Source organism: Tenrec ecaudatus, chromosome 4 (assembly GCF_050624435.1).
Source record: "Tenrec ecaudatus isolate mTenEca1 chromosome 4, mTenEca1.hap1, whole genome shotgun sequence".
Classification (NCBI taxonomy): Eukaryota; Metazoa; Chordata; class Mammalia; order Afrosoricida; family Tenrecidae; genus Tenrec; species Tenrec ecaudatus.
Window position 1 is genome coordinate 51,645,818 of NC_134533.1, and position 60,948 is coordinate 51,706,765.

A 60,948-nucleotide genomic window follows, 5' to 3' on the forward strand; every position below is an offset into this window, starting at 1 on the left:
ACGCAGTGAATCTTCCCTGGTTTGGAGTAGGGCTTGGCAAACTTCTTCTGAAGGAGCCAGATAATAAATATATTTTCAGCTCTGCAGATCATATAGTCCCTGTTTCGATGGCTGTACTCTGTTGTGATGGAGTCAAAGCAGCCACGGACAACATGCAAATGCATAAGTGAGGCTGTGTTCCCATAAAGTTTTATTTATAAAAACAGATCTCACCCTAAGGCATCACTTGCTGACCCTTGAACTCTGGAGTGTAGGCCGAGGTTCCTCAGGGTGTATCTACAATATTCCAGAATAACCGCGAGGAAAACTATATCGTTGCCAAATCTGTCATTCATTTCTTCAGGAACTATTTCTGATGTTCTGTTAGTGAGCCACTCCCTGGCCTAATTAAGAATCCAGAGGTTAAAAAGTAAAAGCAAATAAAGCCCTTAGAGTTTCTGTTCTAGATAAGAGGACCCACCAAGCAAACCAACAAGACCGTGGCGAGTGTTATGAAGATGACAGGACAGGGGTAGGCATTACCTGCCGATGGGAGCACCCACTGCAGAAAGAGCGGTCAGGGACAGCCTCCTGAGGAAGGTCCCTTTGAGCAGACATGCAAGTGAAGAGAACTCTGCCATTGAATCAATTCTGACTCATAGCCACCTAGAGGTCAGGGTGGGAGTGCCCCTGTGGGTTTCTTAGACTGTTATTCTTTAGGGGGGTGGGACGCCTCATCTTTCACCCTTGGAGTTGTTGGTAGTTGAAACTTCCCAATGTGGAATCACTGTGCCACCAGCATTCCTTACGGTAGAGAAAGAGCTGCAAACACAAACACCCGAGCAAAGAAGGGGCTAGGGGCAGTGAGAACCCCATGTTCAAGAACCTTCGGACAGGACAGGCCTAGTGTATGTGAGAAACAGAAAGGCCTGCTCTGCTGCCCCAGGAACCTCAGAAACGAGGAGCGTCTTGTTGGAGATGAGGCTGCTGAGATGGACAAAGCTCCCACGGGCAGGGCCTCTGGAGTCAGGGTCTTACCCTGTCACTGTCTGGCAGTCCTGGTTCTTCCTGTAACCTCACCTGGGCACACCTAGACTCTAGACTGTCTCAGTTCTCCCTGCAACCATCAGGTGAAGCCAATCCTAGAAGTGTCCTAAAAATGCACCGCTCCAAACAAATCCTCCTACCCAGGCGCACCACTTGGATCGCGGCAACCCTGTGGGTGTCATTCCCTTTTCTGAAATTCAACCAGTAGACCAAGGAGAACACAGCACCATTTGGCTGGGTGCTGCAGGGCCACCCTATGAATGGAAGCAAGAAAGCAGAACCGCTTGCCTTCTGAAGGTGCAGCATTCTCTGACAAGGACAATGATCTTCAAACCAGAGAGCACAGAGTGTACATGTTGAAGAAGACCCTGAAACACACGATCAAACACACGGGAAGGTCTGAAGCTATTCGAACAGAGCTAAATGGGCCAGGTCCATACCTGTGATAAGCCAGAACAAGGAGTATCCCCGGTACCAGAGCTGTAACATATTGGGACCTATGACACGAGGAGAAGATCCCGCAACGGCAGAGTTCTCGCTTCCCAATGAAGTAAAAGAAGCAGATATGAGAAATACAATTAGTGAGTTGGATCTCAGAAAAATCCTATAGGCTGCATCAGTGAGATCCGCTGCAGAAACTCCAATGGGTGAACTGGCCTCACTTATAACCTGAGGTCTTGAGACTGAAAATTCAAGGTGTTTGAGGAACTGGAAGACAGTTCTACCAAGGTTGTTGAACCATTGGTAGAGGGACAATTATGGGGCTCACTACATCAATGCCTTATAGGCTATATTAAGATACATATTACTAGGGTAAGCCTGTGACTGACATTCTCAGTGAATATTATTGTAAGTTTTCCCTGGCAACCAACTCCCAGTTTGTGTAGCGTCCAGCCACTAAAGGATGGATTCTGTACAAGAGTCAAGGACTGTGAGATGGAGTTAGCCTAATTGGCCCAATGCCCCTCTCTCAACAGTGCTTTAAGAAATTAGTAGTAGGGCCTAATTAATGACAATATTAATGGAAGATCTTCATGCCCAGGGAGATGATCAGTAAGACGCTCTAACATAACATGACAAAGAGGTTTTGAAAGGCAGATTAAAACAAGAACGGCAGCACAGATCCTGGGACGGGTTTGGGCTCACACTAAATCCTAGCTCTAATTTAAGATGAATTAGTTCTCACATCGTGGCCCTGCTTGATATAAGAACTCAGGGCCTCGGGAAGGGAACACAGAAGATATGGGTGCTATAGAAAAGGATGATGATGAAATCAGATGGTGCCCAGCTAGCAGATGAAATCATGCCTGGGGTCTTTAAGGCTTGTCTCCAAAGAGACGTCAACTAAATCCACATGGAAGAAGCACACCAACATCAATGACTGAAAGATTGTAAATCATATCATCCGAAGCCAAAGGAGGGAATCGTATCAGAGCCTAAACTGCGAGATGCTGGCTTACAGAAGGCTCTGGACGATGTGGGAGCCCAAGACACACTTGTGAGATCTACACAGGAAACAAGCCTCTGGTGATCTCCTCTGTTCCTAAGAGAAGGATGAGTAGAAACTGGTTACCAAAGGGTGCACTGGACAGATGACTACAGAAGATCACAATGATGAACCCGACTCGACCAGCTAAAACCTTGTCAGTTGATCCCTCCTCTGATGCACCTTGGGCATGATCTGGTTTTCAATATTTTCTGTATTGTTTTGTTTTGTTTGTATTTGTGTTTATCTCAGATGTGTTTTGTCATTGGGGAGACCATCTTGAGTTTTTGTGGTATATTTTTCTCTTTTTCTGTGTGTGAAACCCAGGATTGATGAACCTATAGCGTCAGCAAGAAGAATAAAGGCTTCTGGGTGTACAATGGTGTGAAAGGGAGCTGCTGTCAAGGAGCTCAAAAGGAAGCGAATGTTTTGAAAGGGATCGTGGTAGCCATTGTAGCATACGCCTAGATGTCATTGAACTATGCAGCGATGTGATACCTGTATTAGCTCCCAATAAGATGGCTCGGGGGGTGGGGAGAAAGAAAACTCCTATAAAAGATAAGTAAATATAATGATTGTACAACCCTTCTTGGTGTGCTTGAACTATTGAATTGTATGCTATATAAATTATATGCCAACAAAACTATTTTTAAAGATACATAAATAATAACATTTTATGAGCAATAACAAAATGATGAACTCTACAACCAGTGAAAGTCCCAAGATCAACATTAGGATTGTTATCATTGTTATTATCATTTGGTACATGCTTGAATTGGTTATACAGCAGTTTGAAATGACCAGCTGCTCCCAGAGCAAAGAAAGGGCTTTCTACTCCCATAAAGAGTCACAGTAGTCTCAGAAACCCACGGGGGCAGTTCTTCCCTGCCCTACTGAGTAGCTATGAGTTGGAACCAATGAGGGTTTTTGTTTGTTTGTTGTTGTTGTTGTTCTTGTTGTTATGGATTGACTTGTGCCTCTCCCCATCCCCCTACCCCCACCTCCCACACACAAAGTATGCGTTGAAATTCTATCCTTGTGTATGAAACCCTGTTTGGAAGTAGGATTTTCTTTGTTATATTAATTAGGTCATACGTGAACAGGGTATGTTCTCCTCTGATTGCTTTGGTTTTATAAAAAGAGTAACATAGACCACGCACACACAGACACAGATAAACATGAGAAGACCAATGTCATGTGAAGATCAGCTCTCCTCAAGGAATCCAGCAACGCCCAGAACTAAATACTAGGAAGAAATTAAAATGCTTGAAACTCTGATTTGCATTTTAACCTCCAAAACTATGAGAAAGTAAATGTCTATCCGTTGGGCTGCCCTCCTGAGGCACTCTCGCTAGATCAGCATTAGATCAACTAGAGACTATAGTAGCTACTCTGAGCTTTTAAATGCCTTACTACAAGATATGAACACTGAGAGCTTTAGCAAGAATTGTCAATATAAAGAAAAACTAAACTCAGGCACTAGATAAAAAGGAAAATGATGGAAAGAGATATAATTCAGGAAGCAAATGCTAAAAAAATCTCATCAATTCCTCAACTACATATCCACATATAATATATTGCATTTAAAACCAGAATAGTATGAAGAATCAAGAATAAGATAGAGCTTTTGAGATTAAATATATGATACCTTACATAAATAACCAATAATAGCCTACATAAATCAATAAAGACTTGGAAGATAAAGTTGAGGAACACCAATAAGAAGTCCCAAAGAGAAAAAAAACAAAAATTCAAGGATAAACTAAAAGACTTAGAGGACAAAGCAGGTGATTGATGGGTAACTAACAAGAATTCCAGGAAAAAAATAAATCCAAAAAACAAGAGAGGAAGGAATGAATATAGATGAATGAATGAATGATGAATGAGTCTCCAGATTCAAGGGCCCATTGTAGGCCCAGCATATGAATGAAAGACCTTAACTCAGGTTTCCTTAGGAGTCCTGGTGACCTGTTGGTGACGGATTAAGTGGCTAATTGCAAGGTCAGCAGTTCGAAACCACCAGAAGTTCCTTGTGAGAAAGACAAGGCTTTCTCCTCCCATAAAGAGTTACAGGACACCCACCGGGACAGTTCTACTTTGTCCTGTAGGGTTGCTATGAGACAGAGTCAACTCGATGGCTGTGAGTGAAGGTTTCTTTTGGGAAAATTACAAAGCCGAGGCATAAGCAGAAAACTTCCGAGGAAAAACAAACAGGCTATGAACAAAATTTGAGGACTAAACTGCCATCAGACTTCTCAAAACTTAAACTTACCATTGCTGTTACTGCTAACAAATAAAGGTAACATTGTTGTTCTTGCTAATAAGCATTGTTCGGTCTGTTTGTACCCAAAGCAGTACAGGACAGAGTGGAACTGCCCTTAGAGGGTTCCTAAGTGGTCACCTGTACCAGGATGAAGTGGCAGAAAATTCACACAAGTCCACCAGAGCCAAAATATGACCTTGAGCCCATCCCACTTTAACTTTCAGAAGATCCCAAGGGCAGATTTGATGCCCTGAGCATTGATGACCGGATGTGGAATTACATAGGGAACGCCATATAAGAAGAAAGCAAAAGGTCATTAAAGGGACAAGAAATAAAGAAATAAAGATCAAAGCAGATGGCAAAGAGACTCGGAAACTTCCTCTTCAACGTAGAGTAGCCAGCTAAGGCAAAGAGAAGAAATGATGACGTGAACGAGCTGAACCGAGAGCTTCAAAGGAGAGCTACTCCAGTGGTCAGCAGACACAAGTCTCTGGAAAAGGACCTCATGCTTGGGCAAGCAGATGGCCAACGGCAGAGAGGAAGAGCCTACAGAAGATGGACCGGCACAGTGACGGTGACGGTGGGCTCAATGGGGTCCGATAGATCCCTTCAAGCTTCTCTTTGCCCCCACACCATCAGTCCAGGGGGATGATGACAGAATAATGAGATCGGAGACTTGCCAAAATGAAGACCACTTCCCTTCTCCAATCCTTTCTTAGGAAGCTACTAAAAGAGGTGCTGAGACAAACCAAAGGAGTCCATCGGGAACATGTAAGGCAAGTCCCAGTGAAACAAGGACTAAGGACGAGGGTCTCCGCCAAGACTACGGACCTGAGTGTGGCTGCCCCCGCAACCAGGGGGTCCCACAGACAAGGGTGAGGATGGTGCAGGACTGGGCAGTCCTCTCCTTGAGGGTCGCTTGAACCCCTTGAAGAATGAAATTGTTGGCATGAACTTATCATGGGTTTGGGTCTGTGTCCCCATCAGAGAGAAACAAGCAGGGAAGGAAGGAGCCAGAAGCAGAGGGCATGGTGAGTTAGGCATTAGACTGCTAACTCCAAGGTCAACAGTTTAAATCTATCTGCTGCATCTTTTCTCTGGGAGAAAAGAGGAGGCTGTGAAACCCTGTATAGGTCGACTAAGAGGTGGAATCAATTCTGTGGCAATGGGTGGGGGTGACCTCATCTGAGGAGTCAGCGGGCGGTGAGCAAGGTGCAAATACTTAATGCACTCAACTGCACCGAAAGGTTGGCGGTTCGAATCCAGCCAGAAGAAAGGCCTACTGATTCACTTCCAAAATGTCAGCACTGACAACCCCGTGAAGCACAGCTCTGCTCTGTCAGGCATGGGGTCACCATGAGTCAGAATGTACTGAATGCCGGCTGGCCCAACTCCTGGTGCTTTTTCTGGACCTTGCTGCTCTGCCCACAGGGATTCCAAGGGGCTCACATCTGGGGATAGTGTCTCCTTGAGCTTGTCAACGGGGCAGACTCTGAGACGGCTGTGGGTCCCAGTCGGGTGTCCGTGGAAGTTTATCATCTCATTCTTTCCTCTGTACGCTGGCAGCTCGGAGAACAGTGAGAGTCATAAAATATCTGTGTTCCACTGGAGTTACCACCACATTTTCTGTAATCATTCCCACAGCTAACATGGTTTTTGTTGTGTGCTTTCTGAGCAAGACGAGGGAGGCAGGGACCAAATTAACTGCTTGGCAACAGAAATCTAATTAATCAAAACTGTTCGTAGTCACTCAGCGGCCTCTTCATCCCATGAAAACCGTGGCCCAAAAGGAGTAAAAGTCCTGAGGTTGGTAGGGAGGGGTGTTGGGAGGAGAAGCAGGCGCTTCTTGAGACAACAGTTTTTAAGAAAGAGCAGAGAGATGCAGAGAGCCCTGGGCGATGCAGGGACGCTCTAGAGTCCTTGGTTGGGCTGAGTTGGGCTTTGCCATTTGTCGGCTGCACGGTCTTAGGCAAGTTACCTTAGCCTTCTGACTCTGTTTCCCAGCTGTACAATGGAGTAAAGAATGCCTTCGGAAATGGCCAGTTGAGAGACTAATTGACACCCAGGAAAATCCAATGCTGGTGGCACTGCTACTGTAGTGTAAAGGACATTCGGACTAGCCCACCTTTTTCAAAGGTTTTCCTTTTAAAAAATATACATCCATTGACCCCAAGTTACCATATTTAGGAACACATGCTAAGGACATAATAAGAGATGTGTGAAGAGGTTTAACTAGAGGAACTCTTCATCGTGTTCGTGATTCGACTAGAAACATGGAAACCACCTCCCTGGTCTGGAAAAGGGATCGGTAAGTCAAGCCAAGGGACCACTCACTCATCGAAGTTGACGTCAGAGAGCAATGCTTACTGATATATTCTTTATAGCTGCCTGTGGGGAAGGAAAGAATGCAGTTTCATAGCAATTTGTAAAGTATAAAATATAATCTCTGTGTTTAGAAATATTTTATACCGGGCCATCAAGAAGTTCCTGAGGGAAATGGCATCAAAATATAATGGAATCCTCCGATGAAAATTTTGAAGCCCCTTGATGTGTGTATCTGTCTGTCTGTCTATCCATCTACAGAGACCTGGTGACACAGTGGATTAAGTGTTAGCTAGCTAACCTCAGCTCAGTGGTTCAAACCTCCAGCCACTCCACAGGACAAAGTATGAGGCTGTCTGGGCCTATAAAGATTGACCATAACAGAATCTGTGGAGCAGCGCGGCTCAGTCCGACAGGTTCAAATCGACTTGATGGCAAAGAAGCCAGGGTGGTGAGAGAGGCTTCATCTCCTGGACTTTGGACATGTTTATCCGGATGGACTAGTCCCTGGGAAAAGAATAGCCTCCTTGGTAAAGGGTCAGCAAAAGAGAGAGACCCTTAAGGAGATGGATTGACACAGTGGCTCATCAATGGATTCCAACACAGGGAAGATGGTGAGACTGGGGCGGGAGGCGGCTGCGTTTCATTCTGGTGGCTGTAAGGTCACTCTGAGTCAGAATCACGTTGACAGAGGCCAAGAAGAGCATACATCTGAAGAGGGAGACAGAGACAGAAAATCTGGGAAACATAATCAAGGTTTCTGTTTGTGTGTGAGTGTGTCTATTTTCTTCTTTTGTTCGTTTGTACTTTCAAATCTTTTTCATGAGCATACTCTCTTTGTGATTTGGGAACTTAACTTCTTAAAAAAAAAAAACACAGAGGGCTTAGGATTCCTGGCTCTGGCCCACCCTCTTATCTCTCTGGATATGGTCTTGGAGTTCTTTGAAGGCAGGCCTGCAGGCTCTGTAAACACAGACAAGGAGTGTTTATCTGGGCCCACTTATCAGTGTGGGTCCCTGACCCAACCCCCATGATCCTACAACAACCAAACCCCGCTTCCCCCCAGCAAGAAACCAGTTGCCATGGATTCAACATCAAGGCCCGGTGGCCCTGTGCGTGTGTGCAAATAGACCGGTGCTCCGCACACTTTTCAGTGGCTGCTACTTTGGAAGTAGATCACCACCATGCCTCTCTGCTGAGCTACCTGCGGGCTGACTCAAGCCTCCAACCTCTGGTGGACAGCAGATCATAGTAACTGTTGATGCCACCCAGGGACTCTGGTAGGAGCCGTGCCCCCCCAGGAAAGAAACAGCTGCAAGCTCGCTGAAGTTCCCTATCAGAGCACGGAGAGCAGGGGAGCCCTGTCCCCTGCATGCATGCACGTTGTCTTCCCTCCCTCTGGGGAGGAGTCAGCACTCAGGGAACCCTATCTCAGTTCTTGGGGGGTACGGTACCAATAGTAGTGCTGAGAGCCTGTGTATGCCTCCTTTCTGCAGCCCTCGCCTGGCAGGCCCAAATGCCTCTGGACAGCTGCTGCCCCATGCCCCTCGGTCAGTACTGTGTAGTCCACTCCGGGACCGCCTGTGCCTTCTCCTGCCGCCCCAAAATACGAGATGATGAATCTCCATGCCCTGGTAATCACAGTTGCAGATGTGATAATGGGGGACTGGTGGGCTTGCATTTCATCAGAAACCTCTAGTCAGATTGCGAATTGGTGGCTCTCCTGGGCTGAATTCAGCTACAAAGCTACCTATGAGGGGGCTTCAAAAATTTCATGGAAAAATGCACTTGAACAAGAATGAAATGTGTCCACAACATTTTGAAGGCTCCCCCACCCCCGCTTTGTATTTTGTTTGGTCCTTGTGCTATTTTCTGTTGGTGTTTTTATCTTCAATTTGAATTTGCTGCGTACCTAGAAAAATCAAGAGATACAGCGTTTGAGATAAAACACTGATTTCTAGCTTCTCATGAAGAAAAAAATTAAAAAGGAGGGTTGCTTTGCCTTCCTGTATAGCAACAAGCAACAGATGGCTGGAGCTGAGAGAGGTCTGTTCGCCTTGGAAAGGAGTAAGTGCCTGAACTCTGCGCAGCTCCCACCAGGCCTGCTTCTCCCGTTCAGGCGCCGCTGCAGCAAGCCCTGGGAGGAGACTTGAAAGGCCGCAGGGAGCAGGCCAAACTTCCCCAAATAGCCTACAGGCAACTTCTTTCTCCATCTCTGCTGGAATCTAGCCTTGGTAATAGAGTCTGCACCAGCAAGATGTAACCTGAGGGGTTAAGAGAATGTCCTCTCTCTGCCACAGGCACATACACACCGCCTAATCATCCTGCGAATTCTGCAAGGCCCTGTGCTCAATGAGGACCCAGCAGCAAGGTTGAAGATCGAGGACAAATTATCTGGCTGACCATTCTCATTCCCCACTTCACTGTGCAAAGTCACCAAGCTCTGGCTCAAAGCAGGACCCTCCCGGCTCCCGGCTCTTTAGAGTTTTCAGAGCCGCCTCCTCTCTCTCCGATCTCCCTTGCTCCTCCTAAGAGTCCCTGGCGAAGAGGAAGGTGGGACCATCTCCCCATTTTACAGTGGAAGCCCTTGTAATGAGGCTCAGAGAGGGGAGGCAGCGTGCCTGACGGCACAGTCTGCTGATGCTCAGCGCTGAGGACTAGCCTTACACCCAGGCCTGCCAGCTCCCCGGCTGAGCACTTCCCCTGCCAGGTCAGGATTCTTTGACTATGAAGACAATAAAGACTGCACTTGGGGTGTTTCACCAAATTGGGGATCCATTGTAGGAGTCCCCAGTTGAAAACAAACAGAATTGAATAGAGACAGAAAAAAAGAGCAAAGCACAGGGGCCAAAGGGCACTATCCAGGTTTGAATCTTTCTACAAGATTTTCCTACCCTAGTCCCACAACAAGCCTCAAGCCTGTCATTTCCATACACACCCAAGGAAAGCCCAAGAACCTATCCAGGCCTTGAGCATGGCCTGCGAAGCAAGGGGAGACATGGCCTCAGTCGGTCAGAAAGGAAGAGCTGGGGGTTCTGATGGAAATTTGAAGACAGGCCTCTTGGGCGTTGGAGGGTTTTCCCTGGAGTCTCTTGCAAGACTTGAGGCAGTGCCCATAAAGCAACGGCATCCCTCTGAACCCCTGGATGGAATAAATCAACTACAAAGCCAAACAACATCTTCCCTGAGGGGAACATGTCCTCTTCAGAGGCCAAGGAGAAAACAGCAACTGGGTCCTTGAAACAACTGATAAGCTCTCGAAACAGTTTGATGCAGTGGATGCCCAAGTGAATGAGTAAGCCACGCTCCCCAAGAGCAGACTGCAGGTCCACCTGGGGCCCTGGACCGAAGGGCTTCCGGACCCCACCCCACTCCAGCCATGCTACCGCGCTTCAGCCCGTCGTCTTTGACACATGCCCAGTGCTGACATTTCTTCCTTTGTTTACCGACTTGTTTACCATTTCTTCCATTGTAATTAGAGATGACACATCCCCACAAACCTTAGCAGCTTACACAGCATTTACTTTCTCTCAGGGGCTGTAGACCAGGACTTAGCTGGTCCCATCAAGCTGTTGGGCTCTACTTCCTGACTCACTTGGGTGCCTGCTGGCAGGAGTCAGTTCCCCACTATCTGTTAACTGCAGGGTCACAGCAACCTTACAGGACAGGGGAGAACTGTCCTTGGGGGTTTCCAAGACTATCATTCTTTCTGGGAGTAGAAAGCCTTGTTTTTCTCCTGTGGGGAAGCTGGTGGCTTCAAACTCCTGGCCTTGCAGGTAGCAGCCTAACACACTATGCCTGCCAGGGTTCCTCACCTTGCCCGCCCCCCCAACACACACACATTTCCCTTTCCCAAAGGTACATTCCAGGAGAGCAGCACCCTGATGGGTCTCACCCAGCCCCCTCCCTCACTGGTTGCCCTCGGTGCCTAGGAGGTACATTGGCTGCATTGTGACCCAGGAGCCTAAGCAGAAGTGCCCCTTTGGGTTTTCTTCGCTGTCATCATTTCTTTTTTCTTTTTAATGTATTTGTGTTGTTGTTGTTTCGAATTTACACAGCCAAACGTGCAGCGCGGCACACACAGTTCCTGCAGGAACAATTCAGCGGCATTGCTTACATTCTTCCAGTCCAGCCACCACCTTCCCTTCCTTTCCGAGTGGGCCCGCCCCCTCCCCCTTAGCATAACTCACTGCTCACTAAAGCTCTTATCTAATCTGTTGAATTACTGTTGTCAATTTGATCCCAGATAGACAGTTCTTAAAAGACTATAATGCTCAAGGCAGATGGGGTTTTATTTATTTGTTTATTTGTTTGTTTGTTTACAAGTGAAGCTAACTCATTGTTTGGGTTAAAAGCTTCAGGGGATATGTTTGGTTCAGGGCTGTCATCTTCTCAGAACCAGGTGGACTTTCTCCTGTGTGCTGGGTGAATTGTAACTGCCTGCCTCTTGGGTAACAGCTGACCAGTAACCCTGTGCCCCGAGGACTCCTGCTTACCCCAAGGCCGGGCACGTAAGGCACACATGTAACACAAATATCCCTATGTCGTGTACATGCAAATGAAAGACAAAGCCAATGGCGAGCTCCATGAACTTCCAGCATGGAAACCTAAATGATAGACTTACTTGTTGAAGGAATGAATCATCCGAATGCTCCTTAAACAAATCAAAAGCCTGTAGCCTTAAGGCCATTCTGACTCAACAACCCTTGAGGACAGTGTGGAAACTGTCCCAGAGGATTTCCAAGGTTTGGAACCTTGCAAGCAGACCACTACATCTTTCTCCCCAAGAGAGGCTGGGAGGTTTGAACCACTGACCTTCAGATTAGCAGTCAGTTGTCCACTGCAACCACCAGGGCGTACACTGAGCCATCCTCAAGCTAAGACAATCCATTGCCACCCGGTCCACTCTGACTCATAGGCACCCTGTGGGACAAGGGTGGAACTGCCCCTGTGAGTGTCTGAGGCTGAAATCCTTTGTGGGTGTAGAAAGCTTCATCTCTCTTCCCTGGAGGAACTCTTGGTTTTTACCTGCTGACCTTGCAGTTAACAGCGCAACATTTAACCACTCTCCCACCAGGGCTCCTGAATGTTCCCTGGGGAGCACCAAAATCAGCATCTTTGACACATCCCCAGATCACTGGATGAAATCACCTTTAGGGAGCAGAGTGAATGCAGTGAAAAAGAGTGTTGAGCCGTGCATTCTGACTCACAGGAACTTCCTAGGTGTCAGGGCAAAACTGCGATCCACAGGATTCCTCCAGGTTGATTGTTTAAAAGCAGTGTGCCAGGCTTTTATTCTGAAGTGTCTCTGGGTAGATTTGAACGCTCACCCTTTCAGGTAGCAGCCAAATATACCTTTTGCACTACCTGAAGACCAGGTGGTGGAGCCCTGGTAACATTGTGCTTATTCATTGGGCTGCTAATTGCAAGGTCAGGAGTTTGAAACTACCAGCCACTCCAAGGGAGAAAGATGTGGCTTTCCACCCCCACAAAGAATTACAGTCTTGGAAACTCACAGGGGCAGGCAATTCTTCTCTGTCCTATAGGGGCGCTATGAGTCGGAACTGACTCAATGGCGGTGGGTTTTGGAAGGACTCAGGTATAATTACCCATAAATCCCGTCTCCCGAGCATAATAGGCCCATGAGACCTATTTTTCGTTTTTTAATATGTCATTGACGTTTTAGGAAAAGTTTACGTAGCAAATTAGATTCCCATTCAACGATTCACACTGTTGAATTTGAACAACTGAACTTGACCTACGCTGTTGGTTGGCATGCCCCACCATGGGTTGGCACGGTCCCCATTCCCACGTCACCGGCCCTTTATCCCCATCCAGTTTCCCTGCCCCTTTCTGCCTTCTGGGATTTGCTGCTGGGTCAATGTTGACTGTTTGGTCTCCTCTGGTTGGTTCCTCCAAGGTGACACTGTTTGTGTTACTCAGCGGAAAGGTGACCTCCGGGAATGGCTTCAGTTCCAGTTAAAAGGGGGTGGTTAGGTGATCCTCTCCGGGGGTCCCCCAGTCTCCATCAGGACAGAAAGTCTGGTCTTTTTCATGAATTTGCGTTTTGAAGATGCTCAAATAGTTAGGCATCCCCAGTTCCGGGAGCCACGTGGCAAGAGCATCAGTTGCCTTGGAGAAAAGGGTGGGAGGTGGACTCTCCTCCTCTTATGGGGTCTCCTGGGGGCTCTGGAGAGTTTCACTGGGCACAACTGCTTCCCCTTACTGGATCCCAGTCCCTGCTCAGGGCAGCGTGCAGGAGATGCACTTCGCACTTCAGGGTGATGCACATTCTCAACACAGATCAGACTGGCAGGTCCATTTATCGCAAACAAGCTCGCCCCTGCATTCCCCACCCTCCGAATGAGCGTTTTGGGGAGCTGGAGACAGAGGCTGGTGCAAACACGCTGTCCCACACCACCCCTGCCAAGGCCGTTAATTACAAAGGAGGGCCTTGTTGAATTATGGACATAATAGATAAACAACTCTGGCTGTGTTCATTAAAGAAAAAGTAGATGGCACAAAGCCAGCACAGATAAGCTCCACTTTAATCGGTATATTAATTTCACCTACAAAAGTTTTTTTTTAATTTAAAAAAAGCCTGTCTGGGCTTCTTTTAACTCTGATAAACTCATGATGTTAAGTTTCAGCCTCCACAGAACTGAGGTTTCTCCATGAACTAATTCATTTTAGTCAATAATTATTCTGTTTGCCCAAGGGAATGCACGTCTCTATAATTTAATAATCAGGAGGGTTATTACATGTGATTAATAGGAATCATAAACTAATAGTGAGACTTTTAAATCCCTTTCTTCCCTGTGAATAAGTGTCATGAGAGGGTTGGTGGGGCGGTGGGGATGGTCCCCATCCTCCCGCAGCCCCCTCTTCCTCTCAGAGTTACAGAGGAATGCGCATTCTCCTAGCAGTAGGGGAGACCACCTCTGCTCCCCACTGAGCATGGATGCTGATTGTGCTGCTTTTCAGCGCTTGGCGATGTGCCTCCTGTCTGTGTGGCAGAAACAGGGAGGGGGCGGGGCGGTGAGAGAAAGCCCTAGACCAACAGTTCTCAACCTGTGGGTTACAACCCCTTTGGGGGCTGAATGACCCTTTCACAGGGGTCACCCATTTCATGACAGAAGCAAAATGACAGTGATGAAGTAGCAATGAAAATAATTTTATGGTTGGGGGGGTCACCACCACACGAGGCACTGTATAAAAGGGTCGCAGCATCAGGAAGGTGGAGAACCGCTGCCCCAGACCCGATCTGTCTGTTACCCATTCTCCATCCCTGAAGATCCCTCCAGTCCTTGGTGAAAGAGAAGAAAACCGCGTGGGGGCTTGCTTCGGAGACTAACAGGTGTCCCCTGTCTCCTTCAAATTCTGAGGTCATCCTGTACACAAGCGGAGGGAACCAGACAGCTCTTCTGTGAAATGCTAACCGCTGGTATTGCTCCATCTCCTTAGTGGAGCCTCTTCCCACCTATGTGTGTACATATGTATTTCTCTGCTTTAGGCCCGACCCTTTGGTCACACAGAGTGAGGTTGTCCTGAGCCAAACTCCCAATCTGATGGTAGTATTTTTCCTTTCCCTTGTGCTCTTTCCTTGTTTTCAAAGTGGGGAAATGGATAAAGCAGCATAGTTCTCCAGAGGGGGCCCTGGCAGTGCCACGGCTCAGCTGATCACAGGACAGAGTTGTGGCTTCTGACAAGGTGGCAGCCTTGGCACTCTGTCCCGTAGGGCTGTTAAGGATCTGAATGGTGGGCTGCTTGAAGTCACATGCAGCCCCAAAGAAGAAGAAGAAAGACTGGCCTCTATCGTCCGTTGGTCGTTACAGTCTTGGAAACCCACAGGGGAGTGAGTTTGGTTCCTGAGACTCGATGGCAGCTGAGCAGGTTGCTGCTGGGTGTTTGTTTATATAGTGCCCCAGCAGTCCCAAGTATTCACTGAACACCTGCCACAAGGCAGTCCTTGTTCATAGCACTGAAGTGTTCGGGTAAATAGCCCATCAGTCTAATGGAGGCAGTCAGGGACGCTGCACATATACTTGGGACATGTGGTTGGGAGAGACCTGTCTCTGGGCAAGGGCGTCCTGCGGGGTCAAGCAACAGGGCAGTGGGAAAGAAGAAGACCCTCAATGAGATGGGTGGACACTGGCTGCGACCATGGGCTCACACATTACGATCGTGGTGAGGGTGGGGCAGGAGTAGGTGGTGTTTCCTTGTGTTGGACACAGTGTCGCTATGAGTTAGAACGGACTCAAGGTTCCCCTGAAAAAACAACCATCGAGGAAGTGATGTTCTCGCTACAGATGTGGCCGTTGGCCAGCCATGCTGAAGACAATGGCTGTACTCCCTGGTTCTTGGGCAAGCATCAGTCAGGGCCTCTCGCATAGATGAGTCAATGGACCCCACATGGTTATGGTGACCTAGTAGGTACCTAGCCTCTTTAAATAAACACTATTATTGTTTTGCTGTTGTGCCTTCTGCCAAGAAACTCAGGCCCAAGCAGGGTTAGCTGAAAAATCTAAGCTATCAGCGACTTTCAAGGTAGGTACCATGACCCCCATTATCATTCCAGACATGGCCCTGAGCCCCCAGGTGTCTGCCCAAGCCATCTTCCTGATGACTCCCCACAGCCTGCCTCCTGTTCCCTTCACCCCAGGTCCCCAACCAGCTCTCTGACACACCCCCCCACCCCAATGCCCAGCTCCCCATTCTGGCCCTTCTCTGACCTCGCCCTGTGCCCACCTTTCCCAGCCCTGCCCACCCAAGACTGCAGTGAGCCACTGGTCAACCCAGAAGCATCTAACCCAGGTATCTGGCTTCACGGTGTGTTACAAAACAGGATGCTTCTCTTGGTAGCTTGCTGCGAACTGACTCCTCTTCTCATTGGGAACCTTTCACAGCCATCCTTTAAAAATTGGTATGATTGGAAAGGGGAAACTGATTACAAGGATCCACATGTGACCTCCTCCCTGGGAGATGGACGGCAGAGAAGGGGGGGCAGGGAGACTCCGGATGGGGCAAGATATGACAAAATAACGATGTATAAATTACCAAGGGCAGATGAGGGAGGGGGTAGCGGGGAGGGAGGGGGAAAAAAAAAAGGACCTGATGCAAAGGGCTTAAGTGGAGAGCAAATGCTTTGAGAATGATTGGGGCGGGGAATGTGCAGATGTGCTTTATACAATTGATGTATGTATATGTATGGATTGTGATAAGAGTTGTATGAGCCCCTAATAAAATGTTTTTAAAAATTGGTATGATTTGCTGTAAACAAAAGAGATGCTTAAGATGCTCGAGCGTGACATTTGAACCGAATATTCTTCTGAGTAGTCCTACACATCATCTCTCAGACCACTGGGCACACGCAGGGAAACCTGGGAGGACGGGGCTCTGCTAATGGCCCTTCCAGGCCCATCCCCCTGTGACTTCCTGCCACTTCCAGCTCCCTACTGGCTGCCCCAGAGGCTTTTGGAGATGTGGAGCCTTTTTGCCTCTCTGGCCCTTGTCTTGCATCTGAGCCAGCGTCCACAGCAGCCATATGTGCTGTGAGAGCTTCCAGGGAGCCAGGGACCTCCGCTGCCACCAGCCGGGTGCTTTGAAGACTCCCCTGCCTCTGCCTCCTTCAACCAGGAGCCCACTCAGGGACTGACTCCCTTTGCTCTCTGCTTTATAAAAAAAACAAAACAAAACAAAAAAACCTCCTGGAGGTAGGCGCTGCCCAAATAATGGAACTCCCCCACCCCATTGTGAGGGGCTATGGGACTCTGCAGAAACAGCAGTGAGTGCAGGGGGTGCGCTGGGGTGGGTACCCGTGTTCCTGCCTGGGTGGCCAGAGCTGTGAGTCATACCTCCACAGAGTGTGAGCATTCCCGGGAGCAGGGTTCCCTCCCAGTACTCCCTCCCCTGCCCCTGCCCCTGCCTCTGCCCCAGATGCTTCCTTACAAAGCAAAGCCAAGGGTTTGTCTGCAATGAAAGTGCTGGGAGGGAAAGTGGGAGGTTGATGGCCCAGAAGGATCTCTAACCTCATGTTCAGAGGCTTCCTTTGACTGGAGCACATCGCTCAGGGAAGCTGTCACTCTTTGGGGAGCCCGTTCTGAGCACGCCCATGAACAGCAAGCTAATGGTACCATAGGGTCCTCGCTTGGAGGGAGGAGTTGAGTCCAGTAGATGACTTCACTTGGAACCCCCCCCAAAAAAAATCCTGGTTCTACTACTTGGATGTGTGTGTGTGTGTGTGTGTGTGTGTGTATGAGAGAGAGAGAGAGAGAGAGAGAGAGAGAGAGAGAGAGAGAGAGAGAGAGAGAGAGAGAGAGAGAGACTGACTTGAGGCAAGTTGTTTAGTCTCTCTTGGCCTCTATCTCCTCATCTTCAAGACAGGGATAATTTCCCGGGGAAACAGATGGAGCTTTCTACTCCCCTAAAGAGTTACAGTCTCGGAAACCCACAGAGGCTGTTGTATGCTCTCCTTACAGGGTGGCTCAGAGTCGGAATCGACTGGATGGCGCTGGGTTTGGTTTGGTTTTTTAATCTCCTGCGTGTGAGGACTGAGTGGAGCCCAGGAGTGACAGCAGGAGTTTGTGGGTGCAGGAGTTTAAGAGGCTGGAAAGTTATCTCTGCCAACGTGGGTCAGAGGGTGAGCAGCCCAGCTGGGTGTGCCCTCTTCCCCCCTGGATCTCATGGTGTCTCAATAACCCCCAAGAGCATCAAACTCCCAGGAGGGTAGAGCGCAGATGAAATGAAGTCTTGAAGACTCCCCTGCCTCTGCCTCCTTTCAAATACCTACTTTATTGGGAAAAGAAATAGCGCTTTGATTCCCATTCTAACCAGCTTACCAATGAAGGGTTTGGGTGGAGGCAGGGGATTGGAGGTGGGGCAACCAATTCAGTTCACAGAGCAATTCCATTAGATGGCAGACACCTGACCTGACCTACAATTAAGGCTCCCAGCAGAAGGGCTGTGCCCCAGTTTTCCCTGGTCTGTTACATTTGGGGTCCGTAGGCCTTTTGTTAATAGGGTGCGCTGAGCAGGTCCTGGTGAGCATCCTGCATTTTCCAGATTATTTGCAAATCGGGATCCATTTGGCGGATTACATCCAGGTGTGCCTGCAATGACCAGGAGAACAGTCTGTGTGCTCATGAGCATCCTCTCCCTGCTTTCTTCATTCCTTCCTTCTTTCAGCATACATTTATTAAACTCTTGCTGAGCTGGGCCCTCGATTGTGAGGACGCAGGTTAAAGCAAGGTATTGTCAGATGAGAAACCCGCTATCCGAGAACTAGATTACCACTTGACACGTGAAGAGCTTCGCTGGAGACAAGGACAAAGGACAGGGGAAGGCTGAGCCACAGAGTGATCCCGGCCTGGGCCTTGAAGGGAGTCCCCAGTTAAAGGATGCTCAGCGCATGCGCATTCTTATTCGCCTGGGAACTAGAGTCCGGGAAGGGGCCCCTCAGTGCCATAGTCCCAGCATCTAGCACACTGCTTCTCACCCTTCCTCAGGCCACCACCCTTTCATGCAGTTCCTCGTGTGCTGGTGACCCCCCCCACCAGAAAATTATTTTCTTTGCTACTTCATAACTGTAATTTTGCTAGTTATGAATTGTCATGTAAATATCTGCTATGCAGGGTGTATTTCCATTGTTACAAATTGAACATAATTAAAGTATAGTGATTAATCTCAAAACAATATGTAATTATATATTGTGAAATATTTATGTGTTTTCCCATGGTCTTAGGGGACCCCCAAAGAGGTCCAGACCCACAGATTGAGCACTGCTGATCTAGAACACTGAATGCCAGGACTTGTGGGAAGGAGGCAGACGCTCTGGTCAAAGAGCATAGCACATTCAAAACAGCAAGTCAGAGCTCCACCGAAGAAAACAGCAACATCTCATGGTGTTTGGGAGGAAGTAACTGCACGGAACCAGGGACAATTTTGTAGTTCCGAATCAGGAAAGTGTGCGTAAGCGTTGTGTTTTTTCAACAGGCTTATTCAATTTGCACCTTGAGCAGATAATCCAAGAAAGCGAACTACATGCCAAGCACTTTAACCGCCGGGCCATCCGAGTTCCTACAGAAGGTGCCACCAAACATGGAAACAACAACACCATATCTGCATTCCAAGACGGGAAGATACCACAACATTGGAGTATGTGTCCTTCCAGACCAGTTCCCAATAACATTGGCTTTTCATGAGCACGTCCCCCGGAAGGAATCCAAAAGCAAATAGCCATCACCAGAGGTGCTAATTTATTTAGGAGTCTAAATTTCCTCCACATGCCTTTCACTTACCCACGAAGCCCAGACACAGCTAGACTTAATCTGACCATTTTTAAGAAGAGCATGAAACAATTAACGGCAAATAAATGGAATTAAAATCAAATTGGATGCAGCCTTTCAATGATAGGACTCAGAACTTGATTTTAAGCAAACAGTAATGAATATAAAATGAAAGTTCCCATTGGAAAACTGAAAGGACTGTGGAACCGCCGGGGACCCAGAGCACCACCTCCTGGCCAGAGGCTGTCAAGGCACCTCCCATCTTCTGTGCTGGGAGGTCTTCCTACTTCTCAAGACCAAATGCCGCAATGCCTCCTTTTCCTGCGTGAGTTCACACCCCCCTCAGAGCATCCCAGACAGGGTGGCTTCCACGGTGCATTTCATCATTTCTAGAACATAGGGATGGCGTAATAAATGTGTCGACTGAAAGGATGAATGGATAGGCGAAGGAGTAATGCCTGCCTTACTCACCTCACAGGCTTAGATTACCATTTGGAGGGTTCATCTGGAGATGAGGAAACGTGACTATAACGTAATGCCCAGCAAGTGTCAGTTCAGTGGTGGAACTCTGGGCTTCCTTGTGGAAGACGCTGCTTCAGTGCCCAGCCAATGCACCTCGGGTTACTACCTGGTGGCGTAGTGGTTATGCAAAGGGCTGCCAACCTCTGAGTCAGCAGTTTGAAACCACCAGCCTCTTCATGGCAGAAAAAACGAGGCTTTCTCCTCCTGGAAAGAGTCACAGTCTCAGAGACTCACAAGGGCAGGTCTGCCCTGTCCTACAGGGTCTCTATGAGTCGGCTTCGCCTCAGTGACAGTGAGAGACCTGGGTCAGGGGAAGCTGGTGTTGCTGTGATACTGAATGTGTGTTTCAGAGGCGCTTCCTCACGAAGGTGTGGCGAGATACTCCCCCAAACCAGCCAAAGGTCCAGTGAGGCTCACAGAGGGCCATTTCCACTGTGCATATGATACCTGCTGACATGGGTACATGATGACCAGCGTAAGCAACAAGACAGAGACCATTTTAGGAACCACGCTGCCAATACGATGCCACTGAGTTTCTTCCAAGGCTAAACATCTGTATGGCAGCAGAAGGCCTTGTCTTCCTCCTGAGCAGCAGCTGATGGGTTGGAACCCCCAAACGTCCAGTTAGCAGCCCAATGCTGAACCCACTGCACCACCAGGAAATGAGAGTACAGTAATGCTTAAAGCCAGGTAATTGGTAGGCACCTGTTCTCTCTCTTCTGTTTCTCTTCCCTCTTTAGAGCCCCAGACCTCAAATTCTCCCCAGGGTGCTGGAGGAGTTAAGAAGGAGGATGTGTCCATTCCTGGGCTCAGCCGGAGTTGAGGTCATGTTCTGTGTTTGTTTTCAGTTTCGAAGAGCAGGGTCACTGTGCCTGCAGTGTGAGCTGCCCGTCAGAACCCTCACTGACTTTGAGAAAGCAGTTTCTGATGCCTCTCTGTCAGGCTGGCTGATGGCAAAGTGCCCATTGAGCGTGGCCACTGTTGACAGCTTTTGACAAGCATGATGTTGGCTGGACTTATAGATGCTGCCCAGCGGGAGCTCTGGTCCACATGGAGGCGACATGATGTGGAGGAAAGAGCACAGACTCTCGCGAAGACGGCACTGCCAACTTGCTAGCTGGGTGACCTTGACCAAATCCACTTGCCCTGCTAGTATATAATACATCTCATTAGGACAACGCCATGAGAGAACATTTTGTAAATTAAAGTACTGGAGCAAGGTCCGGCTGCTCATTGACTCTCAAGTGAACGTCATGGCCCAAGCTCAGAAACTACCGGAAATGTCACTTGCATCCACTAGGGCTTGGGTCCTGCGTAGGGAACCAGAGCCTTTCAGCGGGTGCATGACAACCTGGTTGCACTGAGCCTGCAGCCCACTACGACCTGTCTCTAGTAACCTGTAGAAGAAAGAGGCTGTACCCCTTTATGCTTCCTATTCTTTTGGGAAATCGATATTTTAAAGTTGAATGTAGAGTTTGTGTTACATGTGCACTCAGCAATTTTAACCTTATTACTTTGGCCTGCTTATGTACTGGTAAACTAGTTAAGGTGCTCTGGTGATGCAGCAGCTAAGCACTCAGCTGGTAACTAAAAGCAGGGTCAGGGGACTCAAACCACCCAGCTGTTCCCTGGGAGAGAGACCTGGGGGGCCGCCCTCATAAAGATTCCAGCACAGAAAATGCTAGGAGTCGCTCTACTGTGTTCCATGGGGTTGAAAATCCTCCCGAGGGCACCTGACAGGGGCAACGTGAAGATCGTGCCCATGTCACCCTGGCATCATCCATGCCTTCAGCAAGTGCATGCACGTTTGAGCATCTATGGCTTTCTAGACACTGTGATCCGAGCCAGGGTGGCTAGCGAGGAAACCTATGGGGCTGGGGGAGTGGTAGTGGTGTCGATGAGTTCAAAATCCGCTAGGCCCCTTGGTCTCTGAGTAGGTGCAAACTGTTAACAGGCTCAGCTGCTAATTACAAGGTTGGAGGTTCTGGTGTGCCTCAGCAGAAAGAACTGCTGATCTACTTCCAAAAAACCAAATACCAAAAGCCCTGTGGAAAGCAATTCTAGTCTGACACCCACGGGATCACCATGAGTGGGAATCGGCTTGATAGCGACTGGCTACTGGATTGTGAATAAAAAGACAGAGAGAGTCAAGCCCCTGATCTGTGACCAGCTAACTTTGGGATTTGGGATATGCTGCTCTGAGAGAGAAACAGACAGACAGACTGAGACAGAGACAAGATTAGTAACCTAGGAGGCCTTTGAGTTCACCTTCAATTGTAATACTTGCACCACAAAAGGCAAAAGCTATCCTACCCCCTCATCCCATAGGGGTGCAAACTTTCCTGCAGCAGATGGTGGTAGAGCTGCTTTGATGGGCCAGGCATTGTGTTGGGCTCCAGTCTGAATTCTAATTCAGCTTTGTAGCAAGAGGAGGGCAGAGGGAGAGGAAATGGGTTTAGCCAGCCATCCTTATAATGCAACATCTGTGGACAATCAGAAGGCTGCAGCTGAAAAATCCTGCAGCTAAAGAGTTCCACTTCAGAGTATCCTAAGAGCCTTCCTTGCCCCACAAGCTGGCTTCTGGTCGCCCCGGCCTAATCTGATCCAGATTCAAGCTCTGTGCAGACTGTCAGGACAGGCATGCATTACGCGTGGAATTTCAACGCTAGGGAAGCTGAGGCGGGTTCTTGCCTTGCCTTTGGGATCTCTTAATTGTGAGTGGCTGGCTAGAAGAGCCCCTTAGCGTCCTTGGACCTCAGTTTCTTGACTTGCAACCTTGGAGCGTTCCTGCCAGCTATGGACTGCCTTTGGTTCTATACCTCTGCTTGGGGTCCCACATGTGGCTCATAACCGGCAGCAAACCCCGCAGACATGAAAAAAATAAAAGAAAGAAAGAAAGAAGGATACCATCTGAGGGTTCAACTCCAAAGAAATTATGCAATTAGTGAGGGACATTGATCACACAACATGTGAGTCTGATTGCAGTGCATACAAATGTTTACTAAATTAGATAAATACGGGTTTGCAGTCACTCTGGTGCACAGATTGAGTTGTAAAGTTGAGGGAAATATAAAAGTTAATTATAAGATGGGAGTGATAAACACAGGGTATATGAACGAGGCCGATTAGGATTATTAACCAAGTGATTATCTCATGCGAGAGGTGGAGGGTTATGAGTCCCAGGCCCATAGTCTGACCCTGGTGCAATGGAGTGACGAGGTTTCATAGGATGAGGGAGGCATGCTTCATTTTTTACAAACCACCTGTCATCTGGGGAAGCCCATGACAATGGGATGGGTCAGGTCCTGGCTTAGAGAAGTTCTGGATCTTAATCATTCTCAGACTCTATGGATTTGCTGCAAGTGCTAAGTCCATAAGCCTGGGGAGTAGCTGTTATGAGAGCGTGCCAGGCAGGAGCTTCTATAGGAAGGTGCAGAGCCCAGGAACGGCAGTTCCAATGAGAGCCCAGGCTCCAGAGGCAGACTGCCTGGACAGGAGTTCTGCTTCCATGACTAATTCTTGGACAAGTTCCTTCGGCTGGCTGCACCAAGTGCTGGGCTGCCATGTGCAAGGTCCACAGTTCCAAACCACCAGCTGCTCTGAGAAAGACGGGGCTTTCTACCCCCACAGGTAGTCTCAGAAACTACCAGGGGTCAGTTCAGCCTTGCCCTTTAGAGTCTCTGTCAGTTGGCATTGACTCGATAGTAGTGAGTTTGTGTTTGGGGATTGTTTTTATCATGGAGACAGACAGTAAGCACTCCTGCCCTTACCGGGGTTCTAGGTAAGGCTTGGAGGAATGGTTACTTATAAAATGTAACTTATACAATGTAACAGAGTAAACCCTCGTCAGTGGATTCTCTTTTAACTACTTGGTTCTCCCTGTTCACTAGTTCTGCAAACCGCTCTGGGCAGACAGGTGGTTGGCTCAGCACAAGGTGTGCTGGCTGGGGATCTAATCCAAGTCCCTGCACGGCAGGCAAGAATCCTTCCTCCGATCGATCCACTGGTGAATGCCTCACCACGGAGGCACGGGTGGCACATATCTGTGTCAGAATGGAGATGCACCAGCTCACAGTGATGCCTTGGAGCCAGTGGGAGGGGGGGCAGTGAGCAGCAAGCCCCAATCCCCAGGGCACATTGCTCCCCCTGCTCCCCACCGACCCATCGTTGTTTCCCTCCCGCCTCTCTAGCAAGGCCGCTTGCACACACCTTTCAGGAGTTTCTGTATGAAGCTGGTGCGGGCGTTGCTGCCGGGTGGCTGCTCTCCCACAGCAGGTGGGGTGGGTATGTGGACACTTCAAAGGCGTGTTGATACAGCTGCAGACCCCTAGGCCTGGGCTGAGGGTGGGGCGGGGAGAGGGGAGGAGCACCGCACCGCACCGCAGCTGGATCAGCCCGGCTCGCTCTCGGAACACTTTATTCAGTCAACAGAAATCCAACATTCAGCAAGCAAACTGGTTCCACCAAATGGGCCCCTGGTGTTTGGAAATTACAGACCCGGATCCAGCGCCTGTCAGTGCAGGGCTCCGCTCACAGCTGATAGCTAACTGCGGGCAAAATTGCCCTTCAGCCAAACTGCTGGTTCAGAAATCCCCGGAACCCTGTGAGACAATCCTTTGAGGGTCCGGAGAGAATGAAAGAAGGCAAACTGTGAAGCGGGGAGTTGATTTGACCCCAGTCAGTCAGACTTCAAAGCCTCCACTCCTTCCAATTTCCAGGGGACACGGCACCGCACAGAATTGTCAAATGGTAGGAACAGCTTTGGAAGGAAGCAATGTGGCCCGACGGCACACCCCCAGCGGTAGGGCAGCCAGTCCCAGCTCGGCGGGGCGGAGCAACATGCCTTAGACAGCATGCCTGAGATCACACCAAGGCGCAGCTTCCCCTGGGGAAACCAGGAAGCTGGAAAGAGGGTTGATCATATTAATACAGCTATTTATTCCCTTTAATCAAATAAAAATAAACATTTTCAAATGTCACATGTACATATTCAAAAAACAAACTCACTGTCATTGAGTTAATGCCAATTCAGTGACCCTACAGGACAGGGTAACACTACCCCTGTAATTTTCTGAGACTATAAACATTTATAGGAGTAGAAAGCCCTCTTTCTCCCACTGAATGGATGTGATTTCAAATAGCTGACCTTGTAGGTAGCAGCCCAACTGCTTAACCACTGAGCTACCAGGGATCAGTGTGAGTGAGTGAGTGTGTGTGTGTGTGTGTCCCATTATCTCAGTCTCACATCCATTATGTCCACCAGCTATGTGAGGCCCCCTCATACCCGCTGCCTTGGTTGATTTGACACCAGTAAAACCTTGATGCCACAGATGGTGCCAGCTCCTTGTCAGAGCAGGCAGCTGAGGCTGAGGGAAGTGGCCGCCCCAAGGCGGCAGAGCTGGAGTCTTCGGCTTCTGAGCCCATCAGCAAGTATTAACGGAGTCCAATTCTGGGTCCTGCTCTACGCTTAGAGCAATTAAGGTGATGATGTGTTGGGAAGCGCAGAGCAGGAGAGGCGATATTTACTAACAGGGCCAATAATCGAGGCAAGGAGACTTAGCGTGTGGTGGTGCATTCACTAATTCTCCTAAGAGAGCAGAGCATGCAGTCTCTGGCATGTCTCCTGCGCAACACAGCCTTCTCCAGCAGCATGCCCTGACTTAAGCCAGAGAGAGGAAGGCAGGAGGCAGGCCTCTATTTAGTAGTAAAGCTCCCAGGGACACTGCTCATTTCTCCCAGGACCTCGCACTGGATGCAGCTGCAAACCGCAGCAGGATGTGATGGGGCCGGAGGGTGGGGCAAACCATCAGCTGGCCAAGAGGCACAATTTTCTACACAAAGGTCCTTCAACACAATGTGGCTGGTTGGAATCCCTTTCTTGTTATTAAAAACAAGCAAAACTAAATTTGTCCTTGTCTGGATTATCATGAAAAGAAAAAAAGCAAATTCACACTCATCAAGTGGATGGAGACTCCCAGTGACCCGGTAAGACAGATCCTATACATTTTGACAGAAATAGATAGTCTCCCTTGGAATGGGCTGGTGGGTTTGAACCAACAACCTTGTGGTTGGCAGCTCAGCCCCCAAAGCTTTTGGATTACAATAGTAAACAACAGTGAGAATAATAACTATTATTGAGTGGTGTCACTGGGTGGTACAAAGGGTTCATACACTCAGCTGCCACCTGGAAGGTTAGAGGTTGAGCAATCTTCCCCCCTCCCCCTCCAGCACCTCAGATGAAAAGACGGAGCGTCCACTTCCCCCAAACCCGCCATTGAAAACCCGATGGCACTCTCTTCTCCTCTGGTATACAGGAGTCTCCATGGTGTGGAGTCCACTGGAGAGCAAGTGGTTTGATGGTCGAGGACTTGCCAGGTGGCTTCATATTCAGGAGCTCACTTAGCCCCGAGACAGAGATCCTTCAACACCCCACTACAGTCCGGGGGCAAAAGGGAGGCCCAGAGACTGTAAGTAATTTGCCTCAGGTCACACAGCTGTCTTGATGGGACCCAGATCTGTTGGACTCTAAAGCCCTCATTGTCACATACATCTTCCTATCCCTCCTCAAGAACGGAAGACTGGCGAGGGTTGCCTCACTGCTCTCTGGACCCTGCGTTTCTGTCTGTAATACAGCACCGACTTGACCTGGTCGTCAGAATAATGCTGAGATAAGTGAGGCTCAGCAGTGCCAGTCACCAACCACCTAGCTCATTATTCATGTTCTGAAGAAGCAATGCCATTCTGTATTCCTCAAATTCACTTTAAAAACCATTATAGGTTTTTATTGAAAAGACTGAATGTGTTACGCAAGTTAGCACTATTTAAAAAGCATATCTTTTAAAAATTCAATCCAAATGCAATTCATTAGTTACTATTATGACAAGTCAATGAATTTACTCCATCCAATTTCCAGGTTGATGGATGCTGGGGGCTTTTATCGAACTTATTTGCAATTAAGACCTTGAGGAGAGTGATCTAGTTCTTTTGGAAGCTCCTAAGTATTTTGTCAACAAAATTCATTTGGATCAGTCCTATTCAACTCTAGTGTATGATAGAAAAGGCGGGTTCACAGTAAAACTCCTTCTATAATGTAGCTGGGCATAAGGGAGCTGTTTCTCCTCCATGAAGTGGATTCAAACACATAGGTCAAATCATATCCTGAAAAGCTGGTAAGAGCTGGACAATGAATAAGACAAAAAATGGATGCCTTTGAATTCTGGTGTTGGCAAGAAATTTTGACTCTAGCGTGGACTTCCAGAAGAATGAGCAGAGCTGTCTTGGAGGAAGTATAGCTGGAAGCTCCTTAGAATCAAGGATGTTGATACTTTGTCATACATACTTTGGACTTACTATCAGGAGGGATCAATTCCTGGAGAAGGGCATTGTGCTTGGTGAAATTGAGGATCAGTAACATCGAAGAAGAACCTTAATGAGATGGATAGTGTGTTAGACAAGGTTCTCAGAGAAACCAAACCAGAATGCTAATACTTTTACATATATTTATACAGATAGATACATAACATAAGAAATAAACAGTTAATTAAATTATAAAGCAGTACAAATGGCTTAGTGCAACTCACTCCCGTGAGACACTTATGAGACACTGGCAGTCCTTCAAGTCTTGAGGGCTGCCAGGTAGTCCTCTGTAGAGCAATTCAGGCTATCTGGGCACAGGCAGCAAACAGCAAGGCAGGTCACCAACAGTCAGCCAGATGACAGGATCTGACAGTCCCCAGTTCAAGAGGTGTACATTCCAATGGTGTGGCGAAGCAGTTCTTGAAGGAACGTCAAATTACAGCGACATAGTCCATGGGTTAGGTGTCCCACAGGTAGTGTAGCTTGCAAACTGAGTCAAAGAACAAGCTAGGCAGCCGCACACTGGTCCGATGATCAAAAAGCAAGAGACAAGAAAGGCGAGGCTCACAGAGTCATTTATCTCTCCGCCCTTCAATTAATCCCACATGTGTTTATCGGCCAGGTTGGTACAATAAACTACCTCAATCCACCCCTTGCCAACTTGGCACCTGTACACAATTCTTTAACCATATATAATATTTCCAGACATTAATGAAATAAAACTTTTATAAAACATATTATTAGGGACTCATACAACTCTTATCACAATCATCAATTGTATAAAGCACATTTGTACATTCTTTGCCCTCATCATTTTCAAATCATTTGCTCTCCACTTAAGCCCTTTGCATCAAGTCCTCTTTTTTCCCCCACCTTCCCCGCTCCCCCCAATGAAATAAAACTTATACTTCACATCAATCATACATATAAATGAAAACACACTGGGTCCAATTGTATCTGATATATCATACATGAACAAAGGAAAGATATTCAATAAGTACACATAAAGAAAATGCACTGACTATTACAAACCTTGATTTTGCAGTTGATCATATGGTCATAACTGATAGGTAGAGCTACCTTCTTTTACTACCCCTTCTGTATTACCTTTGCCCTCAGCAAGCATCTCACTTGGCTGTGGCTTTTTGCCTGGTGGGGTGACCCAGACCTTCATTCCTGAGGGGTCTGGGTCATTATCAGTCCTGTCAGGCTTGTGTTGCTGTAATTTACCATTTACTTTAATCACAGGGCATGGTAGCACTAAGAGTTGGCCTGTGGGATCTCCTGGATTCCAGACATATTCTTCTTTACCTCCATTATGTAACACCTGTCCAATTTCTCCTTGGTGATCAGGATCAATCACACCACTTAGTACAGTGACACCCTTCCTGACCTGTTGATCCAAAGGCATGAGAAGCCCAAAGTGGCCAGGGGGCATTCTCAGCCGCCAGTTCAGTGGAATCCACGCTGTGTTTCCGGGTGGGAGGGTTCCTTCCTTCGGGACCAGGACCTCCAGGCCTGAGGAACACAGGGTTGCTGGAACAGGAAGCAAAAATGCTGCAAGGGGATCACTAGGAGTAATAGTGAGGGGTGCCATTCCAGCTTCCATGCATTGGTTCCTGGACCCATGAATTCTGGCTATTGGAGACACAGCACCATATATTGGCTGCTGGTTTAGAGCATAAACAGCTTCCTGGAGAAGATTGCCCCAGCCACACAAGTTATTGCTTCTTAGTTGGCACCATAATTGCATCTTTAGGAGACCATTTCATCGTACCATCAAGCCAGCAGCCTCAGGATGATGAGGAACATGATACGACCAGTGGATTCCATGGGCATGGGGCCAATGCCGCACTCCATTTGCTGTGAATTGAGTTCCTTGATCTGAAGCAATGCTTCAGACTTCTTGTAAGACCCCCCTTTACATCTGCCTGTTTGAACCCAGCTAGAGACATCTAGGAGCCCTGGTTGGGGCCCAAGTGACATAGTGGGTCACAAGTTGAGCTTCTACCCAGGTCAGCACTTAGAACCCACCAGCCACTCCTCTGCAGTCTCAGAAACCCACTGGGCCAGTTCTCCTCTGTCCCATAGGGCTGCCATGAGTCAGAACTGACCGGATGGCAGTGAGTTGCTGATGAGTCAGGGTCCACCTGACAGCAACGTGCTAGCAGAATTAGCTAGTCACAGGGACCCGGAAAGGCAGGGATTTGGTCCTGAGCAGCTTCGAGGACCAGTGCAGCCCAGAGAGAATTTATGCACGTGAAAGCACACAGCTGTTTTGTGGTGGCTGTAGGGGCACGTGCTGTGGGAAAAAGACCACCTCCCGCTGCTGGGCTGGATCAGTCAGCAGAGCAGGTGATAGAAGCACTCGGTGGGTGGGAGGTGGAGAGCGTGAGATTAGGCAGGATGGAAAGGTCTAGAAACCTACTAATAAAACAATTCCTTGCTCACCGGCTCCCTGGGGTTCTCAGAACAGAGCAGCTCTTTCCCAACCAGGACAAGCCTGATGGTGCCGAGAAGAGACATGGCTCAGAAATCTCCTGAAAGTTACCTCAGTGGAATCCAAGCGCCTCAGGTAACACCCATCTTCCCCCTTATTTTTCTGAGTAAGGCAACCTATTTGAATGAGAGTTCGGAGCTGCAAAACAGGTCCAGCTTCAGTGAGGCACAGATTACATAATAGCAAACAAGACAAGAGAAGCAACAGAAACAAACACGAGCAGGAGATGCATCCCTTTGGGACCTGTGACAGAGGCTGCTCCTGGTGGAAACAATGAGCCTCCCCTTCACTCTCCTGCAGGCAATATGCAAGTCTCCGACAGGCCTGTCCCTCCTTCTCGCTCACGCTGATGATGGGAAGCAACGTGTTCTGGAGTGTGGAGTCATTTCTGCTTTTCCATTCTTTCAATTCAGTTCAGTTTGCTTACTCAGTTTCCTATTTGCAAAGAAAAGTTGCCAAGACAATTTTTGAAGAATTTATGAAACACATCAGGGGTGGGGGGAAGCAAATTTGTAGCTCAAGCTCTGAATGCAGTTAATTTGTTAGACATCTTGATGTGACAACCAACCTGATGCCACCATCTCAAAAGGAGCCATAAAAGCTGGAAGAAACCACCACACTGTCTGGAAATTGTCCTGAAGGTGGCACATGAGGGTGGTGAGAATGCCGACCATGCCGGCAACAGCTGAGGGCTGAAGGGTCCTTTGTGCATTGGTGACGTTTCACAATGATACACACCAGATGATACCTTGATCGCTCTTCCCATGGCCTGACATGAAAGTAGCACTAAGATAGAGGATCAACTATATCATCCCACTTTTTTAAAGAAATCATTTTATTGTGGACTCTTATAGCTCTTCTAACAATCTGTACTTCAATTGTCTGAAGCACATTTGTACAAATGTTGCCATCACCATTTTCAGAGCTGATCTCACCCGCCCTTAATGGGACCACTTCCCATCAGATTCAGAGAGCTGAAGTGTATCTCACAGGCTTAAGTAAGACATAACTGATGCTATTACATATCCTACCCGCAGCCCTCCTTTTTTTTTTTTTTTTTTTATGTGAGCAGGGACAAACCAGTTAAGAGCTGTCCTAAGATGTTGCTAGCACCACCATCCCCGGAATTCAGAGGCTGTGGATTCCCATATTTGAACTGGTAACAGGTAGAATTGATACTGTAGCTAGAATTAATTGATCATTACTTTAATTGACCTCCCCCTGGTTTCGTCTGTATAAAATAAAAATGGCACAACAATCGGAGGAATCGAGAAGGGTTCCCTCAGCAGACGGGCGAGCATGGTTTGGGCTGGGAAAACCTTAGAAGTCAGACTTGGCTTCACATCCCAGCCGTCACATCTATTGCTTTTTCACGCCGCGCTTCCCTTCACATGGCCACGAAGATGGCACATTCACATCTGCTCCACGCGGTGCGGAGCCGCCGCCGCCGCGGCCAGGCACAGATCCTTAGATTAGTTGCGGTACAGGTTCTTTTAGTGACACCTGCGGCGAGAGTGCCCCGTGGGTCATGCGAGTGAAGGAGTTAGTCACCCAACCCTGAACACGGCTTCTCAAGAGTGCCAGAAAGAGGACTTACGCCCGCTAAAGGCGCCCACAAAGCCAGTAGTTTGAAACCATGCGTCTTTCTGTGGGAAAAAGTGAGTCACAGAAACGCCAAGGAGCATTTCTACCCCGTCCTGCAGGGTCACTCTGAGTGGGCATTGAGTGGGTAGCAGTGAATGAGCTTTGGTTATGAGTTTATGGCCGCCTGACTCCGGGGATGTAAAGATCAGGGGCGGATTGAGCCAGTATATGAATGCGCGATCCTAACATCGCCAACGGGAAGCGGGACGAGGGTCATTCTGGAAGACAGCGCAGTGTTGCCTTTGCTTTCGTGTCCGTAATGCGTAGTGGGTAGCGGTAATGCAAGGCCAGCAGCCACTCACAGGGAAAAAAGGAGAGGAAAAGACGCGCCATTCAATTCCTCTCCCCACCCCCCTACCCCTACCCCGCCCCTCGGAACGTCCCTCTGTCCTACAGGTTAAATTTGAGCCAACAAAGACTCCCAGGCAGTGAGTTTGGTTTTGGTATCTTGCTCCCAAGCTGTTCTAGGGCTCCTGGGTGGTGATGTCCCTCAGCTCGGGCTGACGGACCGGTTCCAAAGGGCCCGGGAGCAAAATGGCACTCACTGTCTCTTTGGGAATGCCCCTCTTGGTTTTGGAAAACCACCTGGAGCGCCCTGCGGTGGCGGTCTCTTCAAGGACTAGCCACTGATTGCCATAACACCACCACCCCCCCCCCCGCCCCGTCTCACTACAGCGAGGCGACCACACTTATTACATTTCGGAAAATACAAGAAAGCCCCCCCAGGGCTGCGAGTCAGCAATGAATGATTCATGGCCCCTAGGCGGCTGGAGCTTGGAGCTTAGAGATGGTGGGATCAGAGGAGGAAATGCCCATGCCAAACAACAGGTGAGTGATGGCCGCCCTAACCTAGACCTTTGGGCAATCCATTGGTCCCCACAACAGCACACAGGTTCCCAGAAAGGGGGGAAACACCAAAAGGCCTGGCCACCCAAACGACCAGGCTCGTGCCTCGTTGCGAGGTTCGCAAAGGGAGGCGTTCAGACCAGAGGGTCTCCCAGTGCGGCTGTTTTTTAGGACTCCACAATCCACGGGGGATGGTTCTAGCCTGCCCTCTGGGGTCGCTATGAGTTGGAACGAGGGAGAAAGACTGGGCTTTCCACTCTGGCGGAGAGTTAGGGTTCTTAGAAACTCACCGGGGCCGTTCTACCCTGTCCTCTAGGGTAAGTAATGCGTCAGCATTGACTCTGGGGCAGGGGGTGGGGGCGGAGAAGAGAGCGCGACTAAGTTGCCCAGGGCTCAGAGGCCTGAGAGAGAAGGAAAACGAAGGGAAAGGCACGGGCAGGGGAAGGAAGCAGCGGGTGGGAGAGCAGGCGAGGGAAGAGTGCGGGCGCTGGCGGGAACCAGCTTGGCGGGTTTTTGGCTTCTCGCCGGCTCCCCGCACACCTGAGCGCTCCCCGCTGGGCCGAGCGCACCGGGGCTGGGCTGGCAGGAGACGCTTCTCCCGCACACCTTCCTAGAAGGCAGCGAGTAGCGGGTGGACCGCTCCGCCGGACGGGCCCGGGCGGGCGGAGGACACGGCCCCCCACGGCCTTCTCCGGACAGGTGAGCAAACCCCGGCTGCACAGAGGCGGGCAGCTGGGGATCCCAGCGCCCCTGCGTCCCCGCGCGCCAGCCCCAGGCGGGCTGGACCTCTCTCCCCAACTTGGGAGCCAGGGGAGGGGGGGGGGGTTTGCAATCCAAAAAAAAAAAAAAAGTTGAACTTTCTCCCCAATGCACACACTCCGGCCCCAGGGCGGGACCGGGGGCGGCGCTGCTCGCTATTCGCCGGCGGCCGTGGCGGGAGGCTGCGATTGGCGCGCGGGGCCGGGCCGGCCGGGCGGGCGCGCGGGGGGAGGGGAGCGGCCCTCCCCGCCCGCGGGACCAGCTCGCGCCGGGAGCGGGTTAATTTCAAATCGGGGACTCGACTGCTCCGGGACGGTCACGCTCCCAGTGCCAGCCTGCTGGCCCGCCAGCCCGGGACGCGGCGTTTCCCTCCGGCACCCACCTCGGCGCTGCGGAAGGAAGGCCTGACGACCCCACACGCGGGCTCCGGGGCCGGAGTAGGACAGGGGTGCGGAGACGTCCCGGCTCAGCCCCGCCGGCTGCCCTCGGGGGGCTGAAGTGACAGGTCAGTGGGACGCACAGGGGCCCGATGCCCAGGCCGCTGGCCTCGGGGTCTGGCGGGGCCGGGGGCGGGCGGGCGGGCTGCGGTGGCGCGGCGGCGGCCGTTTCCCGCCTCCCGCCCCGCCGGGGGCGCGGAGGGAGGAGCTGAGCTCCCGCGCTGAGGGGCGGGGGCGAGCGAGGGGGAGGGGCGAGGCTTTGCCCGCGCTCCAGCCCCGCGCTGCCAAGGGGCGGCGCCGGCCGGGGTCCGGCTCTCCGCGCCAAATTTTTAAATCGGAGGCGGAAGGTCCGGGCCCGCCCCTGATGCCGCCAGCCAATCACCAGCCCCTGACCGACTCCCTGATTGGCCCGGAGCCGTTACCCTGGAAACCTGGAAGATGCTGTCCAGGAACTGTCCGGGTGCGGCGCGCGGACTGCGCCCGGGGGGAGGGGCAGCTGGCCGGGCGGAGCGGGAAGTGCAGGGACTCCGGTGGGGTGGTGGCGGCCCCCGGAGCTGTACCTGGGTGCCCTCCTGAGCCAAGGCAGTGTTCGGTGATGCGGATCTACTGCATCGTGCCCGGCCATAGGAATAGCGAGGGCATAGCATTTGGCATCTCTCAGGACATTTTTGTATTAAAAAAGCCTTGATCGTAAGGCGCTCTTTAAATGTCCGGCAATAAGTTTGGAGCTTAGGGAGTGAATTTGGAAGTTTCATATCAATTTCTCGAGCCTTTACTGCCGAGTCTGTCTGTGTGTAAGTTCAGGATTCTGGATGCAGACTGTATCCAGCTATAACGAGTGTGTCTGCTTAGCTTGTACCTGGACTCCGGATGCCGGGTCCGGAGCCCTGATCTGAGAACAGGTGGGAGCTTGCTGAAGTCTGTTCCCGGGTGGTGGGTCGGGACGTGGCCTACGTGGCCTGCAGTCTCTAAAAATGGGAGGGAGGAGGGTTGTCACTGGAAATCGCGTGTTACTCGATGCCTCGTGGCATCGGCTCGATTCTGCAAACCGGGATCCGTTTGCTTAAAAGGATCTGCTGGCCCTTTGAGTTCTGGAGCTCTACCTGAGTCGGGGTAAAATGTAAATCCATTTGAGCAATTTCCCTTAGCCTTTGTTTCCGAGACTAGCCTGTCCCTGAATGCACTTTCCACAGATCTCTTGGTTCTTGGCGTTTTCCCGAATGTTCCTAATTTCGTTTTCTTTAAGGCTATTAATGTGTAACAATTGATCGAACTTCTTGAAGCATCGGGATTTGGGGAGGAACTCCAAGGTTTTTCATTTTCAAAGAAACTCAATGTGTGAGGAATTGGCAGAATGGAGAACGAAAAGGTACTTTTCTATCCAATATTCACCCTGGCCAGTTCTAATGGGCTCTCGCCTTCTTTTAATGCCATCGTTTTATTCGTGTCATGGTCTCTTCTAGTTAACCCTGGTAAAAATTGACAAGGAAGGGAAATTGTTTGTTTAATGGTGGGGTTCCCAGGTTAATCTAGTTTTCCATGGTTTGGTGGAGGTTTCACCGTATGCAAAGAGGAAAGACATTGGGGGAGTAAAACCTACCAACGAATTCTGGAGGTCTTTTTAAGAAAGTAAAATGTGTTAGTTGCATTAGGCTGTTTTAGAAGGTTCTTGAACAGTAGAAAATTAGAAAGAACATTTGACGTAATAATTTGAAATTGAAATTCTTTTTAAGTTATTTTCTGACGGCGGGGGTGGTGGCGGGCAGATTGTCACTTTTCTTAACAATGGAGTCTGGAAAAATGTCAATGAGGCAGTCCTGACTGGTGTCCTAAGACAGATTAGGCTAAAACTGAGCAAACTCCCACCTGCAGTTATTCCACAAACTTTAGGAGTTTTTCAAATACAACAATTCTGATACCACTCCTGATCATTTCAAGCAAAGGACCAAAGGGACATTCAGAAAGAAAGAAAGAAAGAAATCTCATTCCTGGGTCAGCACTTGATCTCAAGAATCTCCCATGGGTGCACCGGTCTGACTTCCAGAGTACCCTCTCACAGTGCTGCAGAAAGTTCTTGGACAAATGGAATGAGAAGATAATGGATTTTTTTCCCCCACGAACTTTGTGAAAAGCCCAGTTGTTCTGAGAAAGAGAACAACCAGTTTTTAGGCCTGTGCGGGCTTTCTCCGCCTCGGTTCCCTCTTCTGTGAAATGAGGGTGAATGGAGGACCTGGTGAAATGACGGGGAACTCTGGAGGTTACGAGGACTGACTTTCTGGTCACAAGTTCTGCTCTTAGGTGCTCTGCTGCTCCCTACTGGATTTTTCCGACAAGTCTAATCATAGGCTAGCCCTCACCCTTGCCTCGGTAGCTTCAGACTCTCCTGTGCCCCAGGTGGTGTACAGAGCACCTCTCGCATTCAGTCAGCACAGAGTCAGACGTACAGGTTGCTGGGACATTGGGACATGGCTTCTGCCCCCGAGGCACATCTGGCTTACAGTGTTCTGCATAAAAGGAACTCCTAGGGGTTTGGGGTCTCATAAAGTTACAATTCTTATTAGGTGAAGCTTGGGTGAACCGTATATGACAACTCTATACTATGTTTGTAGCTCTTCTCTCAATCTCAAGATATTTTAAAATAAACATTTTTGTTTAAAGTGGCAAATCCTAATCCTGTCTTTTTTTCTTTTAATTCATGAAACAAGAGGTGAAACGTTTTAGATTTGTGTTTTGCTGCAAAATTTAAAAATGGGAAATTTAGCTATTAGAATAAATAATGTGACCAGTGTTGGCTGAAATGTCGTTATTGATTTATTCAACAATATAGCCACCTTAGGCATTTTTTTACAATGTTTCATTGCGTGTTGTCATTTCTAGAGTCAAAAGCCCTCTTATGAATAGAATGGCCTACCTTATATAACCTTTTCTTTCTTTTTTGAACCAGGAAAACCTCTTTTTTGAGCCACATAAAAAGGTGCTGCTGAGAACACCTCTGAAAGAATCTACGACCCTGAACACAGGGTTGGCAGAGATCCAGCCCGACTTGGGCCCTTTAACCACCCCCACTAAGCCCAAGGAAGTGTCCCCCGGGGAGCCATGGACACCAACAGCCAACCTCAAAATGCTCTTCAGTGCTGTGAGCCCCGAGATTCGCAACAGAGATCAGAAACGGGGGCTGTGTGATCACCGAAGTGAGCTGCCTGGAGCCAAAGACTGCTTGCATGTAGGTGGTCAGAGGGCTGGGTGGAAGCTGGGCATTCTGTTGCTGCCGGGAAGTGCCATCTGTATGCAGCAGGGAGCCCTCACCCACCTGCAGGGCAGTGGAACTGTTTGGACCCCATCAAGTCACAGCACTTGGGATTCTGAACTCATGGCAGATTTTTTCGTTCAGGCTTCTCTTTCAGATTTGCCAAGCAATGCGCACCAGCTCCCCAAACCCCATCTTTTTGCTTTTCCTTCTGAACTTTGCAGCCACTGAAGCCATGCTCGTGTGGAGGGTTCTCGCTGCATGCAAAGTCCCCGAGTGCACGGGTCAAACTTGATCTGGGAGTAAAACATTGTTTGCCTTTTCTCTGTAGGAACACTTCTCTGGAGATGAATTTGAGAAATCCCAACCGAGTCGGAAAGAGAAAAGCTTAGGGTTGTTGTGTCATAAGTTCTTAGCGCGGTATCCTAACTACCCCAACCCTGCGGTGAACAATGACATCTGCCTGGACGAGGTAGCAGAGGAGCTGAGTAAGTACGCAGGGAACTTGCTGAAACCAGGGCGGGACTCAGTGGCTTTATGGACTTACTCCTTTAAAGCCTTGCTCATGTGGCCAGGCCAGTGACACAAATGGGGCCATCTGTAAATGTTGCTAAGCCTGTAACAACACCCTATGAAAATGTAACACAGGTTTGAAACAATACAACACAATGTGGCAGAAGATAGCAGCTGATACTGCTTCTGACAGCTTACAAGGCAGCCTGGTTTTATGCCTTGTACCACTAACAGCTGCAACGCCAAAGGGCTGCCTTGCCCCTTCTTGAAGAGCATGCTGGTGAAGGGGGTCTTTCCACGATGGCAGTTTATGCTGAGAATCCACTTTTGGAAGTGGCAGCAGGACTTGTGTGCTCTTGACCACTTGAAGGAACCCCCTGGCTCTCGCAAACGGCCTGCACTCCATTAGGCCCGGAAGATGGATGAGCATCTCGGAAGAAAAGCCTGCAGTACTGTCGTTTAGGAAGCGTTTGTGCACACAGTGACCGCGATCTCCGCCCTCGTGGAACTTGACGTTCCAGTGGGGGCAACGGACAGGAAGCACAGCGCGCCACTTGTGAGTTGTCGTCCCAGTCTGCTTGCATGCACAGCACAGTAGAGCTATGCCTCATAGGGCACTCCAGGCTGTGACCGTTCAGATGCTGACCGCCAGGCCCGGCTTCCACTTTGACCCATCACTCTTTGGACGCGTGGTCAAGTCCCAAGTCACTATAATCTGGTAACAGCGCTTCTCAACCTGTGGGTCTCGACCCCTTTGGGGTCAAACGACCCTTTCACAGGGGTCTCCCGATTCCTAACAGTAGCAAAATGACAGTCATGAAGTAGCAACGAGAATAATGTTATGGTTGGGGGTCACCACAACATGAGGAACTGTGTGAAAGGGTCTTGGCGTTAGGAAGGCTGAGAACCACTGCGTTAGGTGACGTGTGCTAGGGATACAAGCAAAGGTAGACCAGAAGTAGGGAGGTCTGAGTGCTTTGCCTTTCCAAATGCACTGGGTAGGGCAGGCTTCTGGAGAAAGCTGTTACAGCATGAACTTGGCTTCTTTTAACTTTTCATTGTGGCGGGGGGTGGGGATAAAGGTCCACCGTTCAAACTGGTTTCCCGTTCAGCAATTCATGTAGATCCATACTGTGTTTTAAGACATTGATTGCAGTTCCTATATTGTCATCGCCTTGTCCCACTTCCTCCCCCTCCCCCACAGTGTTTCCGATTTCCATTCATCCCCCTTTCTTGTCCCTTCCTGCCTTCTGGGCTCTGTTCCTGCGCAGGCGCTGCCCTTTGGGCTCCTGTGGTTGGCTGGTCTAGAGCTTGTGAGCCTCTGGTTTGATTGTTCACCGTGTACTCATGGCCGTCTTTTCCCTGAAAGTTGAGTCAGAGGGATGAGTTCTGTCGCAAGCCTGAAGAGTGACTAAGGCTCATCCCCGAGGGAGTTCCGTCCCGTTTCTTTCACTCCAGTAAACCCAGTCCTTTTATTAAAAATGGTTTTAAACCTTGCTCAATACATTTTTCTCATTCTATCCAACCCCTTCTAACATGATCTCTTCCAAAGCAGTTGGTAGTGGTCACCAAGCACCATCTAGGTGTTCCGGTCTTAGGATCATGGCGATGGACATTCAAGTGGTCCCTTGGTCCACTGCACGTATTGTTTCTAGCTTTCTTTCACTTTCTTCCATTCTTCTTTCCTCCAGACACGGAGAAACGTGTGTATGTGTGTTTATTCAAGGGTATGGCCCCGTTTGCCTTCTTACCCCTGTTCAGCTTGCCTGTCCACCGATGCATCCACTCTTAGATATAGTGTATCATTACTATTATTATAGCATCATGGATATAACAGTATTTGCCTTGGTCATTTTGTGCTCCCCCCGCCACACACACACACACACACACACACACACACACACTCACACACACCCTCCTGTCTCTTTACCCAAATCCACACATGTCTATGTTCTCGTTAGTGATTTTCTCTCCCCTGCCTCCCATCCCTCATCACCAGCAAAGAATATTCCTGTGTGTAAACCCAGAGCGAACACTGCAAAGCAGCCAGGGAAGGAGCTCTGAGGACATGGGAGGAAGGGCGTTCCAGGATAGGTTTTCTTTCCTATATGAGTTTTTATAAAACTGTGTCATGATCTCCCACTTTTCTGAAATCTGATGCCTGTTGTGTGACTATCATGGGCAGCTTGTGGGGACAGGGGTAACAAGACACAGGTTGGAAAACCTGTGACTTAGCGTCTTAAAATCCTACTTTGACCACCCGCTAGGAGCCAGTCCCTAGTCAGTGCCAGCAGTCAACTTGCTTGGCTGCTAAACAAAAGGTGCCCAAGGGACTCGACCATCTGTGGGTTTGGGTTCAGGGACCAGCCCCACACCCGGGGATGAGTGTGCTTAAAAAGGTATATTATCGGGAATCTACTCGCTAATGAATTACAGGAGAAAAAGTCCCTCAATTCTAGGCACATGAGACGCTAGTCTGACCCCAGTCACACGTGCCTGTGCTTTTTTTTTCAGATGTTGAGCGCCGGCGGATTTACGACATTGTGAATGTTCTGGAGAGTTTACACATGGTGAGCCGCCTGGCCAAGAACAGGTATACTTGGCACGGACGGCACAACCTCAACAGAACGCTCGGGACTCTGAAGAGCGTCGGGGAGGAGAGCAAGTACGCCGAGCAGATCATGATGATCAAAAAGAAAGAGTACGAACAGGAGTTTGATTTCATTAAGAGTTACAGTCTGGAGGATCACCTCATCAAGTCAAACACCGTCCCAAACGGACACGCAGACGTGTGTTTTGTTGAAATCCCTGGAGTGGAATTTCGGGCAGGTGAGAAGCTCCGCCGGCATGTACATCGGGGGTCGGTTTGGTTCGTTAGCGAGCTGGGCTGCTCTCAAGATGTCGCTGCTCTTTAATGCTAAAACGCTGTCATTGTCAACGGAACGACCGGCTTGCAGTATGTGCAGCCGGGTCACTTTAGAATTACGTGAGCCCCTTCCTGAACCTTAATTCTCGAATCCTCCTCCTTCTCCCAAGCTTCTGTCAACAGCCGCAAAGATAAGTCCTTACGGGTGATGAGCCAGAAATTTGTGATGCTCTTTTTGGTGTCGACGCCTCAGATTGTTAGCCTGGAAATTGCTGCCAAGATTTTAATTGGGGAAGATCACGTGGAAGATCTGGACAAAAGCAAATTTAAAAGTAAGTGCTGTGCGTTGCCATGGACCAGGTACTGCATCTTGGACTTGACTTGTGACCTGTTGATTCTCGGTTGCAAACTGACCTCCAGATGTATTTGGTAAGAACCAGGACATCTGTAGTTAGTCTTTTATAATCTTCCCCTCCAAGCTGTGATGACTCTCCCTTAGCTAGCTTTTAAGATTCAAAGATGTAAATATAATTGCTTTTATCTGTCAGGTAACACTCGCTGATAAACAATTCCTTAAACATCCCCTCATTTGGCTCTGTAAACAGAGTCTGAATGGGACAGGTGTGGAATCTGCTGTGTCTTCCATTGACATGGCTAGTGAGTTGTATAGGACCAGAAAGGATCTTCCTGCTTTTTCTACAAGCTCTCGAAGTACAGCTAACTTTTCTTCAGCTGTCCCCGGAAAAGACCTCACATCCTAGTCGGTGTGCCGTTTTGAAAGAATGATTTTCTCCAGATTACTTGCTAAATAGCTGCTTGGACGTTGGACGGTGTCTTTAAGGCAGAGCTGTGCCTTCACCCCAACCCACAGTTTGGAGGGACCTCCAGGAGGACATGGGGTAGAGAGAGGATACAGAAAGAGGGGGCTCAACAGAAAGAGGGTTGCCTGCTTTTAACAACCTCCCCTCCCCCCGCCTAAACTGCCAAGCAGTGCCAGCTGGGCATAAGTCACTTGGATTTCAAGAGAACATGGAGGGACCCAGCTTTATAATTAGGGAGCACCTCCCCAGGCAGGCTCAGCGCCTGGTGGCCATGCCTTGACGTGGCTACACACACGCTCGGTCTCCTTTCCTGTCCACAGAAAGCTGCGTTCGTCTCATGGTACTTCCTCAAGTCCCCAGGTGGACAGCAGAGGACAAAACCAAGTGGAGAGGGCAGGTAGTGGTGCTGGAGGTCTGTAATTTCAGAAAGCTGAGTTCACCGGACAGTCTTCAGCTCTCTGCTTCACTGATTAGGGACAAGTCTGGAAATGCCTTCCAGGAACTGCAGGAACTTCCGCACCTGGCATGGCAAGGAAGGGGCATGACGTGGAGGCTGGTCCTCCCAAGACGGGTGCCAAAGCAGACTTTTAAAAATGAAACTGTCACCAGAAAAACAGGGTGTCTAGGATTTATAGATCCACACATCACATACCACATGATAGGAGCAGGCAAGGCCCAGAGTTTCCTGTGTGTATTAAATCAATCCTCGCTGTAAACGATCGCACACATCAAAGCACACTTATCGCCGATGCTTGTTTCGCACACAAAATTCTTCTGAATACACACACACACACACATATGTACACATTGTTTCCAACGATGTGATCTCATTTAGTCCCTTCTCATCTGTCTCCATGTGTTTTTGTCATGCCACAATTGGGTGCCCGCAAAAACAGTCTCTTAAATCTTTAAAGCTGTCTTTTTGTTTTCATTAAAACAGCATCACCCCGATAACTCAACAAGGGGCCACCTTTTTCTCTGCCTGTCATGGACGGTTTGGGTAGTAGCTCTTGAACGACCCATGAAATGTTTATGAAGCCAAGTCCTTTCATCTTTCATTAATTGGTGTCTATGCTTTCTTTTCCCAGCAAAAATTAGGAGGTTGTATGACATAGCGAATGTTCTCAGTAGCCTGGATCTTATCAAGAAAGTCCACGTAACAGAGGAGAGAGGCCGGAAGCCAGCTTTCAAATGGACAGGCCCAGAAATCGGCCCAAATCCCAGCAGTACGTATTTTGTGGTTCCCTCAATCCCCTTTGGAAATCAGTTGGAGCCGTTCCCTCTTCCCCTGCAGCTCACACCCTGTAGGGAAGGAGCATGAATAAATGGCGAAAAAGACAGTGGTGTGTGCCCACCTACGGAGTGAGGTGACTGGCTCCGTCAGTGACCCCAGTCCTCAACACACGTCCTGGAAGTAAACTCGGTCTGGGAAAGGGTTTGAAAACACTGAAAGCACCACCAAATCCAAGAGGCCACGACTGCTCCGTGAGTGCATGCTGCCTGTGCACGCCGAGAACCTCAGATACCTTCTCAGCTGTGAAATGAGTTCACTCGGTGTCAGGGCGGTTGTCCCCACCTTCAGGCTTTTGGTGGCACCAGGGAGTCCCTGCCGGGCTAATAAGGTTGGAGGCCCCTCGGGCGAAAAACCTGGCAATTGCAGCCGTTAGCGAGCTCACGAGTGCACCTCCACTTTGAAGCACAGGGCAGCCCGTGTCCCAACTGACTCTGTGCAGCTTCTTCATGCCCATCTCGAGCATGACCTTTTGTCGCCCCTCGTGGAGATCCCCACTCAGAAGCACTGGACAGTGGCAAGATTCTGGGCCGCAGAGGCAGACTTGAGTTCTGCTGCCTTTGAGCTAGCTGTGCAGCCTTGGGCAAGCTACTCGCCTTCTCCAGCCCCTGGTTCCTCACCCCATAAAGCAGGAAGAACGGTGGCTATGTGGTGGGGCTTCTGTGTCTTGGAGTTCCTTCTTGGCCAGAGATGACTGGAGGTAGGATTCAGAGCACAGGCCCTGGGGTCAGAGTCACCAGCATCATGTTCTGCTCCCAGGGAGATGATACGTCCCACTGGTTCACCTTTCTAAGACCAGTACCCCCCTCTCAGAAGTAAGGTTGCATTTCATGAGACGTGCCTACCACCTCGACTTCTCGTGCACAAGGACGTTCCTTGGAGGACTAAGGTGCGCCTGACCCAAGCCGCACTTCCCCGTTACCTCATATGCATGTGAAAGTTGGACATTGAATAAAGAAGACCAAAGAAGAATTAATACATTGAAATTGCAACGAGCTTAGAAAACCCCCCTCGATATTCACTAAAGGAGGATGTAGGACGTTGTCTTTGTGACCTGTGCTATGCCACTTGACCTTGGTGTCCCACGAGGCCACAGCACTGAGCCCCCCAAACTTAGTCACTCATTCCCTCAATGGCTTTAGTTGTGCCTGAGAAGTTCTGGAAACTTCCCTCCATATACTCCAGTACATTCATGGGTCTATTTATAGCAAATGCGAATCCACCGACGCATGCCCTCTGTCAAACATACCTATGTATACATGACTATATGGCCACTGTCCCTCCTACACGTGGGTAAGCTGCATGTGCATCTTTGCACGGACTCCTAGAGCCATTCTCGCAGGGAAGGTGTCTACAACAGCACTTCCACTGCTGCCTTTCACCCTGGCAAGCTCCCACAGGCGTCCTCTGGCTTCACTCTCCCTTGACCCAAGTTGCCACTTGCCCGCCCTCTCACTAACCCACTGAGTTTCCCTCCCTCCTCTTGCCCCATAGTCCATGTAGGCCTTCAGAGTGATGCTTTCCATGTGAAAGCCTTTCATTGGCTGCTTAGGATGGTCTCATGGTATTTGTTCTTTTGTGTGATTGGCTCATTTCACTGAGCATAACTCAGCCAAACTCTGGGTCCATGTGGGACACGGAGGCTACACAGTTTCCTCAGTTACTCTTCAACACTAGTTTTCTGTTTCTCTAACAGAGCTTCTTCCTTTTCTTGCCATTGTGAGGAGAACATGGGGAAACATGGGCGTGCATATGTCTGTCAGTGTCGAAGCTCTGTTTTTTCTTTTAAATCATTTTATTGGGGGCTTGTACAACTCTTATCACCATCCATCCATCCATCGTGTCAAGCACATTTGTACATTGATTGCCATCATCATTCTCAAAACATTTGCTTTTGACTTGAGCCCTTGGTATTAGCTCCTTGTTTTTCCCCTCCCTCCCACTTGATAATTTATAAATTATTATTTTTTCATGTCTTACACTGTCCGATGCCTCCCTTCACCCACTTTTCTGTTGTCTGTCCCCCAGGGAGGAGATCATTAGGATCGGTTATCCCTTTCTTCCCCCACCTTCCCCTTACCTCTTGGTATCCCTACTCTCATTATTGGTCCTCAGGGGTTTATCTGTCCCGGATTCCTTGATTTTCCAGCTCTTATCTGTACCAGTGTTCATCCTGTGCTCTAGCCAGATTCATAAGGTAGAATTGGGATCATGATAGTGGGGGTGGGAGGAAGTATTTAAAGAACTAGAATAAAGTGTGTTTCATCGGTGCTATGATACATCCTGACTGGCTCATCTCCCCACAACTCTTCTGTAAAGGGGTGTTCAGTTGCCTACAGATGGGCTTTGGGTCCCCACTCTGCACTCCCCTCATTTACAATGATAAGATCTTTTGGTTTTCTGATACCTGATCCTATTGGGTGTCGAAGCTCTTACTGCTATCGGGTAGATACTGAGGAGCAGGGTTACTGGCTCAGGTGTGTTTCCAGAAACACTTTCTACAGTGGTTGCACCAGTCCCCGTACCCTGCACAGTGCTTGTCCTTTCCTGTATGAGTGCTAGGGTGAGCTGGTATTTCGCTGCTGTTTTGATTTGCACTTGCTGAATGGTTCATGACCAGAGAAAATTTTCCCTGTGTTCCTTGTTTGTCTGAATATCTTCTTCGGTGAACTGCCTGTTCAGGTCCTTTGCCCATTTTAAAAAATTGAAATGTGTTTCATTTTCTTGTGAGGTGTTGACATTTTCAACACCCAGATTTTAGAGACTCGTCCCTTGTCCACCAGGTCATTGCAAGCCCCTCCCCACCCCTTTGTGCATTCTCTTTACTCAAGGGTGAAATCTCCTGATGTACGAAGTGCCTGGTTGTTAGGACACCCCGATCATCTCCGTTGTCTTCTGTGTTTCACGGTGTGTTTATGCCTCCTACGTTGGTCCATAGTTTGCACATTGTTGATCTTTATAGTTCGGGATTTTACGTTGACGTCTTTGATCCATCTTGGGTCCGTTTTCGTGTGTGGAGCGAGGTATGCGTCCGGTGTCATTCTTCTTCAAATGGACATCCAGTCTTGCCAGCACCATCGGTTAAAGAAACCGTCTCCTCCCAATCTAACGTGTTTGGGTTCTTTGTCCAAAATCAACTGTGCGTCACACAGAGAGAGCATTCTCTAAAGTTGAGCTGAGTTGTTTAAAGACGCCTTCGAGGGAGAGTGTCAGTTCTAGGCGTAAAGATGATCTCAGGGCGATTCTTTTGGGATTGCCCCATTGCAGCGGGCCCAGGACACCTGAGCCCCGCTGTGTTTCAGTGCACTGCCCTTTTCTGTTTCAGATTCCAGCCCCATCACCCCCCTTGCCCTCTCAGACTTGGAGGTGCGGCGCCCCTCCAAAGAGAACTGTGCCAAAGACCTCTTCTCCACGCGCGGGAAACCCAACTTCACCCGGCACCCGTCGCTCATCAAGCTGGTCAAGACGATCGAAAGTGACCGGAGAAAGATCAACTCTGCGCCCAGTAGCCCCATGAAGACCAATAAAGGTATGTGCTCACCGATGCCAGCCCCTGGCTGGGGAGACTTCTTTGCATCTGATCTGTCTCCTTGCTCCGTGCGGCAGCCTCGGGGGCACGGTGGGTTTCTCGAGCTGTAGCCTCGAGGCGAGCTTCCGAAGCCACCAGCATTTCCGAGGGAGAGCGGGGGTTGGGGGGGGGCTGTCTCCTCTGGTGAAGGACAGGCTCAGAAACACACACAGGCTGCCGTCCCGCCCTGTCTTACAGGGTCCCGCGGAGTCAGAATGGGCTCAGTGGCAGTGAATTTGGGTTTTGAATTTGACCCTGGTGGTACTTTACAGAAAATGGTTTGAATATCCTTATTTGTTCCTTCACATTCCCACAGTCTAACATGTGTATGATGTAAAGGCTAAAAAGCAGTTTACTCTAATTTTGAAGCTTCTGGGTATGTACACGGTAAACACAGTTGGCTGCTCATTCAAAGATGCGAGGTTCGATTCCACTCTGAGACGCACCGTGGAAGCACAACCTGGTGGTCTGGAGCTAAAGCAGCCGTTCTCAACCTGTGGGTCTCGACCCCTTTGGGGGGCCAACAACCCTTTCACAGGGGTGGCCCAAGTCATAACAGTAGCAAAATGACAGGGATAAAGTATCAACGAAAACAGTGTCATGGTTGGGGGTTACCACAACAGGAGGAACTGTATGACAGGGTCGCGGCATGAGGAGGTGGAGAACCCCTGCTCTAAAGCGTCAGCCTTTGAGAAATTTGGAGCCCAGATGTGCTCTGATACACAGGGTCAGCGTGAGTTAGAATCGGGTTGCCAGCCACTGACAACATTTAACGGCTGAGTGATTGGGCGAGGGGGGGATTGTTCTGTTCCTGTACTTCTGTGAGAGTTCATCTGTGTACACTCTTCTTTTGTGGCTTCTCCTCCCTCTCTGTCACTTTTGCCAGCCGAGAGTTCCCAGAATGCAGCATCTTTCCCAAGCAAAATGGCTCAGCTGGCAGCGATTTGCAAAATGCAGTTAGAAGAGCAATCCAGGTAGGTTGGTACGGCTCTTTAGTAGCGGGGTGAGCTGCTTTTGTCCTGGCACTATTACGATCACTTCTTTCATGGAAGACTAGCCACCAGCCTTGGATGCTGGCCCACTAAGCTTCCCTATAGCTCCTACTCCATCGTTACAGAAATGGCCTACCTGTTTCATAAAGTATGCTTTAATCTGAGGTTTAAAGGGGTAGAGCATTTTAGGGTCGGGGGTTGGGAGGGAAGGGTGTTTCCGTCGCATCATTTTTATAAAACCTTGTCTTCCAGCGAACCCCAAAAGAAAGCGAAAGTGCATGTGGCAAGGTCGGAGCACCGCAAACCAGTGGCCCCTCTGGACAGTCCAGCAACTGCTGAGCTGGAGCGAACGGCACCGCCTCTCCTCCAGCCCCTGGGGATGGTGCCCCTGATCCCCAGCACGCTGTCACCCGCAATGCCCGTGATCCTACCGCAGGTCCCTCCGGGCCCCTCCTACGCCATCTATCTACAGCCCGCCCAAGCCCAAACCATGACAGCGGCGCTGCCCCAAGGCCGGAGCCCAACGGTTTGCCCCACCGCCTCAAAAGACCCCACAGACGCCGGCCCAGGCCCAGAGAAAGGGACCGACGATGCCGCTGGTCCAAGTGCCTTCGCCCAACCTGGGAGCTTGCTGCCAGCGCCAGAGAGAGCCGCTGCAAAGAGCAGAGACAAGGAGCCTACCGGGGGCACGGGCTCGAAGAGGGCACTGGTGCTCGAGGACGGGGGTTCCAAGAAGAAACTTAAGGAGGACCTGAAAGGACTTGAAAATGTTTCCACAGTAAGTAGAGCCTCGAGCCCTGCAAAGCCATAGCAGTCCCTTGGCTGAGGAGAGGGGCATGGGGTGGCCGGCGGAATCCACCCGAGCCGAGTGCAGCCTCACTTGCAGACCCAGAGCGGAGCTGTTCCTTAGCATCCCACCATCTCGGTGAAGCCCGGGGTGACGGCAGGGCTGTTTTTAACCTGGAGGAAGGGATTAGTTCTCGCTTTTTAAAGCGTCACCAGCGGCTGCCCTTAAATCCATCTCTCCTTCACGCTCTGGAATGCAAACACCTGTCATGAGAGTCCTGAATAATTTGCAGGCAGACGTCAGCCTGCATGACGGGACACTCAGGGTTCCTGTAACCCCTGCTTCCTGAGTCATCCCCTGACATTTGGTTCATGTCATGGAGCTGGCATCTGTTGCCCGGGACGTAAATCACCACCCCCACCCACCTCCTTTTCCCCACTGCATACATAAAACTCAGTAAATTTCTGTTTCATGTAAATAGGAAATCCAAACTGATCTTGGGGGTTGTTGGTCTATTGGATGCCTTGGGCTCCTGAGCTTTCCCTTGGTCTGGAGACTTTTCTCCTCCCCGGTGCAGACTAGTGGGGGACGGGACTAGTGATAGCAGATGCCTACTGGGCAGTTCCAACTGCGAGTGCACTCAGTTGGCTGCTCACAGAAAGGTTGGCAGTTGGGGGGGGGGTCACCCAGAGAGAGGTGTGTGCCCCAGAAGAACAACCAGCCCTGGCAAACCCACAGAGCATAGCTGTACTCAGACGGGGTGACCGGGAGTTCCCATCCACCCAACTGCCACTGGTACCCACAGATCAGATGCTGTTGGCACAAAACACATATGAGGGAGCCTCGGGAAGTTAGTGGAATGTCTCCAGGAACTTTATTGAAGGCCCCCCCAACCCCTGCTGTCGGGCGGTGGTCCATGAAAGATGTGTGATTGAATCTGGGAGCGGAAGTTCATTTCTCATTCTGCCCCCGCTGTTGGCTCACGTTCTAATGCTTCTCTCTGCCCTGCTGTCCTACCTCTGGGAAGCATTTGTGCCGCCTCTCGTTCCTGCTCACCGACTGCAGGTGAGGCCCTGGGCTCGGAGTCTAGGTGAGCCTTTTGAATATTTGCCCCATGGCCATCCAACCGTTTGAAGATTCGTGAATTTATTACAGGATAATGTCCATAGAGGGCTGTGTGGTCCTTTCAAGGCCCTGCGTCCGCTGAAGGGTGTTATCTGTTACTGTTGCTACTCAGAGGCTTTAGATTTGTCAAATCTTCCTGGAGGATGGCCTCATGATCACCATTCAAAGCATCTATTATCCTCCCACCCTATATCCTGCATTTCACATCCATGCCAAAGGGGAAATCACAGGCGTTGGCTTGGTGCTGTTTTCTAGGAGGTCCATCCGTCATCTCAGGGCCAATGGGCAGGATTTAATGATGGCCTCCCATTGCTTCCTTAGTGATTCGGGATTTGAGTGTTCCGTGGATAGACCCACCCCCTACCCCCAGGAAACCCTGGCTTCATTTTACTCATCTTTACAGCTTCATTTGGACCATTTGGTTTTAGCTTGGACTGAAGAGAGGAAAAGGGAATTGAGAAAGACACGTGCATGTACTGATTCATTGATTTGACAAACAATTCATGAGACTCCTCTTCTGAGGGTAGAGAGACGACGGTAGCCCCCCGAGCACGGACACGCCATGTAGTGAAAGCTCAGAGCAGCTGAGCACTCAGCTGCCAGCGGAAAGGTCTGTGTTTAATCCTACTCCGAGGCACTTCAGAAGACAGGGCTGGTGATCCATCTATCGCCGACAGAGCAGTTCTAGTCCGCACCCACAGGTCACCATGAGTCCACGTTAGCTGGATGGCTCCCACAGCAGGGACAACACAGAACACAGCCGACCCGGGGACAGCAGAGTGAGAGGGCTCCTTGGGGCTGGATGGGATGATGGGCGCCAGGGCCTTCCAGTGGGAACGTGTCTCTTCCCTCCACCCCTCCTGCTCCTTGAGTCGCTCTCATTTTAATGAAGAGATTGCAGGTGAAGAGATTTCGTGGTGAGCGTAGATTGCACAAGGTTGGGAGATAATTGTCCAGTACTGAAGGTTTTCCTGTGAAGACTTGAAAGAGTTCAAACCAGCCACCTGAACAACTTGCCCCGTGAGAGAGACGTGAGTGAGGTTAGAAGCAGCAAAGAGCCGCTGTTTCCAACACTAAGCCCCACTCCCCTTAAAAAGTCCCTGTTCCAGCAGCTCTCTGGGACGCTTGAGCAGTAAACACATTGCCTGGTCGCGAGCATCTAAGAAACCAAGTTAAAGGCTCACTGTGGCCCCTGGATCCACTGGTCCCCAGAGGAAAAGACAGGTCCAATTAAAAGCGCATGTGAGGGCGGTTGCTTTGGCAATGAGACAAGAGGCTGATGAAGGGAGGGGCCCTAGTTTACATGGGCTCCTGCCCAGCCCCTGCACATTGAGCCCCCTCTGCAGACCTCTGGCAAAATGACTTCCTCAAAGAGACTGTGTGTGTGTGTGTGTGTGTGTGCGTGTGTGCGCGTGTGCTGCACAACACTTACATCTTGGCTGTTTCAAGTGTGACTCGATTGCCTAAATCAGGACTCCTCAAACTTTTTAAATGGGGCCAGTTCACTGTCCCTCAGACAGTTGAAGGGCTGAACTTATAGTTTAAAAAAAAAGCTATGAGCAAATTCCTATGCACACTGGACGAGTCGGCTGCTAAGCAGGACAGGCAGCGGAGGCGAAAACACCCGGCGGGCCAGATAAATGTCCTCGGTGGGCCGCATGTGGCCTGCGGGTTGTTGTTTGAAAACCCGTGGCCTAAACCTTTGGCTCCCAGATAATTGGGGCTTTGAACGTGAATGAGTCAGTTCTCGTTTTGTTCATTCTGTGGTTCTTTGTTGCTTTTATTGGGACTCTGGTGCCCTTTAGTTTGCATATGATAAAACTTTGGGCTTAATATCAATTTGAATACTAGGAAAACTGTACATAAATTCACTCGTATGGTTCCTTTAGCTCAGCCGTTGGCAAACTCGCCGTAAAGGGGCAGAGAGTAAGTCTTTCGGGCCACGTGAGCTCCGTTGCAGCTACTTAACTCTGACCCTCAAGCAGAGGTCTTTTTTAGACAATGCGTAAGTGAATTGATGTGGCTGGTTGCCCATCAAACTGTTTGTGCCAGGTGCCAGTGGGGTTGGGGGGCTGAGAGATGGATTTGGCCAATTGGCCGTTGATTGCTGACTTCGACTGTAAATCAAAGTTTCTTAAAGAGGGCTTCCTGGAATCCCCATCAAGTCCATTCCAACTCCTCGCAGCTAGCTGTGACCGTAGAACTCTTGTTTCCGAGACTAAGTCTACCAAATCGGACAAACGCATCTTCCTCCTGCGGCGTGGTTGCTGGAGACTAGGGCAGCGCTCGTCACAGCCCCTGGTCCATGGTCCGAGAGGGGACTCACCGGAAGCTTAATCCACAAATGGATTATGTGCTGTCACTGTCTTCCATAGTCTTCTGCATGGTTGGTGGATTCTAACCAACAATCTTTCTGTTTAAAGAACTGAGTTTCTGTTGGCCGCCAAGTAAGTGCCTAGCCACTGGGTCTTTCGGGCTCCTGTTAAGAAATAGCATGCACACACGCACACACACCATCATTCAGGAACGATCAGATATGCGTGGTGTTCACTTGCAGTAAACTTGGTTCTGCCAGTGAGCACCGCACCATTCAGTCCAAGGAGCCCAGTGGCAGGGTCAGGAAGTCCGTGCAAGGTCATGCCGGGTCAATTCTACCCATAATCAGGCTCCAGCCTAGTTTTAGGGTGTTTACATTTAGGGAACTAATGATCTGCTCTTGGGGACAAATGGTGGGGGGGGGGGGTTACTGACTTCAGTCACTGGTGGCCACCTGCTCGGAGCCCAAAGCTTGAAAGCATTTGATCTGCTGAGACAACCAACCAAGAGATATCCATCCCGAAGAGACTCACGGCCACCATTCTTCCTGTATTCCTGTCTAGAGTAAACCCTACCTCCTTGTTTTCTAGACCTTGTTCCCATCAGGATACCTGATCCCTCTCACCCAGTGCTCATCCCTGGCGGCGGAGTCCATTTTGTCGAGTAAAGAAAACTCAGGTACCCTTTCCCCAAGCCATGGGGTCTACAGCTCCCCGATTGCAGGTGAGTCGTTGGAAATCCCTCCCTTCAAAGCGGGTCAGCCACAAGCTCACGAAAGCCTTGCGCATGTCTCGGACCCATGCCCGTGCTTTTAAACCGTTCTCCGCCTTTTTCCTTCCAGGTGTTATTCCAGTGACGTCATCTGAACTCACTGCTGTCAATTTTCCCTCTTTCCATGTCACCCCCGTGAAGCTCATGGTCTCAGCAGCTTCTGTGGCAGCTGTACCTGTCGGCAACAGCCCGGCTCTCTCCTCGAGCCACCCCGTCCCCGCCCAGCACCCAAGCTCAGCCATTGTCAACTTCACCCTGCAGCATTTGGGACTCCTCTCCCCCAGTGTGCAGGGGGCCTCCAGCCCTGCCCCCGGGACCATCCCCGCGTCTCCAAGAGTAGAAGCCATTAATGTCTTACCTGAAAATACAGGCAGGGCTGCCAGGCATGACTCGCCCGTCTCAGGCCAGAGCCAACCCAATGGACAATCAGTTGCTGTTACAGGGACACAACAGGTAAGGGTGTTTCAATTTAACTTAGTTACTAATATCCTTAGTTAGTCCTCATAATACTCAGGCGCTTTGGTGGCAAGTTGAGCTGTGATCTGGAAAGTCCACAAGTTCAAAACCACCAATCACTCCTTAGAAGAAAGACAGGGCTTTCTCCTCTCATAAACCGTCTTAGGAACTGACAGAGGCAGTTCTGCCCTGTGTTGTGCGGTCACTATGAGTCAGCACTGACTCCATGGTAGTGGGTTAGTGATTACTACCCTGATTATATGTATTTACAATTGAGGGGATAGATGGTTTCTCCCATATACAAATTACATGATAATTATTAAAAGTACCATATCTTTTTATCCATTGTGCCCTGGTGTCACAGTGTGCTCTTGAATTGGGCTGCTAAACCACCAGGTCAGTAGTTGGAAACCACCCCGCTGCTCAGTGGGAGAAAGATGAGGCTTTCTACCACCGTAAGCAGTTAGTCTCGGAAACCCGCAGTAGCAGTGAGCTTGGTGTTCTTGTTGGGTTATTGGCTATTTACCACTTGACCATTAAGGGCCCGTGTAGGACTTGCTTGCACTTCCCTTCCTGGGAGAAGATAAACACGGGACGGTGAGGGGCTGCCAGGCCTGCCTGTTGCCTGCCTTCCAAAACCCAGGATGAGTGCCCAGAGTTACCATTATTGGGTTATTCTAAGATTTTTAATTTAACCTTAAAAATAATTGAAAAGTGAAATGCATCAAGATGTCTAAGTGTTTAAAGGTATCCTAGGTCCCCAGCATGTTACATGTCTGTACAGCCCGGTCTTCTTCGACTGCTAGGCTATGCATATCTGTGTAGGTCTGGATCTGACTTCTTTTCCCCTCCTGCTTCCCATGAATCAGCCTGTTCCAGTAACACCGAAAGGGTCACAGGTAGTGGCCGAAAGTTTCTTCCGCACCCCAGGTGGACCAACAAAGCCGCTGGGCTCATCCTGCCTGGATTTAGATGGCGCCACGCAGACCTCCCTAGCAACTCTCTTTGTCCCACAGCGAAAACTAGAAGTCTCCACGGAGGATGTCCGCTAGTGGATACATGTTGTCTTAATCTGTAAAGCGTAGTTTAGTAGAGGAGATGCGCCCAGGCTGCTCGGAAGAACACGTTGTCTGAAAGGAATGTACATATGTTGGTAGGTTGACTTGATGCCCAGCAGATACTTGCTTCCATGCTTGACACACATGTAGCTGTTTGCATAAAGCTTGGTTCAGCTTGCAGTCGGGCAAAAGAAAAGGGAAAGGTTGACCTGAGACCTAACAGCTTTTAGGAGGGAAAAAAAAATTCATGATTTCAACTGTGCCTATGCGACGATGCAAAACAAAGCCAGCATGTTGAAGTTCACTTCCCCTTGAGGAAAAGACTTGCGACTTGTGTCAGCAGCACAGCATTCTCTGACAACTTTGCACAAAGAAAATGCTGTGTTTTGTATAATGTATTTTTTTAAGGAAGGCTGTAGCTATATATATTTGTAATTTCTCTAATCCATTGTTGTTGCACTCTTGTCTCTTTGTCAAGTTGGCAACAACACTCAATCAAGTCTATGGAAAAGATTATTTATAAAATGTATTTTTAATCATAAATTGTTCAAATTAAAACTTTTATAAGACGCGGCGATGGTTTTCATTTGGCCTGCGGCAGCAGGTCCGCACTGTTCCTCTCACCTAAAGGCTGGAGGCGGAAGCTCACCCAGCGGGTGCCGTGGAAGACAGGCCTGGCGAGTTGCTGCCACCACCACTGCCCAGCAAACCCGATAAGGCAGCACGCTGTAACACTTGGGATCGCCACGAGCTAAATTCATACTGAGGTCTTTGGCTCACAAAGGTTAAAGCCACAAGCTCTAGGTCACACTGCCAAGCTTTTGCAAAGACAGCTCTTCGTCGGACCTGCCCGTCCGTCAGCCTGTCTGCCTCTGGATGTGTGCCTAGCAGACCTAGTAGGGGAACCGCACACTTTGTTGCTGGGTCATCAGTGTTGACGGACAATCCCTTTCGGGTCTCTTTGTTTGCACGAGGACAGCTAAGGATTGGCTGTTTTCACTTTGACCTGGAGAGGTATCTCCCTCAGTATCTTTGCCTTCACTGAGATCCAGCTGGAGGGGGATGGGGCGGGGAGGAAATCAACAGACCTGACTGCGCCGCTGGGTGGTAGAGTGGGTATTAAGAGGTACAAATAGCTCCTAATTTCGAAGTGCTTGTAGTTGGGTTGGGCACAGCAGTACATACACACGAATAAGTGGCGAAAGCATTTCCAGGCAACAAGGAGCAGGTAAGTTCTCAAGTGGTGGATAAGAGCGGAAGACGTGCGCGAGGGATTCAGAAAGTTTGTGGGCCCATGGAGTGGCAAGATCCTGGTGAAGGGAAAGGCAATGTACACGAGGAAGGGAGGCTGGCAAGAGGGATGGGGCCCGGGAAGACCCTGGAAGGAATGCCAGAGTTCAAAGGCAGCCGAGGAAACTAGATGGTGTTATTTACGCGCTCTTGCACTAGAAGGGTGTGCGAGTAGGGTGTGGGAAGAAGAGTGGAGTATGTACTTCTGTCTGAGAGGACGTTTGTACATGAGTATTTGCCTGTGCTGCCATTCTATCCATCAGGATGGTGAAGGTCACAGGGGCAGAGCTACAGGAACTTCTTAGACGTAACCAAACACCTGGAGGAAATGAGTCCCTAGACCTGGGGCCTCAGTCAAGGCCACCGTCTCGAGGGTCACCCAAGGCCAACTAGCATAGCATCGTCCACAAGGCTTAAGTCAGGAAAGATGTGCGTCAGAGGTGTATCCTCTCACCATATTTACTCAGTCTTTGCTGAGCGAGTAACCCAAGAAACTAGCAGCGTCAGGATTAGGGGGAAGCCCATTAGCCACCTGCCATACGCAGGTAGCACAAGCTTGCTTGCTGGTAGCAAACAGGACTTGACGGACTTACTGATGAGGAGCCAGGTGGGATTACACCCCAAGGGAAGGAAAACAAAAGCTCTCCCCACTAGAGCCACGCACAAATGGAAAGTGCTGGGGCGTTGTCGAGCTCACGCTGCTCGGTTTCAGTCCACGCACAGACGTAGTCTAGAAAGCTAAGCACTGTTGATGGCATTGAGTCACTCTCCTGCACAAGCTTTTGAGTGTGTCACTTTGAGGACCCGAGCCATGATATTTTCAACGGCCCCGAATGCACGTGCGAGCTGGGCAGTGGATAAGGTGGCAGAGAAGAAGCGGTGCACTGGTGCTGTGGGGTTGGAGATGAGTGGGTGAGGGGTGACGGAGGGCGATGTCAGACATGGAAATAATCTATAACTTATCAAGGGTTTGTGAGGGAGGGTAGGCGGGAGAGGGAGGGGGAAGAAGTGGGGGAGCTGATATCAGGCTCAAGTGGGAAGAGAATGCTTTGAGAATGACAGCAGCATATGTGCAAATGTGCTTGACACACTGGATGAATGTATGGATTGTGATAAGAGATGTAAGGTTTAATGGGGGAAAAAGTGCCATCCGAAGCACAGACAAATCTGGGAAGATGTAGAGCCAGCATGCTCCTTAAAAGCAAGGGTCAGGAGGCTTCATCTCACCCCAAGCATGTTCTCAGGAGGGACCCGTCCCGGAATAGGACCTGATGCTCAAGTCAAGCAGAGGGTCAGCAAGAAATGAAGACCCTTGAGACGGACCGACACCCTGACTGCGACAATGGGTTCCAGCATCACCGTTGTGCACACGACACAGGGCTGAGCGGTGCCCTGGTCCCTTGTACGCAGGGTTGCTATGAGTCAGGACAGACTCAGTGACATCTAGCAATGACGAGGAAACAGCACCAGACAGTGGACACTGCTACCTGCTAAGCTTACAATTCCTTTACCCAATTTGCCTCTTGATGTTCACCTCAGGAGTTGCAGATCTTCCTTATTGAGTGGAGCTGAGTGGACCATAATTAGGTTGCCTCATTTCTGTCTACCAAGAGTGGACTTAGCAGCCAGGCCAGGCCAACCTCCACGGAATCGAACATTCCATTTTATCTTGGCAGTGCCCTCCTGACCATTCTCTTCTCACTGCCAGACTGGAGGTTCAGCTAACCATTTATCCTGTGGGACTTCACTGTTGTTTACACATATTTCCCTTGCTGAAAGTCAACAATCAGGCCTGTGGTTGGGAGCCGAAGGGGTCTCACCGGATCTCAGGTTTCCTAGTTCCCAGACCAGCGAGTTATCTTGGGAGCCAGTGAAATCCAACCAAAGGATGAGTAGAAAGGGCCTTTGAGAACTGCTTCTCTGAGTTCAAGGGATGGTGAAGTGCCATTTAAAATACCTGAAAGGGAAACGTGAAATAAGAGCTACAAGGAACTTGGGAAACTAGAGCAAATGAATGTAGGATGTGTGATTGGAAAACAAACAAACAAACAAAACGTACAAGTTCCCTCAGCCTTGTCCTCTTCAAGTGATTAGGTTTCTGCAGAAACAGGATAAAGAGATTTTCACAACTTAAGCAGATAAGCTGTCTGAACAATCCTGTTAATTAAATGAAAGAGTGTGGGTTGACTGCAGATGCTTAGAGTATCTGTCACCAACAGAGTTCAAATCTTGAAGGCCTAGAGCAGTGGTTCCCAACCTTCCTCATGCCACGACTCTAACAGTGCCTCATGGGATGGTGACCCCCAACCATAACATTATTTTCGTTGCTACTTCATCACTGTAATCTTGCTACTGTTATGCATTGGGTGACTGCTGTGAAAGGGTCGGTCAACCCCAAAGGGGTCACGACCCACAGGTTGAGAACCGCTGGCCTAAAATAAAAACAAGCCGGGGAAGGGGCTGGGAGGAGGTTGTGCCCATTTTTTAGCTTGAGAAAGGAAGTATCAAGCTCTCTTTAATCCACGTTTAAAGAAGTGGTTTATATCTCACTGGCCTATTTGATGGTGCTCAGATCAATGCTGACTGGATATGTAACTGACTGAAGACTCGTCGTCACTTTTAACCCTTTGGAGGAAAATGGAGTTAGGGAATATCTGATCCGTGTCCCCGAGTGGCACCATCAGTTCACTGGGCAGCTACTAACCAAAAAGTTGGTGGTCTGAGGCCACACCGAGATGCCCTAAAAGAAAGGCCTGGTGATATTTCGCCAAGGAGTCTACGCAAACATAAATCAGTGACTCCATGCCAAGTCATAGTTGGTGCAGTGGTTACAAATAGAGGTGCTAACCGCAAGATCAGCAGTTCAAAACCACGCTAGCTGCTCTGTAGGAGAAAGACAAGGCTTTCTATTCCCATAAAGAGTTAGTCTCAGAAACTGACAGGGGCAGTTCTACCCTGTCCTACAGAGTCACAGCCATGCAAATCCTGTGGGCACTGTTCCCTGCCACACGTGGGTTCACCTTTACCTCGACTCAGAGGCCCCGCCATGGCAGCTGCCAATGGGGCTGGTCCTCCAGCAGCTAAGAGGCCAAGGAAACACACAGGATCTCCCAAAGACTAAGCATCAGACTCAGAGTCGGCTTTGCCCTGGGTGCAGATTGAATTCTATTGAAAACACGTTTATACACACTTCACACTGTGTTGTGCACAATTGTGCTTTTTATCCTACTTTGCATAATGAAATAACCTTGGTGTGTGGCTCTCCTAGAAGTTTATCCTGACGGAAACCGTCTTTTTTTTTTCATTGCTATTTATTGAAAGCTATCGAAAAATATACCATTTAACTCCATTTCCTAGACTTCAGATTTAAACTTTTCCTTATTTCAGAAACTCATGAGCACTCTAGATTTGCTAAAATCAAATTCAACCCACAAATCTATGCAGGCCTTGTAGCATGCAGTCCTTCCACCCCCCACCCCGTCTGTTTGCCAGGGTGGTGGGGGTTGGCATTTTGTTTTCATGCTGAAAGTGAGCCCACCAGCATTTTACATATCAGCAAGGCCACCCAGGGTAAACAGATCTCCATGGCGCTTCCCGATTAGGACTAACTCTCAGGGTTTAGCCAGTGAAGACATCATGGATCACGGCAAAATTCCATCCAGTGCAGAGCTGGGGGGGTGAGCCGCCCTGAAAAGCAGGACACTGCACAGTGGGCGGAGCGTGCCAACATGATGAGGCGGCTGCCGAGGTCTGGGGAGCCTGGTCTTCTGGTATGATTCTGGTTCCATAACAACACATGATGCAGCACTGCTCTCAGAGGCTATTAAGCGTGTAGGACTGCATGTTCCTCAGACGGATGACTCCCAAAGCGCATGCTGTTGTGGGTCTCTGTCTCCACCTTTGTGGCTCTCTGTGCCTCGTCCCTGTGGCCTCCTGATTCATCTCTTGCCTGACCCAGAAAACTGATGGATTCCAGAGGAACTATTGCACCAACGCTTGCTTTGTAGAAACCAGTCTGGGGGAAGGGATTTCCGGCTACCTACATGAGGCAGTTTATTGTGCCAACTAGCCGATAGACACATGTGGGGTTAATTGAAGGGTAGAGGGATAAATGGCTCAGTGAGCCTTCCCTTTCTAGTTCTTGGGTCTCTTGCTTTGTGATGGTTGGACCAGGGTGCAGCTGCCTTAGCCAGTTCCCTGCTTCAGCTGGCAAGGCTCACTTCCTGCAAGACATCCCCGAGGAGAAGCCACATGGACCTACCCCGATGCAGCCCTGGGTGCTGGAGCAGCCGTGTGGAGACTCCTGCCACAGCTGAGATGCTTGCACATTCACTGATTCGGCTTTCCTCCTGCAGTTGGCATCATTGTGTCTGTTTTGTGAGATGGAGGAGGACTTCGTGGACTGGTTTTGGACATATGGGTTAATGTTGGACTTGTGGGCCTGGGCAGCACTGGATTGGGATGTTTTCTTGATGTGCACTTAACCTTTATATAAAACTCTCTCTTATACACGAGTTTCTGTGGATTTGTTTCTCTAAAGTACCCAGACTAACACACTACACGAGGACCCTACTCCGTACCTTAGGGAAAAGGATGGGACTTTTTTGTCAAGGAGTTTGTACTTGTCAGACAGAGGCCTTTTCTTACATGCAAATCCAAGGTGTTGACACCGAAGTCAGTAATGGGCAATGACAGATGTCAAGAATGCTGAAGCTATGTCCTTACATTCATCATCAAAATCCAACATCTTAACCAATAGAGGCTTGTCTACCCAGAGATCTATGAAATATACTTAGGGGAAAATCAGGAGATAAAAGGAATATTTGAAATCCAGCATCTCTTATACATACTTGAAAATACTCATTATTGTCTCATTTTACAAAGGAGGAAAACTACTTCCGGGAAGGTTAAAGAGCTTGCTCCAATCACCTAGTAGATGTTCAGAGCCAGCTCTGACCGCCAGGCAATGACAAAACCTGTGCTGATCCCAGCACCCCACTCAGCAACGCATTTTTATGCTGTGCCTGAACAGGCTGGTTCCAGAATGCTCACAGAGCGCCAGTAGACTCCATCCCAAGGCTCGAGAGCGATTCCTGTTTCAGACTTCATACCTCCAATATTATTCTCTGGCAAGTTGACTCAGCCAAATCATTTCATAAAACCTTTCACGTGGCTGGCTTCAGTTGTCCGGTTGGGTTGCTAGTAACAGAGCCGAGATATTGCGCAATCTACAAGCTCTGCGTCAGATTGCCCAAAGGACCATAAGTACTGCTTCACGCAGACAGTTTGAGAATAAAGTTTCAGAGAAACAGAAGCTATTTCAGGAGAACAATGGGATTCCAGTGCATCTAAAGGGTGGAGCGACTGACGCCCTACTGTATAGAGCTACCATGGTTCTTACAATCGGAGGAACAGCATATGCCATCTATCAGTTGGCTGTGGCTTCATTTCCCAAGGAGCAGGATTGACTTCAGTTTATCCTTCCAGCAGTTGGTTCTGTTTAACTCAGTGCTCTATGGACCAGTAAATAAATAACAGCTCTTCTTTGGGGATCAATATTTATTGACTTGTATTAACTGCCACCAATAAAGCAGTCTTTACCATGAAAAAAAAAAAAAAACCTTTCACGTTGTAGTTGTGGTTCTGAATCGGCCAGGTAGAATTGATGGGAGATGTGGCAGAAGTTGTCGTTACTCTCTAAAGCCATGGCACCTTGATGCGGCAACAGGGGCCGCCTCCAGCTTGCCCGCTCGCTCCTCCACCTCTTGACCAGCTTGTCTTCCGATGCAGGTCCTGAGGACCAGCAGTAGTTGCGAGCCTGCACCAGAAGGTTAGGGGCTGACCCAGAGGCAGCAGCTCCCCATTTATCTCTCCACCACTCGCACCCTAGTAAGAAGCCCAGAGGTGTGGTGGTTACTCCCATAAAGAGCTGCAATTTCAGGCAGGGACAGTTCTACCCTGTTCCATAGGGCCGCTTTGCGTCAGCAACCACTCAGTAGCAGTGAGCGACCGGGTGAGTAAGGACCCTACTTGAAGTTCCTCTTCACGACTAGTCGTACTTGGCTTCTTAGATTGAGCAGTTGGTGACTCAGACCTTGACTGTACTGGCTCCTCCTGCAATTGCGTAAGACTTCGTTGCTGTAAGAAATTCCTTATTCTATAACACACAGCGGTTCTGCTTCCTTGATTCAATCTTCACCATGCAATACCACGCCGATTGTGTGGTGGGGAACCGACCGAACTAAACTTGTGAAAGAGAATTCCAAGACTCCAACCCCTTGACTTTGAACACATCAATAGGAAAGACCAGTCATTAGAAACGGACGTCACGTTTAGGGAAGCAGAGGGCCAACAAAAACAAGGGAGACCCTCAATGATGTCAACTAAGCAATAGCTACAACA

The 60,948-nt window shown here is 49.4% G+C and overlaps 1 protein-coding gene and 1 pseudogene across 2 annotated transcripts; both read left to right on the forward strand.

The window, feature by feature from the left end:
- The first annotated feature begins 33,225 nt into the window (after window positions 1-33,225).
- On the forward strand, window positions 33,226-53,813 carry E2F8 (E2F transcription factor 8). Of its 2 annotated transcripts, none has more exons than XM_075545976.1 (13): window positions 33,226-33,513; window positions 34,692-34,814; window positions 36,390-36,668; window positions 37,024-37,180; window positions 39,720-40,034; window positions 40,242-40,403; window positions 41,981-42,118; window positions 45,509-45,712; window positions 46,638-46,725; window positions 46,996-47,521; window positions 51,562-51,694; window positions 51,813-52,195; window positions 53,068-53,813. In XM_075545976.1, exons 2-13 carry the CDS (start codon window positions 34,800-34,802, stop codon window positions 53,248-53,250), a joined length of 2,583 nt encoding a protein of 860 aa, XP_075402091.1. In that variant the 5' UTR covers window positions 33,226-33,513; window positions 34,692-34,799; the 3' UTR covers window positions 53,251-53,813. The 2 variants fall into 2 exon arrangements, with proteins under 2 accessions (XP_075402091.1, XP_075402092.1); XM_075545977.1 differs by lacking the exon at window positions 33,226-33,513 and adding an exon at window positions 33,933-34,347.
- A 5,910-nt stretch (window positions 53,814-59,723) lies between these two features.
- LOC142445808 (cytochrome c oxidase subunit 7A2, mitochondrial pseudogene) lies at window positions 59,724-60,166 on the forward strand (annotated as a pseudogene).
- The last annotated feature ends 782 nt before the right edge of the window (window positions 60,167-60,948 follow it).

Bases quoted from the DNA above. Each gene is read 5' to 3' on its own strand.
- E2F8 (XM_075545976.1), top strand. The intron at 36,669-37,023 runs GTAGGTGGTCAG...TTTTCTCTGTAG, and splicing joins GAGCCAAAGACTGCTTGCAT to GAACACTTCTCTGGAGATGA. The intron at 42,119-45,508 runs GTACGTATTTTG...TTTCTGTTTCAG, and splicing joins AATCGGCCCAAATCCCAGCA to ATTCCAGCCCCATCACCCCC.